General features: G+C 44.1%; 1 protein-coding gene across 1 annotated transcript; it reads left to right on the forward strand.

Moving 5' to 3' along the window:
- The first annotated feature begins 19,465 nt into the window (after positions 1-19,465).
- LOC132378211 (interleukin-6-like) lies at positions 19,466-58,107 on the forward strand. The gene is made up of 5 exons (XM_059944920.1): positions 19,466-25,637; positions 52,297-52,490; positions 53,945-54,058; positions 56,034-56,174; positions 57,515-58,107. The coding sequence occupies exons 2-5, from the start codon at positions 52,323-52,325 to the stop codon at positions 57,662-57,664; spliced, it is 573 nt and encodes a 190-aa protein (XP_059800903.1). The 5' UTR covers positions 19,466-25,637; positions 52,297-52,322; the 3' UTR covers positions 57,665-58,107.
- The last annotated feature ends 13,982 nt before the right edge of the window (positions 58,108-72,089 follow it).

Consider the following 72,089-nt stretch of genomic DNA (forward strand, 5'->3'; position numbering starts at 1 on the left):
TACATCAACAAGCCCTACACTCAAACATAATCCTAAAGTCCAAAGGGGGCACACACCGCCACAAACCCTAGGCAACTTCCAAAAGGGGCACACACCCCCACAAACCCTAGGCACTTCCCGACTCGCCCTGGCTTCAGCCCCACAAACCCTAAGCACACCCCGATTAACCCTTGCTAACCCCCACAAACCGGATATCCGATGTTGAGGGGGCAAGATTCAACAAAGGCAAGTGTGAGACCTGGTCAATGAAGGCGTGGGCCAGATCAAAGCGGCAGGGTCATGTGAAACAGAATCTCAAGTAAGGAGATCAAGAATCACAAGAGGGCTTTCAGCCTAACCCTAACCCTAACCCTAATGCAGCTCATACTTCAAACTCTGCAGCCTAACCTCTGCAAGCCAAACATGTACATCCACCAGTCCTACAGTCAAACCTAATCCTAAAGTCCAAAAGGGGCACAAAACCCCACAAACCCTAGGCAAATTCCAAAAGGGGCACACACCCCCACAAACCCTAGGGAAATTCCAAAAGGGGCACAAAACCCCAGAAACCCTAGGCAAATTCCAAAAGGGGCACACACCCCCACAAACCCTAGGGAAATTCCAAAAGGGGCACATCCCCCCACAAACCCTAGTCAACTTCCAAAAGGGGCACACACCCCCACAAACCCTTGTCAACTTCCAAAAGGGGCACAAACCCCCACAAACCCTAGGAACTCCCCAATTAACCCTTGTTAAACCCCCACAAACCGGATATCCTATGTCGAGAGGGGCAAGATTCAACAAAGGCAAATGTGGGACCTGGTTAATGAAGGCGTGGGCCAGATCAAAGTGGCAGGATCACGTGAAACGGAATCTCAAGTGAGGAGATCAAAAATCACAAGAGAGCTTTTTAGCCCACTGCCCGCATAAATTCAACCTAACCTAACCCCACAAACCCTAAACACGCCCCAATTAACCCTTGCTAAACCCCCACAAGCCTGATATATACATCCACCAGCCCTACACACAAACCTAATCCTAAAGTCCAAAAGGGGCACACAGCCCCACAATACCTAAGCACACCTCGATTAACGCTTACTATACCACCACAAACCAGATGAAAACATGTACCTCCACCAGCCCTACACTCAAACCTAATCCTAAGGTCCAAAAGGGGCACACACCCCCACAAACCTTAGGCACATCCCGTTTAGCCCAGACCTCAGCCCCACAAACCCTAAGCACACCCAGATTAACCCTTGCTAAACCCCCACAAGCCCGATTATATTTCAAACTCTGCAGCCTAACCCCTTCCAGCCAAACATAAACATCCACCACTCCTACACACAAACCTAATCCTAAAGTCCAAAAGGGGCACACACCCCCACAAACCCTAGACACTTCCCGGTTAGCCCGTGCTTCAGCCCCACAAACCCTAAACACGCCCCGATTAACCCTTACTAAACCCCTACAAGCCTGATATATACATCCACCAGCCCTACACACAAACCTAATCCTAAAGTCCAAAAGGGGTGCACACCCCCACAAACCCTAAGCAACCACCAGCCCTACACACAAACCGAATTCTAAAGTCCAAAGAGGGCACGCAGCCCCACAAAACCTAAGCACACCCCGATTAACCCTTACTAAACTCCCACAAACCGGATCAAACATATACACCCACCAGCCCTACACTCAACCCTAATCCTAAGGTCCAAAAGGGGCACACACCCCACAAACCCTAGGCACTTCCCGATCAACCCTGGCTTCAGCTCCACAAACCTAAGCACACCCCGATTAACCCTTGCTAAACCCCACAAACCCTATATATACATCCACCAGCCCAACACTCAAACCTAACCCTAAAGTCCAAAAGGGACACACACTCCCACAAACCCTAGGCACTCCCTGATTAATGCTGGCTTGGGCCCCACAAACCCTAAGCACACCCCTATTAAACCTTGTTAAACCCCCACAAACCGGATATCCTATGTCAAGGGGGACAAGATTCAACAAAGGCAAGTGTTGGACCTGGTTAATGAAAGCGTGGGCCAGATCTAAGTGGAAGGGTCACATGAAACTGAATCTCAAGTGGCGAGATCAAAAATCACAAGGGGGCTAATTCGCCCACTGCCCGCATAATCGCAACCTAACCCACCCGGTTCGCTGAACCAAGTGGTGTCGGACCACGATAATGAAAGGCATGGGCCAGATTAGCCTGACTTCCCTGTACAATCCTAGCCAGCACAGCAGCTCATACTTCAAACTCTGCAGCCTAACCTCTGCCAGCCAAACATATACATCCACCAGCCCTACACTCAAACCTAATCCTAAATTCCAAAAGGGGCACACACCCCCACAAACCCTAGGCAACTTCCAAAAGGGGCACACACACCCACAAACCCTAGGCACTTCCCGACTAGCCCTGGCTTCAGCCCCACAAACCCTAAGTACACCCCGATTGACCCTTGCTAAACCCCCACAAACCGGATATCCTATGTCGAGAGGGGCAAGATTCAGCAAAGGCAAGTGTTGGACCTGGTTAATGAAAGCGTGGGCCAGATCAAAGTGGCAGGGTCACGTGAAACTGAATCTCAAGTGGCAAGATCAAAAATCACAAGAGGGCTTTTTCGCCCACTGCCCGCATAATCGCAACCTAGCCCAGTCCCCAGATGGGGACGACAGACAAATCAGTGCTAAACTCAGGTGCAGTTCTGCTGAATGCCCAGTAAATACTGTCAATTTAACCCATGTAATCACAGGCATAGAGATGCCAGTTAATGATATTTAAAAATATCATTACCCTCAGAATTACATGCCTCTCATTATTGGTCTGTGGTTAAAACACAAGCAGTGTCTGAGTCTGACACTGTTGGGCCACTTCGGGGAGGCTGTCTAGTGATTAAAGGCCCGAAACAGCTGACGATCCGAAGGTGCATTACTGACGATGTGCCCCAGTGCACACCCGGTTCGTTGAACCAAGTGGTGTCGGACCACGATAATGAAAGGCATGTGTCAGATTAACCTGGCTTCCCCATACAAGCCTAGCTGGCATAGCAGCTCATACTTCAAACTCTGCAGCCTAACCTCTCCCAGCCAAACATATACATCCACCAGCCCTACACTCAAACCTAATCCTAAAGTCCAAAAGGGGCACACACCCCCACAAACCCTAGGCAACTTCCCGATTAAGTCTGATTTCAGCCCCACAAAACCTAAGCACACCCCTATTAAACTTGCTAAACCCACACAAGCCGGATATCCTATGTCAAGGGGGACAAGAGTCAACAAAGGCAAGTGTTGGACCTGGTTAATGAAAGCGTGGGCCAGATCAAAGTGGCAGGGTCACGTGAAACTGAATCTCAAGTGGCGAGATCAAAAATCACAAGGGGGCTAATTCGCCCACTGCCCGCATAATCTCAACCTAACCTTTCAGTGACACGCTCTTCATTCTCCCAGCCCTCAAAGTGCTAATATGAAAGCCCAGACACCCACGAGGTGAGAGAGAACTAGTAAATTAAACCCAAGATCGGACGATAGACAAGTAAGTGCTAAACTCAGGGGTAGTTCTGCTGAATGCCCAGTAAACACTGTTAATATGTAATCCCAGCATACAGATGTCAGGTAATGATATTTAAAAATATCATTACCCTCAGATTTACATGCCTCTCATTATTGGTCCCTGGGAAAAACACAAGCAGTGTCTGAGTCTGACACTGTTGGGCCACTTTGTGGAGGGTTTCTAGTGATTAAAGGCCCGAAACAGCTGACGATCCGAAAGTGCATTACTGACGATGTGCCCTAGTGCACACCCGGTTCGCTGAACCAAGTGGTGTCGGACCACGATAATGAAAGGCATGGGCCAGATTAAGCTGACTTCCCTGTACAAACCTAGCCAGCACAGCAGCTCATACTTCAATCTCTGCAGCCTAACCTCTGCCAGCGAAACATGTACATCCACCAGCCCTACACTCAAACCTAATCCTAAAGTCCAAAAGGGGCACACCCCCCCCCACAAACCCTAGGCAACTTCCCGATTAGCCCTGACTTCAGCCCCACAAACCCTAAACACACCCCGACTAACCCTTGTTAAACCCCCACAAACCGGATATCCTATGTCAAGAGGGGCAAGATTCAACAAAGGCAAGTGTTGGACCCGGTTAATGAAGGCCTGGGCCAGATCAAAGTGGCAGGGTTGCGTGAAACTGTATCTCAAGTGACGAGATCAAAAAGCACAAGGGGGCTGATTCGCCCACTGCCCACATACGCTCAACCTAATGTTTTGTGGAGAACACTCCCAGCTGGCGGTGCCCTATGGCAATGACAGTTGTGCTGTTGATAATAGTCCCACCTGGTGGTGTCCTCCCAGAATGGCAGGTACTCTGTGGATAACAGTACCTCCTGGTGGTGTTCTGCCGCAAAGATAAATCAGATGTGGACAATATTCTCACCTGGTGGTGTCCTGCCATAACAACACGTTAGTTGTGGGACAAGTCTGCCACCTGGTGGTGTCCTGCCACAATGACAGCTCGTCCGTAGACAATACTCCCACCTGGCGGTGTCCTGCCGCAATGACAGCTCGTCCGTAGACAATACTCCCACCTGGTGGTGTCCTGTCATAACGACAGATCAGGTGTGTACAACACTCCCACCTGCTGGTGTCCTGCCACCATGACAGATCAGATGTGGACAATACTCCCACCTGGTGGTGTCCTGTCACAATGAAGGATTAGGTGAAGACAGAAATCCCACCTGGTGGTGACCTGTCAGTATGACAGTTTCGTAGCAAAATCCTAACCCTTACCCTCATGCGAGCCTATCCGCCATAGCAGTTCATACATCACCGCTCAAAACTCGACAGCCTTACCTATGACTGCCACATATATACATCCACCAGCTCAACACTCAAACCAAATCCTAAAGTGCAAAAGGGGCACACACCCCCACAAACCCTTGGCACTTCCCGACTAACACTGGCTTCAGCCGTACAAACCCTAAGCACACCGCGATTAACTTTTGCTAGACCCCCACAAACCCGATGTGCTATGCCGAGAGGGGCAAGAATCAACAAAGGCAAGTGTTGGACCTGGTTAATGGAGGCGTGGGCTAGATCAAAGTGGCAGGGTCGCGTGAAACTGAATCTCAAGTGACGAGATCAAAAAGCACTAGAGGGCTGATTCGCCCACTGCCCGCATAATCTCAACCTAACCTTTCAGTGACACGTTCTTCATTCTCCCAGCCCTCAAAGTGCTAATATGAAAGCCCAGATACCCACGAGGTGAGAGAGAACTAGTAAATTAAACCCCGGATGGGGACAACAGACAGGTCAGTGCCAAAGTCAGGTACAGCTCTTTTGAATGCCCAGTAAACACTCTCAATTTAACCCATTCAATCCCAGGCATACAGGTGCCAGGTAATGATATTTAAAAATAACATTACCCTCAGAATTACATGCCTCTCATTATTGGTCCCTGGGAAAAATACAAGCAGTGTCTGAGTTGGACACTGCTGGGCCGCTTCTGTAGGCAGTCTAGTGATTAAAGGCCCGAAACAGCTGATGATCCGAATGTTCAATACTGACGATGTGCCCCAGTGCAGATTAACCTGACTTTCCTAAACAAGGCTAGCCGACATAGCAGCCCATACTTCAAACTCTGCAGCCTAACCTCTCCCAGCTAAACATATAGATCCACCAGCCCTACTCTCAAACCTAATCCTAAAATCCAAAAGGGGCACACACCCCCACAAACCCTAGGCAAATTCCAAAAGGGGCACACACCCCCACAAACCCTAGGCAACTTCCAAAAGGGGCACGCACCCCCACAAACCCTAGGCACTCCCCGATTAACCCTTGCTAAACCCCACAAACCGGATATCCTATGTCGAGAGGGGCAAGATTCAACAAAGGCAAGTGTGGGACCTGGTTAATGAAGGCGTGGGCCAGATCAAAGTGGCAGGGTCATGTGAAACGGAATCTCAAGTGAGGAGATCAAAAATCACAAGAGGGCTTTTTAGCCCACTGCCCACATAATCTCAACCTAACCCTAATGCGGAGTTCATTGATGCCAGCCTTAATCCAGTCTCGCTGAAACACCCCAGCTACATCAAGGACACATACCACTTTGTCCAGACAGTCAATTCCATGTCAGTGCCCCCTGAATCCATACTCTTCACCATGGACATTGAAAGCCTGTACACCAATATTGAAACGGACAGGGGCATGGAGGCAGTGAGGGATGTCCTACGGAAGAACCCCCAGCCAGGGAGATCAGACGAGGCTTTGCTAGAACTCCTTCACCTCAGCCTGACTGAAAATGACTTTGAATTCGATGGTAAATTCTACCTACAGGTCAAGGGCACAGCAACGGGCAAGAAGTTTGCTCCAGCCTATGCCAATATATACATGGCTAGGTGGGAGGAAACAGTCTCTCCAAAGTGCCCGAAAAAACCCATGTGTCTCGACAGATACCTGGATGACATCTGGGGAGTGTGGACACACTCAGAGGGGGAGCTAGAGGAATTTATTCAAATCCTAAACACTCACCATCCATCCATTAAGGTTAAAGCCACAACCAATAGAGAGAAGATTGACTTCCTGGACACTACAGTGTTTAAATTAGCACCAGAAAATGGCAATCAGAAACTAGCTACCAAGGTATTCTTTAAAACCACGGACACACACACCCTCCTACACACAGGGAGCCACCACCCTAAACACACCTTCAGAGGCATTGTCAAGGGACAGCTGACCCGTTTTCACCGCATTTGCACGAGGGAGGAGGACTTCCAGCAGGCCACAACCATCCTCTTCTCTGCACTTAGACACAGAGGCTACAGCAGAAGGAGACTTAGGCACATTAAATCTGACTTTCTGAAAAGTATCACAAATCCCCGACCACAGAACATCACAACACGGAAGCTACCCTTAATAACGGGATACAGTGGTATGGCAGTGAATATTCACAGGACGGTCAAAACACGCTTTGAGGAACTGAAAGTGGAAGCGGGGACACTGGGACAATACACCATTGTCTCAGCCTTCAAAAGAGGTAGGAATCTGAAAGACATACTAGTCAGTACCAAAGTACGAGCAGCGCCAAACTGTGAGGTGGGAAATTGCAGGGCATGCATATACCTGGGAATTTCAAAAAGCATACACAACAGAATCAAAGGAAAGTGGGCCGAGATAGAGCAGAGAACAAAAGAATGTAGTATATGCAATCCTGTGCACACAATGCCATATTATATACGTAGGGGAGACGGGTAACAGCCTAAGAACCAGACTCACGGGACACGTCAGTAACATCAGAAGGGGTAAACAAAACAGACCGGTTAGCAGATACCTCCAGGAACATGGGGCGTACTTCTTAAAAATATTAGGCCTGGAAACGAACATAAACTGGACAAACGCCTAAAGAAAAAGAGCAGAGAGGAGATGGATTGAAACACTGCAGACTTATTCTCCGCACGGCCTAAACGAGGCCTAAATTGTTAGGCTGCCCTTAGAAATAGCATGACCAGCACAATTACATGCCTTTCATTATCTGGTCCAGGGGTAATACACACGCCAAGCCTGATCACCTTGGTGGGGCCATCTCAGGGGAGGGTGTCTAATGTAAAGGCCCGAAACACCTGACGATCCGTGAGTGCATTACTGACGATGTGCCCCAGGACACGATAATGAAAGGCATCGAACAGATTAACCTGACTTCCACATACAAGCCAAGCTGCCATAGCAGCTCATATTTCAAACTCTGCAGCCTAAACCCTTCCAACCAAACATTAAAATTCCACCAGCCCTACACACAAACCTAATCGTAAAAGTCCAAAAGGGGCACACACCCCCACAAACGTAAGGCACATCCCAGTTAGCCCGGACTTCAGTAATGATTAAAGGCCCGAAAAACCTGACGATCCGAGAGTGCATTACTGACGATGTGCCCCAGTGCACACCCGGTTCGCTGAACCAAGTGGTGTCGGACCACGATAATGAAAGGCATGTGCCAGATTAACCTGACTTCCTTGTACAAGCCCAGCCAGCATAGCAGCTCATACTTCAAATTCTGCAGGCTAACCTCTGCCAGCCAAACATATACATCCAAAAGCCCTACACTCAAACCTAATCCTAATGTCCAAAAGGGGCACACACCCCCACAAACCCTAGGCAAATTCCAAAAGGGGCACACACCCCCACAAACCCTAGGCAAATTCCAAAAGGGGCACACACCCCCACAAACCCTAGGCAAATTCCAAAAGGGGCACACACCCCCACAAACCCTAGGCACTCCCCGATTAATACTTGCTAAACCCCACAAATCGGATATCCTATGTCGAGAGGGGCAAGATTCAACAAAGGCAAGTGTGGGACCTGGTTAATGAAGGCGTGGGCCAGATCAAAGTGGCAGGGTCACGTGAAATGAAATCTCAAGTGAGGAGATCAAAAATCACAAGAGGGATTTTTAGCCCACTGCCCGCATAACTTCAACCTAACCGATCAGTGCAACGCTCTTCATTCTCCCGGCACAGGAAAGGCCAATAAGAAAGCACAGATACACACAAGGCGAGAGAGAAGCAGTAAATTAAACCCCGGATAGGGACAACAGACAGGTCAGTGCTAAATTCAGGTACAGCTCTGCTGAATGCCCAGTAAACACTCTCAATTTAACCCATGCAATCCCAGGCATACAGGTGCCAGGTAATGATATTTAAAAATATCATTACCCTCAGAATTACATGCCTCTCATTATTGGATCCTGGGAAAAATACAAGCAGTGTCTGAGTCGGACACTGTTGGGCCGCTTCTGTAGGCTGTCTAGTGATTAAGGGCCCGAAAAAGCCGACGATCTGAATGTTCATTACTGACGATGTGCCCCAGTGCTCACCCGGTTCGCTGAACCAATTGGTGTCGGACCACGATAATGAAAGGCATGGGCCAGATTAAACTGACTTCCCTGTACATGCCTAGCCAGCACAGCAGCTCATACTTCAAACTCTGCAGCCTAACCTCTGCCAGCCAAACATGTACATCAACAAGCCCTACACTCAAACATAATCCTAAAGTCCAAAGGGGGCACACACCGCCACAAACCCTAGGCAACTTCCAAAAGGGGCACACACCCCCACAAACCCTAGGCACTTCCCGACTCGCCCTGGCTTCAGCCCCACAAACCCTAAGCACACCCCGATTAACCCTTGCTAACCCCCACAAACCGGATATCCGATGTTGAGGGGGCAAGATTCAACAAAGGCAAGTGTGAGACCTGGTCAATGAAGGCGTGGGCCAGATCAAAGCGGCAGGGTCATGTGAAACAGAATCTCAAGTAAGGAGATCAAGAATCACAAGAGGGCTTTCAGCCTAACCCTAACCCTAACCCTAATGCAGCTCATACTTCAAACTCTGCAGCCTAACCTCTGCAAGCCAAACATGTACATCCACCAGTCCTACAGTCAAACCTAATCCTAAAGTCCAAAAGGGGCACAAAACCCCACAAACCCTAGGCAAATTCCAAAAGGGGCACACACCCCCACAAACCCTAGGGAAATTCCAAAAGGGGCACAAAACCCCAGAAACCCTAGGCAAATTCCAAAAGGGGCACACACCCCCACAAACCCTAGGGAAATTCCAAAAGGGGCACATCCCCCCACAAACCCTAGTCAACTTCCAAAAGGGGCACACACCCCCACAAACCCTTGTCAACTTCCAAAAGGGGCACAAACCCCCACAAACCCTAGGAACTCCCCAATTAACCCTTGTTAAACCCCCACAAACCGGATATCCTATGTCGAGAGGGGCAAGATTCAACAAAGGCAAATGTGGGACCTGGTTAATGAAGGCGTGGGCCAGATCAAAGTGGCAGGATCACGTGAAACGGAATCTCAAGTGAGGAGATCAAAAATCACAAGAGAGCTTTTTAGCCCACTGCCCGCATAAATTCAACCTAACCTAACCCCACAAACCCTAAACACGCCCCAATTAACCCTTGCTAAACCCCCACAAGCCTGATATATACATCCACCAGCCCTACACACAAACCTAATCCTAAAGTCCAAAAGGGGCACACAGCCCCACAATACCTAAGCACACCTCGATTAACGCTTACTATACCACCACAAACCAGATGAAAACATGTACCTCCACCAGCCCTACACTCAAACCTAATCCTAAGGTCCAAAAGGGGCACACACCCCCACAAACCTTAGGCACATCCCGTTTAGCCCAGACCTCAGCCCCACAAACCCTAAGCACACCCAGATTAACCCTTGCTAAACCCCCACAAGCCCGATTATATTTCAAACTCTGCAGCCTAACCCCTTCCAGCCAAACATAAACATCCACCACTCCTACACACAAACCTAATCCTAAAGTCCAAAAGGGGCACACACCCCCACAAACCCTAGACACTTCCCGGTTAGCCCGTGCTTCAGCCCCACAAACCCTAAACACGCCCCGATTAACCCTTACTAAACCCCTACAAGCCTGATATATACATCCACCAGCCCTACACACAAACCTAATCCTAAAGTCCAAAAGGGGTGCACACCCCCACAAACCCTAAGCAACCACCAGCCCTACACACAAACCGAATTCTAAAGTCCAAAGAGGGCACGCAGCCCCACAAAACCTAAGCACACCCCGATTAACCCTTACTAAACTCCCACAAACCGGATCAAACATATACACCCACCAGCCCTACACTCAACCCTAATCCTAAGGTCCAAAAGGGGCACACACCCCACAAACCCTAGGCACTTCCCGATCAACCCTGGCTTCAGCTCCACAAACCTAAGCACACCCCGATTAACCCTTGCTAAACCCCACAAACCCTATATATACATCCACCAGCCCAACACTCAAACCTAACCCTAAAGTCCAAAAGGGACACACACTCCCACAAACCCTAGGCACTCCCTGATTAATGCTGGCTTGGGCCCCACAAACCCTAAGCACACCCCTATTAAACCTTGTTAAACCCCCACAAACCGGATATCCTATGTCAAGGGGGACAAGATTCAACAAAGGCAAGTGTTGGACCTGGTTAATGAAAGCGTGGGCCAGATCTAAGTGGAAGGGTCACATGAAACTGAATCTCAAGTGGCGAGATCAAAAATCACAAGGGGGCTAATTCGCCCACTGCCCGCATAATCGCAACCTAACCCACCCGGTTCGCTGAACCAAGTGGTGTCGGACCACGATAATGAAAGGCATGGGCCAGATTAGCCTGACTTCCCTGTACAATCCTAGCCAGCACAGCAGCTCATACTTCAAACTCTGCAGCCTAACCTCTGCCAGCCAAACATATACATCCACCAGCCCTACACTCAAACCTAATCCTAAATTCCAAAAGGGGCACACACCCCCACAAACCCTAGGCAACTTCCAAAAGGGGCACACACACCCACAAACCCTAGGCACTTCCCGACTAGCCCTGGCTTCAGCCCCACAAACCCTAAGTACACCCCGATTGACCCTTGCTAAACCCCCACAAACCGGATATCCTATGTCGAGAGGGGCAAGATTCAGCAAAGGCAAGTGTTGGACCTGGTTAATGAAAGCGTGGGCCAGATCAAAGTGGCAGGGTCACGTGAAACTGAATCTCAAGTGGCAAGATCAAAAATCACAAGAGGGCTTTTTCGCCCACTGCCCGCATAATCGCAACCTAGCCCAGTCCCCAGATGGGGACGACAGACAAATCAGTGCTAAACTCAGGTGCAGTTCTGCTGAATGCCCAGTAAATACTGTCAATTTAACCCATGTAATCACAGGCATAGAGATGCCAGTTAATGATATTTAAAAATATCATTACCCTCAGAATTACATGCCTCTCATTATTGGTCTGTGGTTAAAACACAAGCAGTGTCTGAGTCTGACACTGTTGGGCCACTTCGGGGAGGCTGTCTAGTGATTAAAGGCCCGAAACAGCTGACGATCCGAAGGTGCATTACTGACGATGTGCCCCAGTGCACACCCGGTTCGTTGAACCAAGTGGTGTCGGACCACGATAATGAAAGGCATGTGTCAGATTAACCTGGCTTCCCCATACAAGCCTAGCTGGCATAGCAGCTCATACTGCAGCCTAACCTCTCCCAGCCAAACATATACATCCACCAGCCCTACACTCAAACCTAATCCTAAAGTCCAAAAGGGGCACACACCCCCACAAACCCTAGGCAACTTCCCGATTAAGTCTGATTTCAGCCCCACAAAACCTAAGCACACCCCTATTAAACTTGCTAAACCCACACAAGCCGGATATCCTATGTCAAGGGGGACAAGAGTCAACAAAGGCAAGTGTTGGACCTGGTTAATGAAAGCGTGGGCCAGATCAAAGTGGCAGGGTCACGTGAAACTGAATCTCAAGTGGCGAGATCAAAAATCACAAGGGGGCTAATTCGCCCACTGCCCGCATAATCTCAACCTAACCTTTCAGTGACACGCTCTTCATTCTCCCAGCCCTCAAAGTGCTAATATGAAAGCCCAGACACCCACGAGGTGAGAGAGAACTAGTAAATTAAACCCAAGATCGGACGATAGACAAGTAAGTGCTAAACTCAGGGGTAGTTCTGCTGAATGCCCAGTAAACACTGTTAATATGTAATCCCAGCATACAGATGTCAGGTAATGATATTTAAAAATATCATTACCCTCAGATTTACATGCCTCTCATTATTGGTCCCTGGGAAAAACACAAGCAGTGTCTGAGTCTGACACTGTTGGGCCACTTTGTGGAGGGTTTCTAGTGATTAAAGGCCCGAAACAGCTGACGATCCGAAAGTGCATTACTGACGATGTGCCCTAGTGCACACCCGGTTCGCTGAACCAAGTGGTGTCGGACCACGATAATGAAAGGCATGGGCCAGATTAAGCTGACTTCCCTGTACAAACCTAGCCAGCACAGCAGCTCATACTTCAATCTCTGCAGCCTAACCTCTGCCAGCGAAACATGTACATCCACCAGCCCTACACTCAAACCTAATCCTGAAGTCCATAAGGGAGGCACACCCGCAGAAACCCTAGGCACTCCCCGATTAACCCTGGCTTCAGCCTCACAAACCCTGAGCACACCCCGATTATACCTAGCTAAACCCCCACAAACCGGATATCCTATGTCGAGAGGGGCAAGATTCAGCAAAGGCAAGTGTTGGACCTGGTTAATGAAGGCGTGGGCCAGATCAAAGTGGCAGGGTCACATGAAACTGAATCTCAAGTGGCGAGATCAAAAATCACAAGAGGGCTTTTTCACCCACTGCCCGCATAATCTCAACCTAACCTTACAGTGACACGCTCTTCATTCTCCCAGCCCACGAGAGGCCAATAAGAAAGCCCAGATACACACAAGGCAATAGAGAACCAGTAAATTAAACCCCGGACGGGGACGACAGAGAAGTCAGTGCTAAAGTCAGGTACAGCTCTTCTGAATGCCCAGTAAACACTCTCAATTTAACCCATGCAATCCCAGGCATACAGATGCCAGGTAATGATGTTTAAAATTAGCATTACCCTCAGAATTACATGCCTTTCATTAGATGGTCCATGGGAAATACTCAAGCCAAGTCTGATCAGCTTTGGCTGGGCCATCTTGGGGAGGAGTTTCTAATGATTAAAGGCACGAAACACCTGATGATCCGAGGGTGCATTACTGACGATGTATCCCAGTGCACACCCGGTTCGTGGAACCGAGTGGGGTCGGACCACGATAATGAAAGGCATGGACCAGATTAACCTGACTTCCCTATACAAGCCTAGCCAGCATAGCAGCTCTGTGGTGAACTATGTGCCTGTCTGGACACGCCCCCTGCTGACTGCTCCTGTGGCTCCTCCCACAGGCCCCTCTATAAAGGCGATCTGAGGCCTGACGCTCGGCCTCAGTCTCCAGGACATAGTATGATGGACACTCACTCCTGGTTCCTTCTTCCAGTCAATAAAAGCTGATATCTCGCCTTACGTCTCAGTGTGAGTTATTGATGGTGCATCAATTTTATTGACTGGAAGTTTTAAAACATGGAAACCGTTTTGCGTCCGGAAAGGTTGGATTTGGACCCTCAAGACCCTGACACAACTCTCGCTTTTGAACACTGGCTTGCATGCTTCCAATCGTACTTGGAGGAGGTTCGTGCAACTAAACCCGCCGTTATGCACAGAATTCTACTCTCAAGGGTCACCCCCAAAGTTTACTCCATTATCCGGGAACTGCCGACCTACGATGGGGCACTGGATGCCCTCAAAAGACAGTACCTGCGGCCGGTGAACACCGTCTACGCAAGACATCATTTAGCTACCCGGCAACAGCGGCCTGGCGAATCGTGCGCTGAGTTTCTCCGAGCACTACAGACACTCGTCCGAGCTTGTGACTGCAAGACGCTCACGGCAGAACAGCATGCGGAGCTGCTGGTGCGAGACGTTTTTGTGACGGGACTGAGGTCAGTGTACATGCGCCAGCGGCTGCTGGAAAATGCCGACCTTACCTTACGCTCGGCGATCCAGAAGGCCAATGCTCTGCACAATGCTGACGCTGTCCAGTCGCGCGATTTCCCGCCGGTTCCGTGGACACCTCAGACCCCGCCACCGCCGGCTCCCGGGAGCGAATTCGCCAACGCCGCCGCCAGTCGCGATTCCACGAGCTCCCCGAACCCGACCACAGCGGCAGCCCGTCAGATGCCTGTGCTTTGTTATTTCTGCGGCCATAAAAAAACGCCCTCGACAACGCTGTCCAGCGCGAGAAGCGACCTGCTCCAGCTGCGGAAAGCGGGGCCATTTCGCCAAGGTCTGTAAGTCTCAACCTCGAGCGGAGTGCAGCGCTGCGGGTGAAACGTGGGGGCCGCCATCTTGCATGCCCGGATGTGGGCGGCCAGCTTTGTTGGCGTCAGCACGCCCCGCCCCCGACCCTCCGATGCTTACCGGGTACCCCGGATGTGAGCGGCCATCTTTGTCGACGTCAGCATGCCCCACCCCCGGCCCTCCGATGCTTACCGGGTACCCCGACGGCGATTCAATTCTGGCCACTGTGACTCTCGACCAAAGCGCCCCACACCAGCTTGCAAGGTCCATGATGGACATCCAGGTGGAGGGGCACAGGACTAGATGCCTGTTTGACACGGGCAGCACTAAGAGTTTATTCACCCGGACACAGTGCAACGCTGCGGACTCGCAACGCGGCCGGTAAGTCGGAGGTTCCATTTGGCCTCTGGGTCGCAGTCCGCAGACATCCGGGCGGGTTGTGTAGCGACTTTGGTGGTGCAAGGCACCTGTGCTATTGGGGCTGGACTTCCAGAGCCATCTCGAAAGTGTGACTATGGTATACGACGGGTCCCTCCCACCACTCACTGTCAGGAATCCTCAGTTTTTTGGGACTTCTTCACATACCCCGCTACTGACCACACACTCACACGGGCACACACATCCCATCCAGAACCAGGCCGACAGCTGCGCTACCGACACCACTTGCAGCCTCTCCACTCTCAAGGTCCCTCCCCCACCGCTGTTCGCCAACCTGACCCCTGACTGTAAGCCTGTGGCAACTAAAAGCAGGAGGTACATGGCTTTCATTCAGTCAGAGGTGCAGCGGCTGCTCAGGGAGGAGATCATTGAGCCAAGCTCAAGCCCTTGGAGGGCCCAGGTGGTTGTTGTTCGGACTAGGCAGAAAAGTAGGATGGTGGTGGACTATAGTCAAACCATCAATAGGTTTACGCAGCTTGACACGTACCCCCTACCCCGCATCGCAGATATGGTCAACCAGATTGCTCAGTACAAGGTGTACTCGACAATAGATCTGAAATCCGCTTATCACCAGCTCCCCATCTGCCCAGAGGACCGCCCGCCCCTACACCGCCTTCGAGGCGGGCGGCAGGCTCTATCACTTCCTGCGTCCCTTTCGGTGTCACGAATGGTGTCTCTGTCTTCCAGAGGGAAATGGACCGGATGGTGGACCAGTACCAACTGCAGGCCACATTTCCCTATCTGGATAACATCACCATCTGTGGTCACGACAGGCCAGATCACGATGCCAACCTCCAACGATTTCTCCAAGTGGCCGCAGCTCTGAACCTTACTTATAACAGGGACAAGTGTGTGTTTGGAACCACCCGCCTTGCTATACTTGGGTATATCGTGGAAAACGGGGTTATTGGCCCTGATCCCGAACGTATGCGCCCCCTGTTAGAACTCCCTCTTCGCACCACTCTCAAGGCCCTCAGACGGTGCCTGGGTTTTTTTTCCTATTACGCCCAATGGGTCCCCCATTACGCAGACAAGGCACGCCCCCTGGTCAAGTCTACCTCGTTTCCCCTCTCTGCTGAAGCCCGCGCGGCCTTCAGCTGCATTAAAGCGGACATTGCTAAAGCTACGATGCATGCGGTGGACGAGACCGCTCCCTTCCAAGTGGAGTGTGATGCCTCCGATTTCGCTCTGGCTGCTACCCTCAATCAGGAAGGCAGACCAGTAGCATTCTTTTCTCGCACCCTCCAAGGCTCCGAAATTCGGCACTCCGCGGTGGAGAAAGAAGCCCAGGCCATAGTGGAGGCTGTTAGGCACTGGAGGCACTATCTTGCTGGCAAAAGGTTCACCTTGCTGACCGACCAGCGCTCGGTTGCGTTCCTGTTCAGCAACCAACAGCGGGGCAAAATCAAAAATGATAAGATTTTGCGGTGGAGAATAGAACTCTCCACCTACACCTATGATATCCTGTACCGGCCTGGCAGACTCAATGAGCCCCCTGATGCCCTATCCCGGGGAACATGTGCTAGCACACAGCTCGACCAGCTGTACACCCTTCATGCACAACTTTGCCATCTGGGGGTCACCCGATTTTACCATTTTGTGAAAGCTTGGAACCTGCCATACTCCCTGGAGGACATCAGGACGATGACCAGGGACTGCCAAATTTGCGCTGAGTGCAAACCGCACTTCTACCGTCCTGACACGGCACAACTTGTCAAGGCCACCCGCCCTTTTGAACAATTGAGTGTTTACTTTAAGGGCCCCCTTCCCTCCACTGACCGCAATGTCTATTTTCTCAGTGTTATCGACGAGTACTCACAGTTCCCCTTTGCCATCCCCTGCCCCGACACCACTGCCACGTCCGTCATAAAATCCCTGCGCCAGCACTTCACTGTGTTCGGGTATCCCTGCTATATCCACAGCGATAGAGGGTCCTCCTTTATGAGTGAGGAGCTGCGCCAGTACTTGCTAGCTAGGGACATTGCTACCAGTCGGACCATGAGTTATAATCCCCGGGGTAATGGCCAGGTGGAGCGGGAGAATGCCACAGTGTGGAAGGCCACACTTTTAGCCCTTAAGTCAAAAGGGTTGCCGGTCTCTCGATGGCAGGAGGTCCTCCCTGAGGCACTGCACTCTATCTGCTCTCCAATGCCACCCCTCACGAACGCCTATTCTCTTTTCCCAGGAAGTCTGTCACTGGGACCACCCTACCAGTTTGGCTGACGTCCCCGGGGCCAGTGCTGCTCCAGAAACATGTGAGGAGCAATAAATACTCCCCGCTGGTAGAGAGGGTTCACCTTCTACATGCGAACCCCCAGTATGCTTACGTGGTCTTACCTGATGGGCGGGAGGACACGGTCTCTATCCGCGACCTGGCACCCGCAGGTGCAGCAGACCACTACCCTGAAGGCTCTCTGGTAACTATGAACCCTGCACCAGAGGTGACACCGTGCTCACCAGGCCCTACACAGACTCCTCACGACACTTGTATACCGGGCGTTTCGTACGCATTTATACCAGGCGCCTTGCACATGCGTGAGGGATCACCGGCGCCTAGTGGGCAGGATTAAGCGCAACCTCCGTCCCCTGTGCAATCACCAATGTTGCTGGCATCCATGCGATCACAGCTGGTGCTACGTAGATCGCAGCGACAGATTCGACCACCTGATAGACTTGACTTGTAAGAAACTTCGCCACATGGGGACTCTTTCAAACAAAGGCGGGGTGAATGTGGTGAACTATGTGCCTGTCTGGACACGCCCCCTGCTGACTGCTCCTGTGGCTCCTCCCACAGGCCCCTCTATAAAGGCGATCTGAGGCCTGACGCTCGGCCTCAGTCTCCAGGACATAGTATGATGGACACTCACTCCTGGTTCCTTCTTCCAGTCAATAAAAGCCGATATCTCGCCTTACGTCTCAGTGTGAGTTATTGATGGTGCATCAAGCTCATACTTCAAACTCTGCAGCCTAACCTCTCCAAGCCAAACATAAACATCCACCAGCCCTACACACAAACCTAATCCTAAAGTCCAAAAGGGGCACACAGCCCCACAATAACTAAGCACACCCCAATTAACGCTTGCTAAACCCCCACAAACCGGATCAAAACATATACCTCCACCAGCCCTACACTCAAACCTGATCCTAAGGTCCAAAAGGGGCACACCACCCCACAAACCCTAGGCACTTCCCGATTAACTCTGGCTTCAGCCCCACAAACCCTAAGCACACCCCGATTAACCCTTGCTAAACCCCCACAAAACCCGATATATACATCCACCAGCCCAACAGTCAAACCTAATCCTAAAGTCCAAAAGGGGCACACACCCCCATAAACCCTAGACACTTCCCGGTTAGCCCGTGCTTCAGCCCCACAAACCCTAAACACGCCCCGATTAACCCTTGCTAAACCCCTACAAGCCTGATATATACATCCACCAGCCCTACACACAAACCTAATCCTAAAGTCCAAAAGGGGCACACAGCCCCACAATAACTAAGCACACCCCAATTAACGCTTGCTAAACCCCCACAAACCGGATCAAAACATATACCTCCACCAGCCCTACACTCAAACCTGATCCTAAGGTCCAAAAGGGGCACACCATCCCACAAACCCTAGGCACTTCCCGATTAACCCTTGCTAAACCCCCACAAACTGGATATCCTATGTCAAGGGGGCAAGATTCAACAAAGGCAAGTGTTGGACCTGGTTAATGAAGGCGTGGGCCAGTTCAATGTGGCAGGGTCGCGTGAAACTGAATCTCAAGTGACGAGATCAAAAAGCACAAGAGGGCTGATTCGCCCACTGCCCGCAGAATCTCAACCTAACCTTACAGTGACACGCTCTTCATTCTCCTGGCCCACGAGAGGCCAATAAGAAAGCCCAGATATTTAAACCCAAATTGGTGAAAATTGCCACAGAACCTTGAGATTAAGTCCCAATCCCAACGTAAATTAATCACCAGCAGAGGGGACAAATTTACCCACGTTATATAATCTCATTATACCCACAGAACAGTAAAAAAGAGGAATAGTCTGAAGTCTCATCTAACTAGGTGTTAAAGAATCAGAAATGTAAAATTAAGATCTAATAGAATGGGGAGGTCTGGATACAAAAGGACAATTAGTAGACAATGTACCTTTAAGAGCTGAACAAAGAAGGCGGGCCGGTATCCTAGCAACAGACAGGGACTGCCATGGAAGTGGACAGACGGGTTTTAGACACAATGCTGAGGGGGAGCCCCGGGGCGAGGACGTCTTTACCGGACAGCACCGCAGTTTTTTCAGAGACCCCTCGGGAGATCAGAATGACTGGTGCAACTGGATTTGGTTTCCCAGTCGGGAATCACGCTTTATTAAAGGCAATTGGCTGGGGTCGAAATCACGGACCCAAGAAGCAAAACAAGCGGTAAGAGCATTTTTGTCTTACTTTAACGATGTGGAGGAGTAATTGGAGAAAGCGGGACCTAACACGTGGACGAGTGACTGGCCGGAGCCCCGGTATTCCAGGGGATTCCTTCTCAACCACGGTTAAATTAATTTATAAAATGGTCCAGACTCTTCATCACATGAAAATTTTGGAAAAACAGATCCAACCACCGAAGGGAATCATGAAGCAGGCCCACACACTAACCAAATTTGTTAGGCCTGCGAACCCTTCGCAAGAAACGCTTCCGCCTGATGGTGTCCTGCTGTAACGACAGATCAGACGTGGACAACACTCCGACCTGGTGGTGTTCTGCCGTAATGAGATGCCCCCTGTGGACAGCACTCCCACCTGATGGTGTCCTGCCATAACGACAGATCAGATGTGGACAATACTCCCACCTGGTTGTGTCCTGGCGTAACTACAGACCCGTTGGGTACAACACTCACGACTGGTGCTGTCCTGCCGCAATGACGGTTCGGCCGTGGACAATACTTCCACCTGATGGTGTCCTGTCATAATGACAATAGACAATAGGTGCAGAAGTAGACCATTCGGCCCTTTGAGCCTGCACCGCCATTTTGAGTTCATGGCTGATCATCTACTATCAATACCCAGTTCCTGCCTTGTCCCCATATCCCTTGATTCCCCTATCCATAAGATACCTGTCTAGCTCCTTCTTGAAAGCATCTAGAGAGTTGGCCTCCACTACCTTCCAAGGCAGCGCATTCCAGACCCCCAACAACTCTCTGGGAGAAGAAGTTTTTCTTTAACTCTGCCCTAAATGACCTACCCCTTATTCTCAAACCATGCCCGCTGGTACTGGACTCTCCAAGCATCTGGAACATATTTCCTGCCTCTATCTTGCCCAATCCCTTAATAATCTTATATGTTTCAACCAGATCCCCTCTCAATCTCCTTAATTCCAGCGTGTACAAGCCCAGTCTCCCTAACCTCTCTGCGTAAGACAGTCCAGACATCCCAGGAATTAACCTCGTGAATCTACGCTGCACTTCCTCTGCAGCCAGGATGTCCTTCCTTAACCCTGGAGACCAAAACTGTACACAATACTCCAGGTGTGGTCTCACCAGGGGTCTGTACAAATGCAAAAGGATTTCCTTGTTCTTGTACTCAATTCCCTTTGTAATAAAGGCCAACATTTCATTACCCTTCTTCACTGCCTGCTGCACTTGCTCATTCACCTTCAGTGGCTGATGAACAAGGACTCCTAGATCTCTTTGTATTTCTCCCTTACCTAACTCTACACCAATCAGATAATAATCTGCCTTCCTGTTCTTACTCCCAAAGTGGATAACCTCACACTTATTCACATTAAATGTCATCTGCCAAGTATCTGCCCACTCACTCAGCCTATCCAAGTCACCCTGAATTCTCCTAACATCCACATCACATGTTACACTGCCACCCAGCTTAGTATCATCAGCAAATTTGCTGATGTTATTCTCAATGCCTTTATCTAAATCGTTGACGTAAATTGTAAACAGCTGTGGTCCCAATACCGAGCCCTGTGGCACCCCACTAGTCACCACCTGCCATTCCGAGAAACACCCATTCACCGCTACCCTTTGCTTTCTACCTGCCAACCAGCTTTCTATCCATGTCAATGTCTTCCCCCCGATGGCCTGAGCTTTGATTTCACCCACCAATCTCCTATGTGGGACCTTATCAAATGCCTTCTGAAAATTGAGGTACACTACATCCACTGGATCTCACCCATCTAACTTCCTGGTTACATCCTCGAAAGACTCCCAACAGATTAGTCAAGCATGATTTACCCTTGGTAAACTTCCATGCTGGCTCGGCCCAATCCTATCACTGCTAACTAGGTATGCCACTATTTCATCCTTAATAATGGACTCTAGCATCTTCCCCACCACCGATGTCAGGCTGACAGGTTGATAGTTCTCTGTTTTCTCCCTCCCTCCTTTCTTAAAAAGTGGGTTAACATTAGCCATTCTCCAATCCTCAGGAACTGATCCTGAATCTAAGGAACATTGGAAAATGATTACCAATGCATCCACAATTTCCAGGGCCACCTCCTTTAGTACCCTAGGATGCAGACCATCTGGACCTGGGGATTTGTCAGCTTTCAGTCCCATCAGTCTACTCATCACCATTTCCTTCCTAATGTCAATCTGTTTCATTTCCTCTGTTACCCTATGTCCTTGGCCCATCCATACATCTGGGAGATTGCTTGTGTCTTCCTTAGTGAAAACAGATTAAATTCTTCTGCCATTTCTCTGTTTCCCATAACAATTTCACCCAATTCATTCTTCAAGGACCCAACAGTGTTCTTAACTATCTTCTTTCTCTTCACATACCTAAAAAAGCTTTTGCTATCTTCCTTTATATTCCTGGCTAGCTTGCATTCGTACCTCTTTTTTTCTCCCCATATTGCCTTTTTAGTTAAGTTCTGTTGTTCCTTAAAAGCTTCCCAATCATCTGTTCTCCCACTCACCTTAGCTTTGTCATACTTCCTTTTTTTTACTGCTATGCAATCTCTGACTTCCTTTGTCAACCACTGTGGCCCCTTTCCCCCGTTGAATCCTTCCTTCTCTGGGAGATGAACTGATTTTGCACCTTGTGCATTATTCCCAAGAATACCTGCCATTGCTGTTCCACTGTCTTTTCTGCTAGGCTCTCCGTCCAGTCAACTTTGGCTAGCTCCTCCCTCATGGCTCCATAGTTTCCCCTGTTCAGTTGACACTCCAAATCCTTCTCAAATTGCAGATAAAAACTTATCATATTATGATCTCTACCTCCTAATGGCTCCTTTACTGCAAGATCGCTTATCAAATCCTGTTCATTACATAACACTAAATCCAGAATAGCCTTGTCCCTGGTCGGCTCTCGTACAAGCTGTTCCAAGAATGCATCCCGTAGGCACTCTACAAACTCCCTATCCTGTGGTTCAGCACCTACCTGATACTCCCAGTTCACCTGCATGTTGAAATCCCCCATAACTACTGCAACATTACCTTTGCCACATGCCAATGTGAACTCCCTATTCAACTTGCACCCAATATCCATGCTACTGTTTGGTGGCCTGTAGACAACACACATTTGGGTCCTTTTGCCCTTACTGTTCCTCAGTTCTACCCACACAGACTCTACTTCTCCTGACCCTATGTCCCCCCTTGCGAAGGACTGAATCTCATTCCTTACCAACAGGGCCACCCCACCCCCTCTGCCCACATTTCTGTCCCTATGATAGCACGTATACCCTTGTACATTCATTTCCCAGGTCTGATCTCCCTGCAGCCATGTCTCTGTTATCCCACCAACATCATAGTTAGCCATTCGCACCTGAGCTTCAAGCTCATCCACTTTATTTCTGACACTTAGTGCATTCCGATATAGAATTTTTAGCCCATTTCTCCTTTCTCTGTTTGAACCGCTGCCTATTGTGCTTAACCCAGCTCCCTGAACTCCCAAAGGGCTATACGCCCCTAGAATTTTGTTGTCCTTCCTAAATTTTCTTATTCTTTCAACACATTTAACTTCATGTTCCGTCAGACCATCCCTCTGTACATGTGTCCTCCTTATCACTTGTTCCGCCTCACCTTTCTCTACTACACACGTAATATTCTGGAACCGTGTAGTCTCCACCCATCCTTTATTCTTCCCCTCACTATCCTCTCTCACATTCTGGATCCCCGCCCCTTGCAAATTTAGTTTAAACCCTCCCAAGAAGCACTAGCAAACTTCCCTGCAAGAATGTTAGTACCACTCCAGATCAGGTGTAAACCGTCCCTTCGGAACAGATCCCACCTTCCCTGGAACAAAGCCCAATTATCTACAAACCTGAAGCCCTTCCTCCTGCACCATCCTCTCAGCCACGTATTAATCTTTATAATCTTTCTGTTCCTTGCCTCACTCGCACGTGGCACAGGTAGCAATCCGGAGATTGTTACCCTGGAGGTCCTGCTCTTCAGCTTCGAACCTAACTCCCTGAACTCCCTACGCAGGACCCCCTCACTCATCCAACCCATGTCATTGGTCCCTACATGGACCACAACATCTGGATTCTTGCCCTCCCTCTCGAGAATAACCTGCACCCGATCTGAGATGTCTCGGACCCCGGCACCAGGGAAGCAACATACCATCTGAGACTCCCGACCTTCCCCACAAAATCTCCTATCTGCCCCCCGACTATAGAATCCCCTATCAATACCGCTCTCTTCTCTTCCCTCCTCCCCTTCCTAGTCGAGGGTCCAAGCTCAGTGCCAGAGACAGGACCACTGCAGCTTGTTCCTGGTAGGTCATCCCCACCAACAGTATCCAAAACGGTACACTTATTTTTGATGGGAACGGCCACAGGGGTACTCTTCTCTCTCTGTCTGCTCCCCCTGCCTCTCTTGTCTATCACCCATTTGCCTACCTCCTGTCTTTTCGGTGTGACTACCTCCTGATAACTCTTATCTATCTCTGCCTCTGCCTCCCGAATGATCCGTAGTTCATCCAGCTCCTGCTCCAATTCCCTAACTCGGTCTGATAGGAGCTGCAGCTGGATGCACCTATTGCAGGTGTGGTCATCAGGGACAACTGTGTTGACCCTGACCTCCCACATACTGCATACGGAGCACACCACTGCTCTAACTGTCTCCCCCATTACCTGATCCCAGATTAGTCAGAATAAATGAAAAGCACGTACTCAGACTCACTGATTTCTTCTTGCCGAAGTTCTCTTGCGCCGAAGCCCGCTGAGCCAAAGCCCAGCACTCTGCTCCTGCCCACTCCGCTGCCCGCTCCTGAAAGTGGGCCGCTTTTTAAAGCCCGCGCTCGTCGCTGACGTCATCCGCGCTTGCGCAGCTTTACCTTCCTCCTCAGGTACTCTCCAGGTAGGTCCAAGGGTCTCGGCCTACCTACAACGGCTGATCCTCCGATCTCCAGTCGTCTGTCGATCACGAGCACTCCTTACTCCCACTCCGCTGCCCGCACTGACGCACCGATGACAGATCAGATGTGGATGTCAGTTTTGTCCTGCCGCAATGACAGGACCGCCGTGGACAACATTTCAGCTGGTGGTGTCCAGCTGTAACAGCAGATCCACTGTGGACAACACTTCCACTGGTGCTGTCCCGCCTTAATGACAGGTCCCGTCTGGACATTACTCCTACCTAGTGGAGACCTGTTGCAATGACAGGTCCGCTGTCCACAACACTCCAAACTGGTGGTGTCCTGCCGTATTGAGATGCCCCCTGTGTACAACACTCCCACCTGCTGGTGTACTGCCATAACAACAGATCAGATGTGGTCAACACTCCCTGCTAATGGTGCCTTGCCGCAATGACAGTTCCACTGCGGACAACACTCCCATCTGGTGGTGTCCTGTTACAATGACAGCTCCGGTGAGGACAGCACTCCCACCTGGTGGTGCCCTGCCACAATGACATGTGCGCTGCGTATAACATTCCCACTTGGAAGTGTCTTGCCGCGATGTCAGTTTTGGTGTGGACAACACTCCCACCTGCTGGTGTCCTGCCAGAGGAACTGATCTCTTGCAGAAAACATTCAAACCTTGTGGTGCCTTCTGGAATGACAGTCTGGCTGTGTACAATACTTTGACCTGCTGGTGTCTTGCCGCAAGGACAAATTCCTTGTAGTCAACACTCCACCTTGTGGTGTCCTGCCTCAACGACAGTTCAGCTGTGGACAATACTCCCACCTGGTTGTGTCCTGCCGTAACTACAGATCCGCTGGGTCCAACGCTCGCAACTGGTGGCGTCCTGCCGCAATGACAGTTCCGCTGTTGACAACACTCCCACCTCGTGCTGTCCTGCTGCAATGACAGTTCAGCCGTGGACAATACTTCCACCTGATGGTGTCCTGCCGTAACGACAGATCAGATGTGGACAACACTCCAACCTGGTGGTGTCCTGCCGTAACGACAGATCAGATGTGGACAACACTCCAACCTGGTGGTGTCCTGCCACAATGGCCGATCAGATGTGGACAATACTCCCACCTGGTGGTGTCATGCCATAACAACAGGTTAGATGTGGACAACACACCCTGCTAGTGGTGCCTTGCCGCAATGACAGTTCCACTGCGGACAACACTCCCATCTGGTGGTGTACTGCTGCAATGACAGCTTCAGTGAGGACAACACTCCCATCTGGTGCTGTCCTGCTGCAATGAAAGGTCAGGTGAGGACAGAAATCCCACCTGGTGGTGACCTGTCACAATGACAGTTCCGCAGCCTAACCCTAACCCTAACCCTAATGCGAGCCTATCCGCCATAGCAGTTCATACATCACCACTCAAAACTTCATAGCCGCACATTCACAACTCTGCCTGCCACACATATACATCCACCAGCCCAACACTTAATCCAAAATGGGCACACACCCCCACAAAACCTAGGGATTTCCAAATTAACCCTGGCTTCAGACCCACAGACCCTAAGCACGCCCCGATTAACCCTTGACAAACCCCCACAAATCCAATGTCCTATGTCAGGAGGGGCAAGATCCAACAAAGGCAAGTGTTGGACCTAGTTAATGAAGGTGTGGGCCAGATCAAAATTCACGTGAAACTGAATTGTCAAGTGATGAGATAAAAAAAACACAAGAGGGCTGATTCACCCACTGCCCGCATACTCTTAACCTAATCTTACAGTGACATGCTCCTCATTCTACCAGCCCACAAAATGCCAATAAGAAAGCCCAGATACTCACAAGGCGCGGGAGAAGCAGTAAATTAAACCCAAGATGGGCCTCAGAAAACAAGTCAGTGCCAAACTCAGGTGCAGTTATGCTGAATACGCAGTAAACACTGTCAATTAAACCCAAGCAATCCCAGGCATACAGGTAATGACAGGTAATGATGTTTAAAAATATCATTACCCTCAGAATTACATGTCTCTCATTATCCTGGTCCATGGGAAAAACACAAGCAGGGTCTGAGCAGACCCTTCTGGGCCACCTCGGGGAGGATGTCTAGTGATTAAAGGCCTGAAACTCCTGACAATCTGAGGGTGCATTACTGACGATGTGTCCCAGTGCACACCCGGATCATTGAACCAAGTGGTGTCGGACCACGATAATGAAAGGCATGGGCCAAATTAAACTGGCTTCACCATATAAGCCTATCCGCCATAGCAGTTCATACATCACCACTCAAAACCCTGCAGCCTAACCCCTCCCAGCCAAACATATACATCCACCAGCCCAACATCCAAACCTAATCCTGTCCAAAAGGGGCACACATCCCCACAAACCCTTGGCACTTCCCGATTAACCCTGGCTTCAGCCCCACAAACCAGAAGCACACCCCGATTAACCCTTGACAAACCCCCACAAACCCGATGTCCTATGTCAGGAGGGGCAAATTTTAACAAAGGCAAGTGTTGGGCCTGGTTAATGAAGGCATGGGCCAGATCAAAGTGGCAGCATCACATGAAACTGAATCTCAAGTGATGAGATCAAAAAGCACAAGAGGGCTGATTCGCCCACTGCCCGCATTATCTCAACCTAACCCTAATGTGAGTCATACAGCAATGAACAGTACATTGATGCCTTCCTTAACCCACTATTGCAGAAACACTCTAGCTACATCAAGGACACATATCACTTTGTCTGGATAGTCAATTCCATGTCAGTGCCCCCTGAGGCCATACTCTTCACCATGGACATTGAAAGCCTGTACACCAATATCGAAACAGACAGGGGTATGGAGGCAGTGAAGGATATCCTACAGAAGAACCCTCAGCTAAGGAGACCAGACGAGGCCTTGCTAGAACTCCTTCACCTCAGCCTGACTAAAAATGGCTTTGAATTCAATGATGAATTCTACTTACAATGGGAAAGTTTGCTCCAGCCTATGCTAATATATACATGGCAAAGTGGGAGGAAACAGTTTATCCAAGAACCCCAAAAAAACCATGTGTCTCTATAGATGCCTAGTTGACATCTGGGGAGTGTGGACACACTCGGAGGTAGAATTAGAGGAATTTATTCAAATCCCAAACACTCATCATCCATCCATTAAGGTTAAGGTTACAACAAATAGGGAGAAAATTGACTTCCTGGACACTATGGTATTTAAACTAATACCAGAAAACGGCAACCAGAAACTAGCCACCAAAGTATTCTTTAAAACCACAGACACACATACCCTCCTACACGCAGGGAGCCACAATCCCAAACACACCTTCAGAGGCATTGTCAAAGGACAGCCAACCCAATTTCACTGCATTTGCACCAGGGCGGAGGAGTTCCACCAGGCCACTACTATCCTCTTCACTGCACTTAGACACAGGGGCTACAGCAGACAGAGACTCAAACACAACAAATCTGACTTTTTAAAAAGCATCACAAATCCCCAACCACAGAACAACACAACACAACACAGAAACTACACTTGATAACAGGCTACAATGTGATGGCAGTGAATATCCACAGGACAGTCAAAATACACTTTGAAGCACTTAAAGCGGAAAGGGAGACTCTGGGACAATACACTATAGTTTCAGCCTTCAAAGGGGGAGGAAATCTGAAAGACTAGTCAGTACCAAAGTACGAGCAGCGGCAAACTGTGAGGTGGGAAACTGCAGGGCATGCATATACCTAAGAATTTCAAAAAGCATACACAAAAGAGCTACAGGAAATTGGGCCGAGATAGAGCAGAGGATAACTTGTGAACAAAAGAATGCAGTATATGCAATCCAGTGCATACAATGCCATATTATATACATAGGGGAGACGGGCTTAAGAACCAGACTCACGGGACACCTCAGTAACATCACAAGAGGAAACCAAAACAGACCAGTTAGTAGGCACTTTCAGGAGCATGGAATGTACTTGTTAGCAATCCTGGGCCTGGAAACTATCATAAACTGGTCAAACGTCCAAAGAAAAAGAGCAAAGAGGAGCCAGATTGAAACGCTACAGATGTATTCCCCAAACAACCTAAACAAGGCTTAAAAAGCTAGCCCAGCAAAATAAAATATTCCCACTAGAGGGCCAACACTGCACGCAATAATTAGGAAAATTATTGAGAAAACTGAAGTAGGGAGGAAAAGGAGGATCCCCTTCAGTCACCCACCCAGGAACAAAATTAAGACAGGTGACCGTTAAGTAGGAAAGGTACATCTTACTTTGGGAATACAGCCCAACAACTAGGCCCCAGAACAGAACCTAATTCCTCAATAGTAACACCTAAACGGAATAGAGAGGGATAAAGATAGAAATTATAACTCTACAAAGGATAACCACTAGGAAAAATAGACTCTTAATGACCAGTTTGGTCCAGACACAGCACTCGTCCCAACCCCCAGCTTCTCCCCATGGGGAAGAAGGCACTCCATCACATGGCCCTGCTCTGAAACCTAACTAATATCTTTACACCTCAATAAACACATGCTCTTCTAGCCAGGGGGCCAAACTCACCCCACACCACCAGTTCTACCTCCCACCACCCAGCAGACCCCCCTCGACCCTACCCCTCCCCCAACTTAATCCTAAAATCCTAAGGACCACACACCCCAACTAAACTGGATGGCACCCCAGTTGACCCTGGCCACACCCCCCCAGTGGGGCCAATTTAACACTGGGTCTCATGCTCCTTTTCTTCCCAATCTGTCCCCCATGGGGAGGCCTGCATCCACATTCCTCGGCCATATCCCTAAACATAACAACTTCATCCATCCTACACACCCCCATAAACCTGAGCCCTCTCTCCACCAGGGGGCCAAGTTCACCCCACGTGCAGTGGTGCACATCGGTTTGGGGGCTTTAACCTTAACCCTCCCACCATCGCAAGGTCCTGTGGCCCCACTACCCAGCCATTCACCTAAGCCTAACACCTCCAACCCTTCTGCACACCCCCATAAACCCAGGCCCTCTCCCTACCAGGGAGCCAGGTTCATGCCACATCACCAATACCATGCCACCCCATAAACATCCCATTCTCTACACTCCACCCTAATCCTAACTTCTAATGGACTGGGCACCCCAAATAAACCAGATGGCACCCCAAATAACCCAAGCCAGACCCCACAAAGGGGTTTACATAACACCAGCCCCACCATCCCCTCTCGCACCCCACCCCACCAACAGCTTTTTCCACTCCCTCCACCGCTAGGTCCCACAGCCCCACCTCCCAGCCATACACCTCTAACACCTCTAACCCTCCTACACTCCCCCATGAACCCGAGCTCTCTCCCTATCAGGGAGCCAAGTTCACCCCACCTCATCAGTACCACACCACCCCACAAACATCCCCAATCCTACCCTTCACCTAACTTCCATTTCATTTTTCAATCTTTTTTTATTGATTTTCAAGTAAAGAATGTACAAATCGAAAGAGGAGTTTAACAAATAGATAATATAAAAGACATATAAACAGCAATAGTAAAGACTGGGAATATATAATATCAAAATCAAATAGGTAATATATTATGCTGTTATATATACAATAGTCAGAAAGAAATTACAACTCATGGCAATCGTAAAAAAAGATTGGAAATTTTATTAATAGAGAAAGAAAAACCCCACTAACTAAACAAACAAAAAAAAGAGAAAGAAAAGAAAGAAAAAAAAAGATTGGGCAGTCCAATTGAGGATAAACTTTAAAAAAAAAGAGGGAAAAAAACACATCCTTCCAGTCATCTCCGAACCTTCATGGATAAGGATATTTTCCAAAGAGAATAAAGAAAAATAAATAAATAAAGATAAATTAAATCATGTGAAAATATTGAATAAAGGGTCACCAGACTTGTTCAAAATCAAAGGATGTATCAAATATCTGGCTTCTAATTTTCTCCAAACTTAAACATGACATGAAGGAGGACAGCCAATAGAAAACAGTAGGCGAATTAGATTCTTTCCAGTGTAGCAAAATAGCTCTCCTAGCCAGTAAAGTTGAAAATGCTATCACATGTTGGGCAGAAGCAGACACTTTGCTTGCTTCCTCTGGAAAAATCCCAAAAATTGCTGTAAGTGGGTTAGGTTGAACATCCATATCTATAACTTTAGATAATATTCCAAACACATCCCTCCAAAAATTATTTAAACTTACACATGACCAAAACATATGGGTTAGAGTAGCCACTTCTGCGTTACATCTGTCACAAATAGGGCATATATTAGGAAAAATATGCGCCAATTTATCTTTGGACATATGGGCCCTATGTACTATCTTAAACTGAATTAAAATATGGTGTGCACAGATAGATGAATTATTGACTAAATAATAAATTTTACTCCATTGGTTATCTGAGAGTGAATGTTGAAGTTCTACTTCCCAGGTGCATTGAACCCTATCATTAGGCAATGTGTGAGCATTCATTAACTGTTTATAAGTGATAGCTATTAATCATTTTTGAAAAGGTTTAAACTGAAAAATAACATAAGCCAAATTTTAAGAGTAGGCCAAGGGGTAATTTGGTAAAAAATCATGTAAGAAATTCCTAACCTGTAAATACCTGAAAAAATGTGTATTAGAGATATCATATTTATCCACTAACTGTGAAAAAGACATTAAACAGTCTTGTAAAAACAAATCTAAAAAAGTTTTTGTTCCCTTAATTTTCCATGTTGTTCCTTATCCAAAGTTGATGGTTTAAAAAAGAAATTGGAATAAATATCACTAGACATTAAAAAATCATTTAATTCAAAGAATCTACGAAATTGAAACCAAATTTTTAAAGTATGTTTAACAATATGGTTAAGAACTTGTCTACTATTCTGGAGAGCAAAAAGGGAAGAGGAGCTCCTAATAAAGAAGCTAACGAAAACCCCATTACTGAATTTTCCTCCAGCTGTAACCATGAAGAGCGATCTTGGTCGTCTATATCATAAATCCAAAAAGTAATGTAGTGAATATTAATTGCCCAATAATAAAATCTAAAGTTTGGTAAAGCCAGTCCTCCATCTTTTTTTGATTTTCGCAATAAAAGGCGTGGTAGTGATGCACAGAGTCTGAGCAACGGACCTTGTGGAGTGGATATTCAGGCATGGAATTTGAAGGTTGGAGATTGAGGCATTGAGCTTGAGGGGTGGAGTCTGAGGGGCAGAGTTTGATGGGTGTGCAGCCTGAGGGATAGACATTACGGTGATGACTTTGTTGTGTGGTCTTTGAGGTGTGGAGTTTCAGGCGCTCAGTTTGAGGCATGTCAGTGTGAGGCACGCAGTTGGAGGCATAGACTTTCAGTGGTGGAGTTTGAGGCCTTGACTTTGAGTGGTGGAGTTCGAGGGGCGGAGTTTCAGGCATGGAGTTTAAAGAGTCGAGTTTTGGGGGTCATATTTGAGGGGTCGAGTTTGAGACCTTGACTTTAAGTAGTGGAGTTCGAGAGGTGGAGCTTGAGGGGCGGAGATTGTGAGGCGGAGATTGAGGCCTTGACTTTGAGTGGTGGAGTGTGAGGTGCGGAGTTTGAGGCCTTGACATTGAGCGGCGGAGTTTGAGGCATGGATTTTGAGGGACTGAGTTTGAGGTGTGGAGATTCACGTGTTGAGTTTGAGGCCTTGATGTTGACTGGTGGAGTTTGAGGGGCAGAGTCTGAGGCTTTGACCAAGTGGTGGAGTTTGAGGGGTGTTGAGGCATGCAGTTTGAGGGCTGGAGTTTCAGGGGCATTGTTTGAAGCATGGAGTAAGAGGGGCAGTGTGACAGGGGTTGAGAGTGCGGGTTGAGACGGGGTGGGGGTTGAAATGGGGAGGTGGGGGTTTGAGATGGGGGTGGGAGTTTGCGATGGAGAGTGTGGGGGTGTTTGGGGGGGCTTTGAGAGCGTGTGGGGTTTGAGAGGGGACGAGAGGGGTTGGAGAGGGGTGGGTTGAGAAGAGGGTGTTTGAGGAGGGGGGTTTGGGGAGGGGGTGGGGGATGTTGGCAAAGGGCTTGAGAAAGGATGTGGGAAGGGGGAGAATGTTGAGGGGGCAGGGGTGGGGAGGGGAGGGGAAGGGGGTTGAGACGGAGGTGGGGGTTGAGACGGGGTGGAGGTTTGAGACGGGTTGATGGTTCAGATGGGGGCTGGGGGTTGAAACGGGGGCTGGGGATTGAGATGGGGGGACTTGAGACGAGGGTGGCGGGTCTCTTTGCAGCTCTCTGTTTCCTCAACACTACCCGTTCCTCCACCTGTCTTTGTATAATCAGCAAATTTAGCCTCAAATCCATTAATCCTGTCGTCCAAATCACTGACGTACATCGTAAAAAGCCGCAGACCAAATCCGACCCCTGTGGAACTCCACTGGTAATCAGCAGCCAGCCAGAATAGGATTTCACTTTCTGTTTTCTGCTGACCAGCCAATGCTCCACCCATGCTAGTAACTTCCCTGTAATTCCATGGGTACTTATCCTGCTAAGCAGCCTCATGTGTGGCACCTTGTCAAGACCTGCAGATACACCATCAAGTTCACACCCAGGGGAGGCCATTCACCTGGTACGTGTGTGGGAAGGGGTCTATTCTGTTCACCTACCAGGTGAGGCTCCAGTGAATTCACAATATGTAGAGGCCACACTTCTGTCCTGACTTACTCAATCATCTACCCTGCTGAAATACCTGCAACATCATATCAGGAAGGACGTTCAAACAAGCAATATGTTAAAATTTTAAACATCACAGTGACTGAGTCCAATTATGAATTGACGAGGGACTGTTAATGTCTGATTCTGCAGACATTGCAGCTGCTCAGCACACCCAGGGCTGAACTCTGGTTACTCAGCATTGCACAGGTTTCTTCTAAATTAGACTACTGTTTCGTATTGCAGATCTGTGACAAATAAATCAGTTCTTTTTCAAATCCCGTGCCACGCACCCAAAGTCCAGAAGAGAGGGTACTCTGTCCACCTGGTCCCAGCTCATGTGCCTGTTCTACATTAGTGCTTTTAAATCCATCCCTGCTGTTCACCCCTCACTCTCCTTGTGATGACAGGTTGCAACAGGTTATTACTCTGGGAGTGAAAGGGATAATCTTCAATTTTATCTATGATTCTCTCAGATTGCAGAAGAATGCAGAAAAAGATGAGTTCACTGGGGTTTTGTCCCAAATATTTCTCATTCCTCCAGAGGTTCTGATTATGGCTGATTTATTATCCCTCTCAAACCCAAGCTCCTGTCTTCTCTCGTAACCTTTGACACCCTGATTAATCAAGAACTTATCAACATTTGCCTTAAATTTACCCAATGACTTGGCCTGCATAGCTGTCTGAGGCAATGAATTCCATAGATTGACTACCCTCTGACTAAAGAAAACTTTCCTCTTTTATTTTCTTAATGGACATCCCTCAATTCTGAGGCTGTGCCCTCTGGTCCTAGACTCTCACACAATAGGAAACATCCTCTCCACATCCACTTTATACAAACCTTTCAATATTCAATAGGTTGCAATGAGATCCTCCTCCATTCTTCTAAACTCCAGTAAGTACAAGCCCAGAGCAATCAAGCACTCCTCATATGAATTAGACGCGAAGTAATTCTCATGAACCTCCTCTGGTTCCTCTCCAATGTCAGCACAAGGGGCCCAAAACTGCTCACAGTATTCCAAGTGCAGTCTGATCTGTGCCTTATGAAGCCTCAACATTACATTCTTGTTTTTATATTCTAGTCCTCTCAAAATGAATGCTAACACTGCATTTGCCTTCCTCACCACCAACTCAACCTGCACATTAACTTTTAGGGAATCATGCATGAGGACTCCTAAGTCCTATTAATTTTTTAATTTTCTCCCCATTTAGAAAATAGTTGACACTTTTACTCCTATCAAAGTGCATGATAAAGTACATTATAGCCCATCTGCCACTGTTTTTCCCATTCTCCCAATCTGTCCAAGTCCTTCTACAGACTCCTTATTTCCTCAACACTAACTGTCCCTTAGCCTATCTTTGTATTGACTACAAAGCCATCATTTCCTTCATTCAAATCATTGACACACAACGTGAAAAATAGTGGGTTCAACACTGACTCCTGTGGCACACCACTATTCACCAGCTGCTAACCAGTTCTATTCCCACTCTTTGCCTCCTCCCATTCAGTCAATCTTTTATCTATGCTTATATATCTGAGTAACATCATGGATGGTTAGACTCCTTCTTCTCTGCTCTTTTCAATGTTATGTGTTATTTTCATTAATTTCAAGAGGGCTGGGCCTCACACAGCTGAATTACAGGTTTCCCCCACTATCCAAAAGTAGAGTGTTCCTATGAAACCTTTTGTAAGCTGAAATGATGTAAAGTGAAGAAGCAATTACCATTAATTTGTATGGGAAAAAATTCTGAGCATTGCCAGACCCAAAAAATAACCTACCAAATCATACCAAATAGCACATAAAACCTAAAATAACACTAACATATTGTAAAAGCAGAAATGGCATGATAAATAAACAGCCTACATAAAGTAGAAATAATGTATGTACAGTGTAGTTTCACTTACCAGAATCCGGATTTAGCCAAAAACAGATTTTTAGAAAAAAATCGGCACGTACATGCATGTGCACACACCTGCCTGCACAAGGCTTCACAAGGTGAACACAAGTTTAAAGCAGGTGCCTTTTTTCGTAAAAGCAAAAGTCCTCTCTGTATTTCTTTTGGTTAGCGAAAACAGGTCGTATGTAGGTCTTTCATAAAAGCGAAGTGTCGTAAAGCGAACTTTCGTAAAGTGGGGGCCACCTGTATTTCAAAACGCCGCTCATCTCTAAAGTATGACAGCAGAATGGGAACATGAGAGGAAACTTCTCTGAAGGTTGTGAGATTGTGGAACAAGTTGCCAGTGCAAGTGATGCATGTGAGCTTAATTTCAATGCTTAAGATGAGTTTGGATAGGTATATGGATGGTAGGAGTAGGAGGGCTATGGTCCAGGTGCTGGTCAATGGGAGTAGGTAGCTTAAGTGGTTTGGCACAGACTAGGTTGTTCAAAGGGTCTGTTTCTGTGCTGTACTTTTCTTTGATTCTGATGGTCCGTAAATGTTTTATGAAATCAGAATCAGGTTTAATATTACCAGCATATGTTGTGAAATTTGTTAACTTTGCAGCAGCAATACAATGCAATACCTCATAAATTATGGAAAAAGCAGAATTAGAATAAGTATATATATATATTAAAGATACGTAGAGCAGAAACAGAAATTTAAAAAAAAGTAGTGAGGTGGTGCTCATGGGTTCAATGTCCATTTAGGAATTGGATGGCAGAGGGAAAGAAACTGTTCCTGAATCACTGTGTGTGTATCTTTAGGCTTCTGTACCTCCTTCTTAATGGTAACTGTTATGGTCCGGTCCAGAGCCCACATTCCGGGTCTTGACCTGATCCGTGGACTCCAGACTCCAGGTCTTGTAGCTGTGTCCCTCCTTCCGCCCTTGAGCTGAATTAGTCACACCTGTGGATCATCGTGGCTTGTTGGGGCTCAAGGAGGTGCACCTGATGCCCATCAGCCGGCGGTGTATATAGGGGGCTCTGGGACTGAGTGGAGTTGGGGGTTGTCCTGGTTTGGAGATTCTTTTGTTAAAGATGAGTTCTTTGAGTAAGTCTGGCAGTCACCCTGGACCTAGTTCCCTTCCTATCCCTTGCCTCCATTGGGCAAGCCTGGCCAGACTGCTGTTGCCCAGCAAGGGACTCTGCCCCTTTCCATCCCTTGCTGCTGTCGGATTGTGCCCTTCAACCTACCTAGGTGCCCTGTGACCTGCTCAGGCCCCTGTGTTCCTGCCTGGGAGGTTTGGGCCCTGCCCAGGAGTTAGGCAGCCCGCCCAGTGAACTCCAAGGTCCTGCCTTGCCTGAACTCTGGGCTTCCTCCTTGCCTGAACTCTGGGATCCTCCTTTCCTGCCTGAACTCTAAGGCTCTTTCGGAACCCCAGCATCACCTTGAATGTCATGTCCCTCACGCACACCATGGTCTCCATGTCTTGTTTCTCATTTAGTTGTTCCCGTCCTACCCCTAGTACTTCAGTGCCTGTGTCCTGCACTTGGGTCCAGCCTCCTGTCCCCCTGTGACAGATAAAAATGAGAAGAAAGTATGTCCTGGGTGATGGGGTCCTTAAGGATGAATGCCAACTTTCTGAGCTCCCGCTTTTTGAAGATGTATTGGATGTGACCAAGGCTAGTACCCATGATGGAGCTGACTAATTTTACCACTTTCTGCAACCACACCCCCCTCCCCCCTCCCCCCCCCCCCCCCCGTACCAGATGGTGATGCAGCATTTCAGAGTGCTCTCCATGGTATATCTGTAGAAATTTTCAAGTGTTTTAGGTGACAAACCAAATCTCCTTAAACTCCTCATGATATACAGCCACTGTCTTGCCTTCTTTATAGCTGCATTAATATGTTGTGACCAGGTTAGGTCATTAGAGATACTGACACCCAGGAACTTAAAATTAATCTCTCTCTCCATTTCTGATCCCTCTGTGAGGATTGGTTTGTGTTCCCTTGTCTTACCCTTCCTGAAGTCCACAATCAGCTCTTTGGTCTTACTAACATTGAGTGCAAGTTTGTTCCTACAACACTAGTTGATATATGTCACTCCCATATGCCCTCTTGTCACCATCTGAGATTCTGCCAACAATGGTTGTATCAGCAGCAAATTTACAGATGGCATTTGAGCTATGCCTAACCATGCAGTCTTGGATGTAGAGAAAACAGAGCAGTGGGCTAAGCATACATCCCTGTGATGCACCAGTGCTGATTGTCAGTGAGGAGGAGATGCTATTTCCAATCCACATAGATTGTGGTCTTCCAGTTAGGAAGTCACGGATCCATTTGCAGAGAGAGGTACAGAGGTCCAGGTCCTGTAGCTTTTTGATCAGGACAGTAGGAACGGAAGTGTTGAACGCTGAGCTATGGTCAACAAAGAGCACGCCAAAACAGGTATTTATAACGTCCAGGTAATTCAAGGCTGTATGGCGAACCATTGAAATTGCATTAGACCTATTGTGAGGATAGGCAAATTCAGAGGGTCTAGGTCTTTACCAAGACAAGATTTGATTGTAGCCATGACTAGCCTCTCAAAACAGGGTCAGAAACCAAAGAGGGGCTAATTGGTGGAGTCTGGAGTGTATGGGGAGGAGGAGGAGGTGGGAATCAGAACAGGAGGATGTGGCTACAAATGAAAGGTCAGAAACTGATATAGAAACTGATTGATTGAAAAAAAATTGTTCACTTTTACAAAATGCTACAGGAACCTGGGGTGGGGGGGTGGGGGTCAGGTAACATCTATGGAGTCAACATTTTAGGCTGAGACCCTTCACCATGTCTAGACTGTTTGTTCCTCTGCTTAGGTGGCTCCTGACTGCTAAGTTCCTCCAGCACTTTATGTGTCTTGCTCCATATTTCCAATGCCTACAGAATCTATGGTGTTTTATATTTGCATTTGTAAGCAGGTTGGACTTTAAATTTAAAAACATGGATTGCCTGTTGATATTGAGTACATTGTTTGCGAGCGGCTGAGTTTTCTACATAAAAATGTTGCTTTTTGATGCCTGTGGAGTGGAAGCAGCGCTTGCATTTCTAACGGCACCTTGCCTACCCAGAAACCACAAGGCTCAGGATTCGCCGTCAGTGATCCAGCGATCAAATGCACATGCGTAAGGGTTGCAGCTAGCTTCCAAAAATTATGCTTGCACTCAATGGACAAAATGCTCAAGAGAATCAGTAGCAGGTAGGGTTCTGGGTGGGATTTCGTCCGCACCGTGATTCAAGGGACAATTGCTATAAGGTCTGGACCCACCGAGACCCTGTATCCTTGGATAGTCCTGGTCTTTTACTTAGAATAAGCAATGTTGAGATTGATAGGGTTTCTGAAACAAAATTTTTAGGAGTGCTAATAGTAAATTAAGCTGGAAACTACAAATAAATTATGTCAAAGCAAAAATGTCAAAATCTATTGCAATACTGTACAAAGCACAAGATTACTTAAATCAGGAATCTTTGTATACATTATACTATTCACTTATAGTCCCATACATGACTTACTATGTAGAGGTGTGGGGAAATACATACAAAACAAATACAAATTCAATTTTTATACTCCAAAAGAAAGTTATATGAATTGTAAATAAGACAAGTTATTATGTGCCAACCAATCCACTCTTTATTCACCTAAACACTTTAAAATTCAGAGATTTCATAGATTTTAAAATAATACAAATTATGTATAAAGAATTGACAGCTACCACTAAGTATCTAAAGGTTGTTTAAAATGAGAGGTCAACATGATTTGAGAGAAACATGTATATTTCAAAAACAAAGGATAAGAACAAATGTAAAAAATCATTGTGTTTCAGTCAGGGGGTGAATCTATGGAACAGTTGTTAGAATTTGAAAAAATGCACCACACTTAACAAGTCTAAAAAAAATTTTAAAATTATTTAATGAACAAATATAAAATACATGATTTAAAATGAATGGGAGTAATGTAAATAAATTATATTTGGAATTGAATTTTGTGTTAAAAAGATTATGAATTTTTTTGTTATTGATGTGATGATTGATGCCAAATATGTTTCTGTATAAGTAAGAGGGGTAGGCATAATAATAGGTCTACCACCAACCTTCCAGGAGGTTCTATCAGTTGTTCATTCCCTTAAGAACAATAAGTCCCCTGGCATTGACGATATCCCTGCTGAGTTACTGAAGAACAGAGGGTACATGTTTAACAGAGGTAACATGTGTACACCCTCTACCAATACATCACCAAGGCCTGGACTGATGAGAACATCCCACAGCAATGGAGAAATGCAAACATCGCTGTAATTTATAAGAACAAGGGTGACAAGGCCATCTGTGGCAATAGTAGGGGCATATCACTCCTTTCTGTTGCTGGAAAGGTCCTGGCTAAGGCGATGCTTCAGAGGCTCGTCAGCAACATCAAGTCAAGTCACCTAGTCAACGCTGCCTGAATTGCAGTGTGGATTTAAGAAGAACAGGAGCACGATCGACATGATCTTCACAGCCTGGCAGCTTCAGGAAAAGTGCCGGAAGCAACATCAAGACCTGCTTATGGCCTTTGTCAATCTCTCCAAAGCATTCGATACTGTGCAAAGAGAGCTCTTATGGGATGTCCTCCTCAGGTTTGGCCATCCCAATAAATTTGTTAATATCCTCTGCCGGTTCCATGATGGAATGACTGTTCAGGTGACCATAGGAGGCCAAGAGTCCAAGCCATTCCTTGTACGCACAGGGGTGAGGCAGGGGTGTGTGCTAGCACCAGTGCTCTTTAACATCTTCCTCTTGTGTGTTACCAAGCTTCTCCAAAATGAGATTGAGGATAGCAGCGGTGTGGCAGTGGACAACAGATTAGATGGCAACCTCTTTAACATCAGGAGGCTCCACGCAACTACCAAATTCCATAGAGAGCAGGTCCTGGAGCTGCAGTATGCAGACGACTGTGCTCTTGTGGCCCATACTCCGGAGGATCTTCAGACTGTCCTTGGTGAGGCGGTGTGGCTGTCAATGCCAGCAAGACAGAAGTAGTTTGCCAATGGAGTACTAGTGTCCCAGCCACCCTACCTGCCTTCACTGTTGGTGATGAAGAGCTGTCAGTAGTGCCATCTTTCAAATATCTGGGGAGCATTCTCCCTGAGGATAGTGGCATTGACAACGACATCCAGAGCCACATTAAAAAGGCATCAGCTGCCTTTGGGAGACTTCTACGTAGAGTCTTTCAGAACAGGAGCCTTTGTCCCCCACAAAGGTCTCTGTATACCAAGCGGTCTGTGTCACCACCCTCCTTTATGGCTGTGAAACTTGGGTAACTTACAGCTGTCACATCAAGTCCTTGAAGCGCTTCCACATAAGCTGCCTTCAGTGCATCCTAGGAATTACTTGGCGTGAGTGGGTGCCTCACACTGAAATACTTGTAAAGACCAACTGCAGAAGTATTGAGGCCATGATCACCCAGCATCAATTGCAGTGGCTGGGGCACATGGTAAGGATGCCCCCATGTTGGTTACCCTGCAGAGTCTTATACAGCCAGCTACATAATGGTCGACGCTCAGCTGGAGGGTCAAAGAAGCGCTAAAAGGATCAGATGAAGAATGTTTTAATGAAGTGCAAGATCAGACCTGAGGACCTGGAGGATGTTGCTGCTGACTGTAACACATAGCGACAGCTGTGTAGGGATGGGTTTCATATTCTGGAGATGGAAAGAACAATGAGAAGACAGCAGAAGAGAACTAGGGGAAATGCAGTCATGGTTGCCATCCTTACCACCACCACTACCACATATACAAACGTACATGTCCTACCTGCAATAGAACCTGTGGGTCCAAGATAGGACTGTATACTATCAAAGATCTCACCGTTAAAGCGTCGAGCGCGCACTTTAAAAGGCAGGACTTCTTTTCAGAGCGGGCAGCGGAGTCCGTGGAAGCAGAGTCCTGGGCTTTGGCTAAGTGGGAGTCCGTGGAAGCAGAGTCCTGGGCTTTGGCTAAGTGGGAGTCCGTGGAAGCAGAGTCCTGGGCTTTGGCTAAGTGGGAGTCCGTGGAAGCAGAGTCCTGGGCTTTGGCTAAGTGGGAGTCCGTGGAAGCAGAGTCCTGGGCTTTGGCTAAGTGGGAGTCCGTGGAAGCAGAGTCCTGGGCTTTGGCTAAGTGGGCTTCGGCGTAAGGGGACTTCGGTAAGCCTGTGTGATTGCTCGCTGAGGGGAAGAAGGTAAGGTCGCTAGGTGCTTTTTAGACTTACTCTATTAATTCAGTTCAGGTATGGGGGAGACAGTCAGAGCAGTGGTGTGCTCCGTATGCAGTATGTGGGAAGTCAGGGTCAACACAGTTGTCCCTGATGACCACACCTGCAAGAGGTGCGTCCAGCTGCAGCTCCTATCAGCCCGAGTTAGGGAGTTGGAGCTGGAGCTGGATGAACTACGGATCATTCGGGAGGCAGAGGCAGAGATAGATAGGAGTTATCAGGAGGTAGTCACACCAAAAAACCAAGAAGTAGGCAGATGGGTGACGGTCCAGAGAGGCAGTGGGAGCAGGCAGAGAGAGCAGAGCACCCCTGCGGCCATTCCCATTAACAGTAAGTATACCGTACTGGATACTGTTGATGGGGATGACCTACCAGGAATGAGTTGTAGTGGTCCTGCCTCTGGCACAGAGGTTGAACCCTCAACTAGAAAAGGGAGGAGGGAAGAGAAGAGAGCGGTAGTTTTAGGGGATTCTAAAGTTAGGGAGGCAGATAGGAGATTTTGTGGGGCAGATCGGGAGTCTCGGATCGTATGTTGCCTCCCTGGTGCCAGGGTCCGGGACATCTCAGATCGGGTGCAGGCTGTTCTTGAGAACGAGGGCATGAACCCAGATGTAGTGGTCCATGTAGGGACCAACGATGTAGGTAAGGTGAGTGAGGGGGTCCTGCTTAGAGAGTTCAGGGAGTTAGGAGTGAAGCTGAAAGGCAGGACCTCCAGGGTGACAATCTCGGGATTGCTACCTGTGCCATGTGCGAGTGAGGCGAAGAATAGAATGATTATGCACATTAATACGAGGCTGAGAGCATGGTGCAGGAAGGAAGGGTTCAGGTTTTTGGATAATTGGTCTTTGTTCCAGGGACATTGGGTCTGTTTCGAAGGGACGGTCTACATCTGAACCAGAGGGGTACTAACATTCTTGCAGGAGTGTTTGCCAGTGCTGCTCGGGGGGGTTTAAACTAGATGTGCAGGGGGCAGGGATCCAGATCCAGAGGGTTGGTCAGAAGGAGCATGGAGTTAAATGTGTAGAAGGTTTGGGTGATCTTGAGAAGGTCATCAAAATTCAGGGTGCAATTAGCCCGATGGAAGTTCAAGGAGCTGGGTTAGGTACAGTAGACAGTGTTTTAAGCAAAGAGAGGAGGAATGGGCTAAGAATTCTATACTTGAATGCGCGTAGTGTCAGAAATAAGAGATGAGCTTGAAGCTCAGATGAAAATGGGGAACTACGATATTGTTGGGATAACGGAGACATGGCTGCAAGGGGATCAGGCCTGGGAATTGAGTGTACCAGGGTATACGTGCTATCGTAGAGACAGAAATATGGGAAGAGGGGGTGGGGTGGCCCTGTTGGTGAGGAATAAGATTCAGTCCTTAGCAAGAGGTGATTTGGGAACGGGAAGTAGAGTCTGTGTGGATTGAGCTGAGGAACAGTAAGGGTAAAAAGACCCTAATGGGTGTTGTGTACAGGCCCCCAAACAGTAGCGTGGATATTGGGTACAAGTTGATTAGGGAGTTAACATTGGCATGTGCTAAAGGTAATGCAGTCGTTATGGGAGATTTCAACATGCAGGTGAACTGGGAGAATCAGGTAGGTGCTGGACCCCAGGATAGGGAGTTTGTGGAGTGTCTAAGGGGTGTATTTTTGGAACAGCTTGTGCTTGAGCCAACCAGGAACGAGGCTATTTTGGACTTGGTGATGTGTAATGAACAGGAATTGATAAGTGATCTTGAAGTAAAGGAACCATTAGGAAGTAGTGATCATAACATGATAAGTTTTTATCTACAATTTGAGACGGATAAGGGCAGATCAGAGGTGTCAGTGTTGCAATTAAATAAAGGAGACTACGGAGCCATGAGGGAAGAGCTGGCCAAAGTTAAATGGGCGGATGCCCTGGCAGGAAAGACAGTGGATCAGCAGTGGCAGATATTCTTGGGCATAATACAAAAGATGCAAAAGCAGTTCATTCCAATGAGAAGGAAGGATTCAAAGAGGGGGAAGGGGCCACAGTGGTTGACAAAGGAAGTCAGAGATTGTATAGCATTAAAGAAAAAGAAGTATGACAGGGCTAAGATGAGTGGGAATACAGATGTTTGGGAAAGTTTTAAGGAACAGCAGATCTTAACTAAAAAAGCAATACGGAGAGAAAAAATCAGGTATGAGCTCAGTCTAGCCAGGAATATAAAAGGGGATAGCAAAAGCTTTTTTAGCTATGTGAAGAGAAAGAAGATAGTTAAGAACAATGTTGGCCCCTTGAAGAATGAATTGGGAGAAATTGTTATGGGAAACAGGGAAATGGCAACAGAATTTAATGCGTACTTTAGATCTGTCTTCACCAGGGAGGACACAAGCAATCTCCCAGATGTATGGATGGGCCAGGGTCATAAGATATCAGAGGAATTGAGACAGATTGACATTAGGAAAGAAACTGTGATGAGTAGACTAGTAGGACTGAAGGCTAATAAATCCCTGGGTCCAGATGGTCTGCATCCGAGGGTTCTAAAAGAGGTGGCTCAGGAAATTGCGGATGCATTGGTAATCATTTTCCAATGTTCCTTAGATTCAGGATCAGTTCCTGAAGATTGGAGAGTGGCTAATGTTGTCCCACTTTTCAAGAAGGGAGGGAAGGAGAAAACGGAGAACTATGGCCCTGTTAGCCTAACGTCAGTCGTGGGGAAGATGCTTGAGTCCATTATTAAGGACGAAATAGTGGCACATCTTGATGGCAGAAATAGGATTAGGCCGAGCCAGCATGGATTTACCAAGGGCAAATCATGCTTGACTAATCTGTTGGAGTTTTTTGAGGGTGTAACAAGGATGTTAGACGAGGGTAAGCCAGTGGATGTTGTGTACCTAGATTTTCAGAAGGCATTCGATAAGGTGCCACATAGGAGATTGGTGAGTAAAATCAGAGCTCATGGCATTGGGGGCAGGGTTTCAACATGGATAGAAAACTGGTTGGCAGATAGAAAGCAAAGGGTAGCAGTGAATGGGTTTTTCTCGGACTGGCTGGAGGTGACTAGTGGGGTTCCACAGGGCTCTGTATTGGGACCACAGCTCTTTACGATTTATGTCAACGATTTAGAGGAGGGCATTGAAAACTATATCAGCAAGTTTGCTGACGATACTAAACTGGGTGGCAGTGTGACATGCGAAGAGGACGTTAGGAGAATACAGGGAGACTTGGATAGGCTGGGTGAGTGGGGAGATACTTGGCAGATGTCATTCAATGTGAATAAATGTGAAGTTATCCACTTTGGAAGCAGGAACAAGAGGGCAGAGTATTGTAGAGTTAGGTAAGGGAGAAATGCAAAGAGACCTAGGAGTCCTAGTTCACCAGTCAATGAAGGTGAATGAGCAAGTGCAACAGGCAGTGAAGAGGGCAAATGGAATGTTGGCCTTTGTTACAAGGGGAATTGAGTACAAGAGCAAGGATGTCCTTTTGCATTTGTACAGGGCCCTGGTGAGACCACACCTGGAATATTGTGTACAGTTTTGGTCTCCAGGTTTAAGGAAGGACATGCTGGCAATTGAGGAAGTGCAGCGTAGATTCACTAGGTTGATTCCTGGGATGGCAGGGCTGTCTTATGCAGAGAGATTGGAGAGATTGGGCTTGTACACGCTGGAATTGAGGAGATTGAGAGGGGATCTGATTGAAACGTTTAAGATAATTAAAGGATTTGATAGGATTGAGGCAGGAAATATGTTCCAGATGTTGGGAGAGTCCAGTACCAGAGGGCATGGATTGAGAATAAGAGGTCAGTTATTTAAAACAGAGTTGAGGAAGAGCTTCTTCTCCCAGAGAGTTGTACAGGTGTGGAATGCACTACCTCGGAAGACGGTGGAGGCCAATTCTCTGGATGCTTTCAAGAAGGAGCTAGATAGATATCTGATGGATAGGGGAATCAAGGGATATGGGGACAAGGCAGGGACTGGGTATTGATAGTGAATCATCAGCCATGATCTCAGAATGGCGGTGCAGACTCGAGGGGCCGAATGGTCTACTTCTGCACCTATTGTCTATTTCTAAAACAATAAATGCAATTCGAACAAAAGTGAATGAAATTACTTGAAAGCCTCTAGAAATTAATGAAGCTTTTAAGAATTTTTATTCTGAGTTGTATAAATCAGAATCAAAGAATGATGACGTTAAGATAGAAGAATTTTTATCACAAATAACTCTTCCAAAATTAAATACAGAAGAACAGAAGGGATTAGGTATGCCTTTTACATTGAAGGAAGTTGAAGAAGCTTTGGGATCACTTCAAAGTAATAAATCTCCAGGAGAAGATGGTTTTCCACCTGAATTTTATAAAAAGTTTAAAGATTTATTAATTCCTCCTTTTATGGAGTTAATATATCAAGCGGAAAGAACGCATAAACTTCCAGAATCTTTTTCAACAGCTATTTTAATAGTATTTCCAAAAAAAGATAGAGACCTTTTAAAACCAACATCATATAGACCTATTTCTTTACTAAACACCGATTATAAAATAATAGCAAAAATCTTATCTAATAGATTATCTAAATGCTTACCAAAATTAGTGCATATGGATCAAACAGGATTTATCAAAAATAGACAATTGGCAGATAATATAACTCGGTTATTTAGTATAATCCATTTAGCACAAAAGAGGGAGGAAATGAGTGTGGCAGTTGCTTTAGATGCAGAAAAAGCATTTGATAGATTGGAATGGGATTTTTTATTTAAGGTACTGGAAAAATATGGATTAGGAACATCATTTATAAAATGGATTAAAACCTTAAATACTAATCCCAAAGCTAAAGTAGTGACAAATGGTCAAATTTCAACATCATTTCAGTTAACAAGATCAACTAGGCAAGGTTGCCCATTATCACCTGCTTTATTTGTGTTGGCAATAGAACCACTAGCTGAATTAATTAGAATGGACCCAGATATTAAGGGTTTCAGAGTTAATCAGGAAGAATACAAGATTAACTTATTTGCTGATGATGTTCTACTTTATTTAACAGATCCATTACATTCACTACGCAAATTATCTTATAGATTAGAAGAATATGGGAAAATATCGGGTTATAAAATAAATTGGGATAAAAGTGAAATTTTACCTCTTACTAAAGGAGATTATAATCAATGTCGATTAATAACTCAATTTAGATGGCCAGCAAATGGTATAAAATATTTAAGTATAAGAGTTGATAATGATATAAAAAACTTATGTAAATTAAATTATTTACCACTTTTGAAAAAAATTCAGGAAGATCTTGAAAAATGGATGGCATTACATTAGTAGGTAGAGTAAATACTATAAAAATGAATATATTCCCTAGACTACAATATTTATTTCAATCATTACCAATACAATTACCCCAGAAGTTTTTTCAAGAGTTAAACAAATATGTGAGGAAATTCCTCTGGAAAGGTAAGATGTCAAGAATATCGTTGGAAAAATTGACATGGAAATTTGATCTAGGAGGATTACAACTTCCAAATTTTAAGAATTATTATAAAGCAAATCAACTTAGATTTATTGCATCTTTTTTCGAGAAAGATAAATTGGCATGGGTTAGAATAGAACTAGATAAAATAGGAGAAAACGTACCAGAAGATTTTATATACAAATGGGAATCTAAATGGATACGGGAAAAGAAAGAATCTCCTATATTAAAACATTTGATTGACTTATGGAATAAGATAAATGTTGATGATGAGACAAAAAAATCTTTATTAGCAAAGAGATCTTTAATTCAAAATAGACTTATTCCTTTCACAATGGACAATCAACTTTTATATAATTGGATTCAAAAAGGGATTAGATATATAGGGAATTGTTTTGAAGGAGGTATATTAATGTCATTTGATCAATTAAAGAATAAATATAAAATATCAAATAATACTTTATTTTGTTACTTTCAATTAAGGGCTTATTTAAGAGAAAAATTAGGTCAAACAATGTTATTGCCGAAATCTAATGAAATAGAAATTTTAATTCAAAAAGGAAATATTAAAAAATTTATATCTTTTATGTATAATTTGATTCAAAGACAGGCAATTAAACAAGGAGTCCATAAGTCAAGACAAAAATGGGAAAGTGACTTGAATATTAAAATTGAAGAAACAAATATGTCTTGATAGTATGACAAATACAATAAATGTTCGGTTAAGATTAGTGCAGTATAATTTTCTACATCAATTATATATTACACCACAAAAAATAAAAAAATTAAATCCAAATTTATCAGATCAGTGTTTCCGATGTAACCAGGAAACTGGTACTTTTTTACATTCGACATGGTCTTGCTCTAAAATTCAACCTTTTTGGACAAATTTAAGACTTTTACTGGAACAAATTACAGGAACACAATTTCCTCATAATCCAATATTACTTTTACTAGGTGATATTGAAGGGATAAAACCGAAACTCAAACTAAATAAATATCAGAAAGAATTTATAAAAATTGCACTGGCAGTAGCCAAAAAAGCTATTGCAGTTACTTGGAAATCGGATACATATTTAAGTATAGACTCTTGGAAGAAAGAAATCTATGGGTGTATTCCATTAGAAAAAATTACGTATAATTTAAGAGATAAATATGAAACATTTCTGAAAATTTGGAGCCCTTATTTACAAAAGACAGGATTAAATATATAGGTGCTCTGAAGATGAAACAATTGGTTATTAGGGGAAAGAAATAAATATACATATTAAAGTTATTGCGAATTCCATGGAGCATGTGGAGATCTTCCAACAACCAGGCATTCTTTCTTTCTTTCTTTTTTTTTCTTTCTTTCTCTTTTTTTTTCTATAGGGCAGTTAGGGGGGAAGGGTTAAGGGGAGGGGGTAAGGGTTATATACATTTTTTTTATACTTTACTTTGTAACTATTTAAAAATGCAATAAAAAAAGTTTTCCAAAAAAAAAAGAACCTATCAATTTCCACCTTAAATATATCCAATGATTTTGCCTGAACAGCTGTCTGAGGCAATGAATTCCACAGATTCATCATCCTGTGGCTAAAGAAGCTTTTCCTCATCTTTGTTTTAAATGGACTTCCCTCAATTCTGAGTCTGTGCCCTTTGGTCCTAGACTTCCCCACTATAGGAAAAATCCTCTGCACATCCACTTTATCCAGAGATTTCAGCATTCAGTAGGTTGCAATGAAATTCCCCCTCATTATTCTAAATGTCACTGAGTACAGGCATCAGAACCATCAAACCCTCTTGACATGTTAACCCTTTCATTCCTGGGATAATTCTCATGAACTTCCTCTGGACCCTCTGCAATGCCAGCACATCTTTTCTTAGATAAGTGGCCCAAAACTGCTCACAATACTCCGTGTGGTTTGACCAATGCCTTATAAAACTTCAGCACTATATCCTTGCTTTTGATTTCACAGAAACATACAAAATTGGTACAAGCTTGACATGATTCTCCACAGTTGATGCTTCCATAGGCTTGTGTGTCCAGAGCTTTGCCTGTTCATTGTAAAAATGAACCATGTTCATTGAGATACGAGTCAGAGGAAAATCTTGCTAGTTTAAAGGATCATGCATTATCCCATTAACTTCACACAACTAACATGTTAAAAAATCCTGGCCGCTAAGAGATAGAGGAACAGAAATGTAGGCAGATTATGGAAAAATGTAAATACAACAGGGCAATTATAGCCAATGTAAACAATCCACTGAAGTGTAGTATCACAATGAAGTGGACTGTAAGGTCAAGAGTCCTTTACCTTACTAGGAACCCTTCAATAGTTTAGTAATAATGGGGTAGAAACTACCTTTGTACCTGATGGTACCTGTTTTCAGGGGTTTGTTTTTTCTGGCTAATGAGGAAAGTATGTCTGCAGTGGGAGGGGTCTGATTATGCTGGCTGATTCACTGAGGCAGCCAGAGGTGAGGTCACCGACCTTAAAGGGGAGGTTGGTTTCCATGATGTGCTGAGTTGTGTCCACAACTCTCTACAGTTTGTTGTCATCTTGGGCAGAGCAGTTGCCATACCAAGCATCCATAGAGAATAGTTTTAGAACACTTATTACAGATCCCTGTATCCTCATCCACTGTGTCACAGATCAGCAATGAGAGACACTGATTAACACATAAATGGCTTTATACTGTAAGTATTGATTCAAGTTTATTTATCATTTTGAAATAACATTTAACTATACTTAGCAATAGTACCCACATTAATCACTACATTCCTTCTGAATGACAAGATCATACAAGTCAGAAAAGCCCATTGAATTCAATGGAAAATGATGTTCTTCAGAAACTATGCACGCTACAAGGCCTACTGTAAGAAAATGTTGCAGAGAAGAGTGCAGGACTCAGTGGGAGAGTGGAGCAATCTCCGGAGGGATCCACTCTATCTTCTACAGTGAGACAATGATATCCAACATAAGGAGAGAGCAGGAAAATGATTATCAGAGATCAAGACCACGAATCACGGATAACAGAAATAATATTCCTAGAGAATCGCTCAAATGTTTCCCAGTGAATCACGCAAAAGTTTGCGGAGAGCAGTGGATTGATTAGCAGGGTCCTGAAAAATTGGTCTCGCACCGAAATGCCAGCTGTTTATTTTTTTCCATAGATTCTGCCTGGCTTGCTGAGATCCTCCAGCATTTTGTGTGTGTCCTTTTCGATTTCCAGCATCTGCGGATGTTCTCTCGTATTTGTGATTAACCGGGATCAGTACAATAACCTTCATGGAATTCCCGCTATCGAAAGCACCAATGAATGTCGGTGCAGACTTTAATTGGCAGGAAGGGAAGTCATCCCAGAGAAGAGTTACCGGAAAATAATGGTGGCGAAGATAGTGGCAAAGTAAGTAGCTTAGCGTTCAGGGACCGCCGTCTCCAGTGAGCTTGTGCCCTTCAAGTTTGCTTATAGGTACTGAAGGCACGTGTAAAATTAAAGAGAGACAAAGGAAAATGTTCAATCTTTGAATATTTCATCCTTACCCCACCATAAAACAAGATATGCTAGAAAACCAGTTGCTTGACAAATGAATGACAGTCGTGGACCCCATCGGGCAAATCGTTGTGTGTGTTCTTTACGTGAACCTAGACGGTAGCTCCCACTACCGAGACTTCGTTTAAGCGAAATCGCTTCATTCCGATATTGATGTGTTAGTTTAATGAACGATCAATCTTCTAAAACATGTTTTAATTACTATATACGTCGTTGTTTTAAATGTAATATTTGTATTTGCAGCGTTTGCCAAATTTCACATTGTTCCTTATTCCAGTTTCAATGGTCTGATGACGTGGTGATACTAAAACGTCATGAAATTTTATTTCACTGTTCCCTCCCTAGTCCTTACTGAGAACCAGGATTTTAATGCAAACATTTTTAGTCCTGACACAATTAGCATTTTTCTAAGTATAGCAAATGTCATCGGTTTACGTTGAGTTCAAATCGCCAAGGTTGTGCAATGAACTCACCACATTCCTAGTATTAAAAGAAAATATCATGTTATTTTTCACTACATGTTGTCAAGATTCCTCATTTGAAGGAAAGTATACTGTTCACCTGAAATATATATTCCATTTTCAGAATAAAAAAGGTTATTAGTCTGTTTTATTATATACACTCACAAACCTTCGTTTGGCTATAATTAACTATTATATTCGTGACATTTTAACAATTCATAATCTGGATTTTGTGAGATTCTCATTGAGATTCTGTTCCTTCTTTCAAGGAACGGAAGGTTTCAGATTTTTAAGTTTTAAATTTATTTTTGAGGAAGCTATATAGGATCTTAAGTCTCTTACTAAAATCAACCTGTTAAGACGGATATAGACGAGATTTGTAGATCTGTTTAACGCTAAATATCTATTTGAGGTTTGAAGTACCTACAGAAATAATCATATACTCTGTACGTGGATATTGGTTAGTTTGTGTTTGTAAATTTCTTTGATAAAAACCTGACTTGACATTAAGATCAGTAAACGCCTTAGAGATTCACTACAGAGAAACGTATGCGCCAGGATTGCTTCTTGTTACACATGCAGCAATTAGGTCCGTCTCTCGGAAATTATGATGTAAAATACCGGTGAGATCAGAAGCGATAGAATGATGTGCTTTCTGTGAGAGAAAAACAGGAGAAAGAGGGATGAGCGATAGAATCATATAACCATATAACAATTACGGCACGAAAACAGGCCGCCTCGGTCCTTCTAGTCCGTGCCGACGCTTACACTCACCTAGTCCCACTGGCCCGCACTCAGCCCATAACCCTCCATTCCTTTCCTGTCCATATACCTATCCAATTTTACTTTAAATGACAATACCGAACCTGCCTCTACCATTTCTACTGGAAGCTCATTCCACTCTCTGAGTAAAGAAATTTCTCCTCGTGTTACCAAAGGGAATGGATGAAGAAGGGATGGAAAAGGAATTTATTTTTTCCATGTTTCCTTCGGACTTAGAGCCATTTGCCCCATTGATTTTATAGTGATTCCAAGAGCAATTCTGTTGGTAATTTTCTCCGCAATCTGCTATCATTTGCTGTATAGCCAAAATATTCGAATTCGCTAGTTTATTGCTTTTTTTCCCCAAAATATTGCAAGTTCATTTATTAAGCTGGCGTTAACTAGCTATATAATCACTGCTGTTACTTTAGAAAATATTTATAAACTTCGTATTAATTTAAAAATAGACACGGCTTCCCCCTGCGCTGGGGATTCCTCGCGTGCACGAGGAACTTGAAATGACACTGTCTGAATTACAAAATCCGTTCTTGGGGATTTCGTTGGGGAATCCTGTAAAGTATGCTCGCCAATAAATAAATGTCCAGAAGTGGCGGTGGTAACAATCTCTTGGCATTCGAATACCAGGCGATCAGCTGGCGGACCTTGCGACCCTAAGCATGGCTTCACTATACTGTTAGTGGAATCTTTGATCCGTGTGTTTTACCGCTGGTCCTAGGCTCAGAGGAATTTCACAGCAACACACACGCAATGCTGGAGGAACTCCATCACTGTGTGTGTGTTTCTTGAATTTCCAACATCTGCATATTTTCTCTTATTTGTGACAGGAATTTCACAGCTTCTTCTCTCTCTCACTTACAGACCTCTGCCTGCCTGTCCCCCTGCTGATGTACCTGACAGCCGCCCTGATATCTCAGGTATCCGCCTTCCCACTTGCTGAATCTTCGGGAGATTCTGATGACCTTTTCGAAACGAGCCAAGTTTTAAGAGAGCCGAATCTGGAATTCCTCGCCCTGCACATCCGGAGTGTTGCCGTAGAACTGCGCGACCGGCAGGTGAGTTTGGATGTTTCCCGAAAAAGTGTATTCGAAGTCCTTCGAAAAGCAAATCAAAGAAAGTAGCCAGCAGATTAGGCAGCGTTTATTCATAGAGCCTGTTTTCAGCCTCTGCTTAAATGTGCCCAATGACTTGGCCTCCAGAGCTGTCTGTGAATTCCAGATTCAGGTCTGGCTAAAGAAATTCCTTCTTATATCTGTTTCAAATGGATTTTTTTGTAGTGTGAGGCTGTGTCCCCGGCTCTAGGTTTCCCCCACCATTGCATCCTCTCCAAGTCAACTCTTTTCAAGATCCTGAGTGTCAAGATTTTTTCAGGATCTAACCTGGTCCCAACATATAGATGCAGCTATAAAGAAGGTAAGACCGCAGCTATATTTCAACAGGAGTTTGAAGGGATTCGGTTTGCACCAAAATCACTGGAAAACTGATGTATAGATGTACCACGGAGAGCATTCTGACAGGCTACATCACTACCATATACGGTGGGGGGGGGGCGGGGTGGTGCTATTGCATAGGGCCAAAAGAAACTACAGAAAGTTGTAAAATTAGTCCACTGTATCTTGGGTACTAGCTCCGTTAGTATCCAAGACATCTTCAAGGAGTGTCTTAAAAACCCCATCAACCAGGGCATACCCTCTTCTCATTGTTACATTCAGGAAGGAGGTACAGAAGCCTAAAGGTACACACTCAACAATTCAGGAACAGCTTCTTCCCCTCTGTCATCCGATTCCTAAATGGACATTAAACCCATGAACACTTCCTCACATCTTAAAAATATATATTATTTCTGTTGTTGCACTATTTTAAGCTATTCAATATACTTATATACACTTACTGTAAAATGATTTACTGGTCGTCTGTTTATTATTTATTTATGTTTCTTTATTTTTATATTATCATGTATTGCATTGAACTGTTGCTGCTGAGTTAAATTTCACGACGCATGCCAGTGATAATAAACCTGATTGTGATTGTACCTGGGCCTTCCAATATTCGATACATTTTAATTAGGTCCCTCCTCATTCTTGTAAACTCATGGATGGTGGTGGATTTGGTCAGCAATATCTCAGGTATACGAAGAAGGTAGTGGGAGTAGCCCGCAGATTAGGTAGAGAAACAAGGCACGCTAAAGTCGTTTAATATCACGACTCGCCATTTTCGGCAAGATATAGTTATCTGAAATGACGGGGGCTTTCGATGGCAGGTTGCAGGATGACCTGCTGGGGTTTGCTTGGCTTGGTGCATGACGCCAAAAACTGAGAGATTAGAGTGGGAGTGTGATGGAGTTTAAAACAGCCGAATATGGGGTGATAAGAAATTATGTACTTGTGTTTATCATCACTTTGCTGAAAATCTGTCCCGAGGGAAAAAATGTGGAGATGTACCCACTGCGTTTACTGACTGCAGTGACTTTTATAGTGATAATAAGCATATTTGATGTGTTATTTTGCAGTTGTGTGATTTTTTTTCCCTGTGTGATGGGAGTATGAGTTTGCTGCAGATGTACAACATGCAGCTGCCACAACTTACGCAAGGTGACCGATGTTACAGGAGGTCCTTCCGAAAGGTGAGATATTTTCACTTAGTTTGTAAATCCACTATTTTAATAGTTTGTTAAATTCAACTTTACTTTCTCTTTCATACTGTAATCCTCTTTTTATCACGGTGCAATCGTGTCGCATAAATGAAGTGATTGTACATGGGTACCCCAAGACTACATATATTAGTAGAGATTTGTTCAGCGACAGTAGTAAAATTGAAGCAAGTAACTTTCATGATCAGAACTACAGATTAACGTAGAACAACAGAAATGCTCAACATACTCAGCAGGTGGGGCACCAGTGAAAGTTAACGTTTCAGGTTAATGTCGCAGATTGAGGTCCTGTGTTAAGATAACAATAAATCAGTTCTGCAAATCACAGATGATAATATGAATGAGTATATATCTATTAGAAATAAAATATGCAGAAATTGGCATATACTTCAACAAATAAATACATAAAGCCAGCAATTTTATCAAGAACGCATATTTAACACCAGGCATCCATTCTGCCCATGTAGCATATTATTTCCAGTTTTTACTTTGGGCTGAACTTTTATGCCATTGTGTTCCAAATAAAACTCTAGATGTCCTCGTTATACTTGTAAAATAAACACTTGATACTGAAGGTGACGTATAAAGGACCCCACCCAGCTCATTGCATTACCATGCAGAGCCAATGCTTCAGTCATAATTTTCAATAGCAGAAGATATGACTCCAAAAGAAGGAACTTATCTGTGCATCCTTACCTTATTATCTCTCTCTCTTTAACCAAACTGCAGCCAAAGAGTGTACAGTACTCAGTTTTACTCAGTTCTGAATAATATTGTAAGTAAACTAAGAGCAAGGGGGTTGATAGGAATAGTAGTTTATTAGGTATAGTTGGGAATGAATCAGCATGCTATTTTTCACCTCATGGATCTGTTTACCTTAAGCATGAACTTCTTGAATAAGTTTCTGAAATGTTAGGGCAACATCACACTAAAAATACTATGTCACAATTCAGTTGCTGGTTGTGGATCTTTTCTGGCTACCAAGCCTAATGCTAATGCATTTTGCTACAGTAGAGTGATATTTATACAGCTGGAAATGAACACAGAATATAGAACAGGACAGCACAGTAAGACCCACTATGTAGCACCAATTTATAAAAACTTAACCCATGGTTAATTTAACCCTTCTTGTATACATAGCCCATGACCCTCACTTTTCCTTGCATCCATAAGTCTATCTAAGAGTCTTTTAAATGTTCCAATTGTATCAGTCTCCACCACCACCTTGTGAAAAAAACTACCTCTGACATCTCTCCTAAACTTTCCACCACTCACCTTAAATGAATGCCCTCTGGAAAAAAGGTGCCAATTGTGCACTCTACCTTAACCTCATAATCTATACACCTCTATCAAGCCTCTCATCTTCTGTCACTCCAAAGCCAAAGGCCTAGCTTTCTCAATTTTTCCTCATATTTCTTTAGCCAGAGAGTGGCGAATCTGTGGAATTCTTTGCTATGGAGGTTGATAAATTTTTGATTGGTCAGGGTGTGAAGGGATATGTGGAGAAGGCACAAGATAGGGACTGAGGAAAATTGGATCAGCCATGATGAAATGGTGGAGTAGACTCGATGGGCCAAAATGGCCTAATTCTGCTCTTATATCTATGGTCTTAAAAGACATGTGCTGTCTGAGCTAGCCAGCATCCTGGTAAATCTTCTCTGAACCCTCTCTAAAGTTTCCACATCCAAGTGGTTTGGGGACTTGTGAGACTGTGGATGGTGTTCTAAAGAAATGCAAGAGCTTCAAAATGAATTCTCTGCAATTCTCTTTGTTGCAACCAATGGTAGATTTAGTGTGGCTCCTGCTTGTTGCAATTTACTGCAGTGACAACTTTTTTAATATAAATATTCCACACATTTGAATTCTCAGATCTGAACATGGATACAAGAGATGATATGTGCATCTACACTAATGTTCAGTAACTAAAGGATTTTTAATTGCTTTGTAGAAAACATGCTTGACAAAGATTGTCAAGAGCCTTTATGAGTACAAAAGCTATCTACAATTTGTAAAGCAAGGTACTGAAAATGAGAAACACCAAGTGGACTCAATGCTGATGAGCATGGAAAATTTAGCTGATTTACTCCAGGTAAAAACTGCCATGATTATTTTTTCTGCAGCTAATTAATTTATGATACGAAGTATTTTCTCAGCTAATATTCACAAGTGCTGTAATGCCAAAAGCAGAACCACCAAGCAAGAATAAGGGAGAATGTCAGACAATCCTGTTTGAAATAACTTCTCAATACTGGAATTTAGACCTGTGGTAACTTCTACTTTACAAAAAGACCACTTGACAATTTGATGGCCAAAAGAACACCTTTATCTGGGATGGCAAAAGATATTTATAGTGCAGAGGTTTCCAGGTACCTCATGCGGCATGGGTGGAGGTACTATGTACAATGCATACTGGGAGTAAAAAGAGTGGAAGTAAAAACCCCACCAACCCCGGAAGCCGCCTCTTGCTATCAACAGCTTCCCGATTAGTATTAACTTACTTTTAATAATACTCACATCTTGACTCAAAAGTTATATTGAAGACTGGATATTTTTTTACAACAATATATTCCTTGGCCTTGTAGAGCTTTCAAGGTTTTAATTGGTCAAATACACCAGTGATTTTACATGTAAAACAGAGCCAAAAGAGCTGAATACAGCAATTAGCATTCACAGGAAATTATACCTGTAAAATTGCAGATTTGTCGTATCCAATTTTTTTCTGCATTTTTACAAATATACAAAAAAGCAAGTATTTCAGGACCAAGGCAGTGTTACCTATAAACATCATTCCTTTCCAAATGTGCCCTCATTTCAGATATATTGCTGAAAAAAATATTAATTTGAGAAATTTGCATATCCAATTGAAATTCTTGCAGTTTCTATTCCTTTTGCATTGGCTATAACATGGATTTAATGAATACTACTTTAAATTATATCAGCTGATAGTAACAAAATTGTTTTGTCTGTATTCCAGTTAGTTATATTTATTGTTTTATTGATACCCTACAATAATTTAAAATTTTGATTTGAATTACTTAGTGAGTAGTTCTTTTTCCTCATGGATCAGCAATTTAATTGCAGCCACCATGGACAAAAAGCCATGCAGTATTGGAAATACTACACTGTAATACACAAACAACAGTTTGAGCTCTGACTTTAATTAGATTCATTGATGATCATCCCTTTAAATAACTCACACTTAATTTTCTAAGAACCTTGGTGGTGCAAAAGAAAGTTCTTTCCTCAGGATGAAAATCAGCTTATATTAAGGAAAACTGGATGTTAAGAAACAGAATTAAACCCTGTAGCTTCTCTCAGATCTCAGGATTTTATTACAATAGAATGATAGTATTTTGTTTTCTTTTTACTGTATTCTTCAACTACCATAAAATTGAATTACTGAAATATCTTCTATTTTCTATTTTCCAGAGCAAAATTCATCAGCAGCATGAGGAGGTTTTTATCCCAGACATGCTGTCTAAGAGTGTCTGGAATAAACAAGTGAAAATTCATGTGATTCTTAGAAATTTTGCACTTTTTATGGAGAGTACAATTCGTGCCATCCGATTCATAAAATGAATCCTTACAGCTGTTTCACTTTAACAGTCACACTCTGACTGAATATTCTAGTTCACATGCGTTCTTGTGTATGGTATGCTTTCAGAACAGAGAGCTATGTAGTTCTGTATTCAGAATGAGAAATTTTCTTTCTAATTCAGTTCTGTGAAACTGCAAGTTTTATTTTTACTGGAGTATTTATCCATTTATTTATTTATTTATTTGTTTATTTATTGAGTCTATGGTTCTACTGATGCTCAAAATTCCAGTTCATTGTTTGGCTGTGAAGTTAATAAATCACTGTCTTTTATTCTGTGCTAAGGACTGCAGCAGGCATCACATAGTCATGATAATTTATTACACTATATTTAAATCAGTGGTTAAATTAATCATTAAATTAAATTAATTGGAGTACTTTTATTAATTTATTTTACCTGTATCTTCAATGGGACAAGTATTCTATGCAAATGAACACATCAAATAAAAGAAAATACTTTTCAATACAATAAATTTAATATTTTGCTTTTTCTTTGAACCTGTCTGCCATTTGTTGGATGTCATCTTCTCCCAGAAAGAACAAAAGTTCAAATTCAAGTTTATTGTCATTTCAGTTGTATACATGTATATCGGTAAATGAAAGCATATTCCTCCAAACCAAGGTGCACAACACATGTAAGTCACATACAACACATAAAATAATATTACCATTAATAAATTACATAAGAACATAAGAAATAGGAGCAGGAGTATGCAATCTGGTCCATCAAGCCTGCCCTGCCATTCAATAAAATCGTGGCAAATCTGTCCATAAACTCAGCTCCATCTACCTGCCTTTCCCCCATAACTCTGAATTCCCTTACTATGTAAAAACCCCTATATGTTTCTTAAATATATTTAGTGAGGAAACCTCAACTGCTTCCCTGGGCAGAGAATTCCACAGATTCACCACTCTCTGGGAAAAACAGTTTCTCCTCATCTCCGTCCTAAATCTTCTCCCCTGAATCTTGAGGCAATGTCCCCTAGTTCTAGTCTCGCCTACCAATGGGAATAACTTTCCTACTTCTATCTTATCTATCCCTTTCAAAATTTTGTATGTTTCTATAAGATCCCCCTTCATTCTTCTGAATTCCATAGGGTATAGTCCCAGGCAACTCAATCTCTCCTCATAGGTTAACCCCTTCACCCCTGGAATCAACCTGGTGAACCCCCTCTGAACTGCCTCCAAAACCAGTTCATCTTTCTTCAAGTATGGAGACCAGAACTGCACACAGTACTTCAGGTGCGACCTCACCAGTACCCTGTATGGTTGCAGCATGAACTCTCTGCTCTTGAATTCAATCCCTCTAGCAATGAAGTCCAATATTCCATTTACCTTCTTAATAACCTGTTGTACCTGCAAGCCAACTTTTTGCGATTATTTAAATAATAATTTGCTTTTCTATTATTCCTGCCAAAGTGGATGATCTCACATTTACCAGCATTGTATTCCATCTGCCAGACCTTGGCCCACTTACTTAACCTATCTGTATCCCTCTGCAGACTCTCCACATCCTCTGTACAATTTTCTTTTCCACTCAGTTTAGTGTCATCAGCAAATTTTGCTATGCTGCACTCAGTCCCCTCTTCCAAATCATCAATGTAAATGGCAAACAGCTGTGGGCCCAGTACCCACCCCTGCTGCACCCCACTCACCTCTGACTGCCAACTGGAGAAACGCCCATTTATACCAACTCTCTGCCTTCTATTGGTTAACCAATCCACTATCCATGCCAATACACTTCCTCCAACTCCATGCATCCATATCTTATTTATAAGTCTCTTGTGCGGCACCCTATCGAACGCCTTCTGGAAATCCAAGTATACAACATACACCTGTTCCCCTCTATCAACTGCACTCACTATGTCCTCAAAGAACTCCAGTAAGTTTGTCAAACAGGAACTGCCCTTTCTCAATCCATGCTGTGTCTGTCCAATGGAACCACTCCTTTCTAAATGTTACACTATTTCTTCCTTAATGACAGCTTCAAGCATTTTCTCAACTACAAATGTTAAGCTAACTGGCCTATAGTTGACCATCTTACCATCTTTTGCCTACATCCTTTTTAAAAAAGTGGCATGACATTTGATGTCTTCCAATCCACCAGGACCTGCCCAGAGTCTAGAGAGTTTTGATAAATGATTACCAATGCATCTACTATAGCCTCCTGTTCTGGCATGTGGCTAAGTGGTTAAAGAGTTCGTTTAGTGATCTGAAGGTTGCTAGTTCAAGCCTCGGCTGAGGCTGCGTGTGTGTCCTTGAGGAAGGCACTTAACCACACATTACTCTGCAACAATACTGGTGCCAAGCTTTAAGGGTCCTAATGCCCCTCCCTTGGACAACATCGGTGGTGTGGAGAAGGGAGACTTGCAGCTTGGGCAACTGCTGGTCTTACAAAAATAAAAACCTTACCCAGGCTTGAGCCCTGGAAACTTTCCAAGGCACAAATGCATGGTCTATCGAGACTAATGGAGGTCTACACACAATTCCCCAATTCCTTCAGCACCTTGGGATGCATTCCATCAGGACCAGGAGACGTATCTACCTTCAGGCCCTCTAGTTTGCTCATCACTACCTCTTTATCAAGGCACTCACCTCCCATTTCGTCCATAACATCCTTCTTTGGCATATTAGATGTGTCTTCCACCGTGAAGACCAACACAAAATAGTCATTCAATGCCTCAGCCATTTCCTTATCACCCAATATCAATTTTCCCTTCTCTTCTTCCAAGGGACCTACATTGACTTTAGCCACCATCTTCCACTTTATATATTTATAAAAACTTTTGCTATTTGTTTTTATATTTTGTGCTAATTTACTTTCATACTCTATCTTCCCTTTCCTTATTTCTTGTTTAGTTGTTCTCTGTTGCTTTTTAAAGTTTTCCCAATCTTCCAGTCTCCCAATACTCTTTGCGACTTTGTACACATTGCTTTTAATTTGATACTATCTTTTATTTCCTTAGTTATCCAAGGCTGGCTGTCCCCACACTTACTGTCCTTACTTTTGACTGGAATATACTTTTGTTGAGCACTGTGAAAAATCTCTTTGAAAGTATTCCACTGTTCCTCAACTGTCCTACCAAATAGTCTGTGCTCCCAATCTACATTAGCCGACTTCTCCCTCATCCCATTGTAGTCTCCCTTGTTCAAGCATAATACACTAGTTTTAGATCTAACTATTTCATCTTTCATCTGAATGCAAGATTCAATCATACTATGATCACTCTTTCCAAAACGGTCCCCGACTACAAGATTGCTAATCTTACCTGTCTCATTGCACAGGACTAGATCTAAGATAGTATTTTCCCTTGTAGGTTCACTAACATGCTGCTCACGAAAGCCATCACAGATGCATTGTATGACATCCTCCTCAAGACTTCCTTGACCAACCTGATTCACCCAATCTATGTGGAAGTTAAAACCCCCCATGACAGTTGCCTTTCCGTTCAGTTATTTCTTGGTTAATTGCCTCTGCCACTGCAATATTTTTATTAGGTGGTCTATAGACAACTTCCACCACTGATTTTTTTCCCTTTACTATTCTTAATCTCTACCTAGATGGACTCAACATTCTGCTCCATAGATCTTGTATCATCTCTCACAATCGCCCTGATATCATCCGTAATCAAGAGCACCAACTCACCTTCTCTGCCTTCCTGCCTATCTCTCTGTATTACCTGATACCCTTTTGATATTTCATTAATAATAATATTAACAAATAATAAGGTGAACTTACGTCATAAGTTAAAAAGTAATCAGTATAACGCTACTGGCATTTCATAGATGATGAAACCTGGGGGAAAATGCTGTATCCTATCCTAACAATCCTTGACTTAATGCTATGATGATGGGGGGGGGGGAGTCAAAGAGATTGTTGAAGGGATGGTGTGATGCTCTCAGCAGTCCTCACAATCCTTGGTAGGGTCTTGTGGTCAGATACATTGCAATTTCTGTACTATATTGTGATGTAGCTGGTCAGGACACTTTCAGTGGTGCTCCTATGCAAAATTGGTTCGAATGGGGCGAGGTGGAAGCCTCACTCTCTTCATGAAGTGGCGATGCTTCTCTGCTTTCTTGTCCAAAACAGTGGTGATAAGACACTCGAGTTGTTGCGCTTGCATCATTCTACCAGCAGCTCTCTCTCCTCTCTGTATGCCATCTCACTCTTACCTTGTTGTATACTATTATAATATATAAAGAGAAGAGTCATCAAAATATTTTCCTTATGACTTAAAGATGCCGGATGCAAATCTCAACATAGATTAATGGGAAAAGCACTGTAAATAATTTAATCAATGCATATAGTCAGTGATTTTACAGTACAGAACACACCATTTCAGCTCAAGCTACCAGAATGAGTTTTCTCTTTGTAGGCTTGTAGCGGTGTGCTACACGCAGCGCTGAAATAACGACACGTTGTCGGTGAGCTGCATTTGCGAAAGAGGTTTATTCAAACTTCGCGGCCTCGCTTTAAAGCCTTCCTGATCCCGCCCTCCCAGGGCGGGAATACTGTAGGGGGCGCGTATTCACAGTCCCGTCCCGCGCGGGGGCTTTCCCCCTTGCTGGTGAAGTAGGTTTGGCGCCCTCTTTCGGACCGGCCTCAAAGCCGGCGCGCGCCACTTCGTGAGCCGGTTCGAGTGCGCTGGGAAGTGGGTCGCCACAGGCTATGATTTTCTGGTGTGAAGTTCATTCTGCTGCTTAAGGTCTGCTCAAAGATACCCAAACACAATTTGGATAGCTTTGAGCTATTCAAACTGTGTTGGGGTAGCTCAAACACTTAACTGCTGGATAGCTAACTGCCAGGTAATTTTGGATTACAGACCCCGCCGTCAATCTCAGCTGCTCTACCAACCCAGGGCATATTCAAATCCTGGACTTCAGCACCATCAATGCGGGTTCCAAAGACCAAGGACACCTTCAAAGCGATTCCGCAACCTTCAACTTCGACTCCAGCCTTGAACTCCAGGCCGGGTCCTTATGTACTGCTATTGTGACTCCCGTCTCCCCCTCCCTCACTACCACTCTGCAATCTGGTCTCCCTCAAATGCCATTGTCAGCTCCTTCTAGCGGAATTAGTCTTTACTCTTAATAATTTCTCCTTTAGCTCCTCGCACTTCCGCCAAACTAAAGTTGTAGCCATGAGCACCCGTACGGGTCCCAGCTATGCCTGCCTTTTTGTTGGCTTTGTGGAACAGACCATGTTCCAAGCCTATACTGGTACCCATCCCCCACTTTTTCTTCACTACATTGATGACTGCATTGGTGCTGCTTCCTGGATGCATGCTGAGCTCATTGACTTCATTAACTTTGCCTCTAACTTTCACCCTGCCCTCAAATTTACCTGATCCATTTCCGACACCTCCCTCCTCTTTCGTGATCTTTCTACCTCTGTCTCTGAAGACAGCTTATCTACTGATGTCTACTATAAGCCGACAGACACTCACAGCTACCTGGACTATTCCTCTTCCCACCCTGTCTCTTGCTAAAATGCCATCCCTTCCTCGCAATTCCTCTGACTCCGCTGCATCTGTTATCAGGATGAAGCTTTTCATTCCAGGACAAAAGAGATGAATTTGCTTTTTTAAGCAAAGAGGCTTCCCTTCCTCCACGATCAACTCTGCTCTCAAACACATCATTCCCATTTCATGCACATTTGCTCTCACCCCATCCTCCCATCACCCCACTCGGGATAGGGTTCCCCTCATCCACACCTACCACCCCACCAGCCTCCAGGTCCAACATATAATTCTCCGTAACTTCCACCACCTCCAACGGGATCCCACCACCAAGCACATCTTTCATGCTTTCCCCACTCTTCATGCTTTCTGCAAGGATCGCTTCCTATGCGATTCCCTTGTCCATTCACCCCCCCCCCCATTCCTTCCCACTGTTCTTCCTCCCGGCACTTATCCTTGTAAGCAGAACAAGTGCTACACCTGCCCTTACACTTCCTCCCTCACCACCATTCAGGGCCCCAGACAGTCCTTACAGGTGAGGCGACACTTCACCTGTGAGCCGGCTGGTGTGATATACTGCATCTGGTGCTCCTGGTGCGGCCTTCTATTTATTGGTGAGATCTGACGCAGACTAGGAGACCGATTCGCTGAACACCTATGCTTTGTCTGCCAGTGGTCACATATTTTAATTCCACGTCCCCTTCCCATTCTGATATGTCTATCCATGGCCTCCTCTACTGTCAAGATGAAGCCACACTCAGGTTGGAGGAACAACACCTTATATTTTGTCCAGGTGGCCTCTAACCTGATGGCATGAACATTGATTTCTCTAAATTCCTTTAAATTAAATACCCTTCCTCCCCTTCTTGTCCCATCACCTATTTATTTATTTATTCCTCTTCCCCCCTCTCTCTCTCTCCCCCCATAGAACATTACAGCACAGAAACAGGCCCTTTGGCCCTTCTTGACTGTGCTGAACCATTTTTCTGCCTAGTCTCACTGACCTGCACCTGGACCATATCCCTCCATACCCTTCTCATCCATGTATCTGTCCAAATTTTTCTTAAATGTTAAAAGTGAGCTTACATTTACCACTCCATCTGGCAGCTCATTCCACACTCCCACCACTCTCTGTGTGAAGAAGCACCCCCCCCCCATGTTCCCTTTAAACTTTTCTCCCTTCACCCTTAACCCATGTCCTCTGGTTTTTTTTCTTCCCTTGCCTCAGTGGAAAAAGCCTGCTTGCATTCAGTCTGTCTATACCCATCATTATTTTATATACCTATCAAATCTCCCCTCATTCTTCTACGCTCCAGGGAATAAATTCCTAACTTATTCAATCATTCTCTGTAACTTAGTTTCTCAAGTCCTGCAACATCCTTGTAAACCTTCTCTGCAATCTTTCAACCTTATTAATATCCTTCCTGTAGTTAAGTGACCAAAATTGCACACAATACTCCAAATTCAGCCTACCAATGCCTTATACAACCCCCCTTTTCTTTCTCTCTTTGTCCCTCTCACAATCACTCCTTGCCTGCTCTCCAGCTTCCTCTGGTGCTTCCCTCCTTTCAGTTAGTCCTGACGAAGGGTCTCGGCCTGAAATGTCAACTGTACTTCTTCCTATAGATGCTGCCTTCCACCAGCATTTTGTGTGTGTTGCAAACACAGTTAAAATAACTTAACAATTTTATGCTGAATGTGGAAAGAGGTTCAAGGAGAGTTCTTTCCACATCTCTTTTTTTGTAATTTATTTTTTATTGAAATTCATCATCAAACAAACATTTCCATAAGATGTATTTCAGATATTGTACATATATATATAATACAGTCACAAATCTCCACATCATATTTATCTGAGGTATACACTCATAGAAAAGAGTGGAAAGAAAGAACAAGCGAAAGGAGAAAACTATGTACAAATAGAGAGTGATCTTTTTCTTACAACATATTCATCGATTTGTGAGGATAAAATCAGGCCTACGAGGTGTTATGTAGTTAAACCATTTTTCCCAGTATGAACCAAATTGTTCCAACTTATGATTAACAGTGTTACATACCCCGTGGGTATATTGTGACTGCCTTATGACCATGATGTAATTGAGTATCTGGTAAACATGATGTAATGGTCTTGTGATGGTGGTGATGTAATTTCCCGCCAGTGTGAAGTCACATGATGTAATTTTCCCACCAGTGAGAGGTTATGTGATGGCCTGTTTCAACAGGTATAAAACGGGAAAGCCTTGCTGTGATACAGGTCAGCTCGTTGTTTAATTCGTCAGGTACTCCCTTATGCTGTGTATTCGTCTCATGGCAATTTTGTTTTAAAGTGGAGTTTTACTTTCTGTCTTAAGTCTCAAAGGTTATTGCCGGCAGTTTTGCTAAACACTGCCAGTTGTGGTTTGGTTTCTACCTTTGCAATTCAGTTGGAGAGTGAAGAATTTACCGAAGTTTGGAGACTCGAAGGATTGAGTAATTGGTGTCATTGGTGGTAATACAGGATTGATCTTATTGAATCCTTGTTCAGAAGGTAGTAACCTGCATCCAAGGAAGCCACTGCATTGTGAAAGCAGAAAGGGCTGGGTGCAGTATTATTCGCCAAGGAAGGTCAGTTCCTTTAAGCTGTTTTTATTTCCTTCATCGTAAATCCTTTGGGCAAGGCATATTTCGGATGTAGTCAAGGAATTTGTTACTTCAGGATAGTCTCTCCTAATTGACTGTGTAAATTATTTGGACTTTTGCATTTACCACTTTTAAGAACTGCATTCGCATTTATCGCTTTAAGAACTGTTCGAGTTGCCGTATAGCAGTTAACTTCTGGTTAAGTTAGTCGTTCGTTTATTTTTCATTTGTTGTTGAGCTGAGTTTAAATAAATGTTTTACTTGTTTATAAAAAAAACCCGTCTCAATTCTATATTCATTGTTGCTATATCATAACAATTGGAGGCTTGTGGGATACGTACCGTTTTTGAGTTTAAATGCTTGTTTAATTATCAGTCTGATTTGAAAAGGGAAATACCCAATTCATTTGTTTGATTGGTTTGTGGATGGTATTTGGCAACAATGAATTCTGACGACTTTCTGGCATTGTCAGACGCAGAGTTATTAGCGAAGGCGAATAAGAGTGATGTATCTGAGATTGCTAGCAGGCTGGAGCTTAAAGGTATTTCAAAGGTTACAACAAAGCCTGTAATTCAGAGGAAAATCACAGAATATTATGTAGATTCGGGTGTTTTCGATGAAACAGTGTTAGATAAGTTTCCTGTAAGTAAAGCAGCAATCCAGTTACACCTGGAACAGGTAGCATTAGTAAAGCTTAGGATAGAAGCTGGGTTAAAAAAGAAACAATTTGAAGCTAACCTGGAATTAAGTCAGCTAGAAACTGAAAATAAAAAGAGGGAATTTGAACTTGCAATGGCAGAATTAAGGTCCGGTGATCAGTTCTCTGGTTCTAGAAGAAAGTTTGTTGTTAGTCAGGAAATTAAATTGGTTCCTCCATTTAGTGAATCAGAAGTAGAGAAATATTTTCAACATTTTGAAACTGTAACTCTGATTTCAGAGTGGCCGAAAGAGAAATGGCCAGTGATGTTACAAAGTGTAATAAAAGATAAAGCACAACAAGTTTATACAGCTTTAACTACTGAGAAAGCAGTTGATTATGATATTGTGAAGCAGCATATACTGAAAGCGTATGAACTGGTTCTGGAAGCATACAGAGAAAGATTCAGAAATTTGAAGAAATCCGTGGAAAAAACGTACGTGGAATTTGCCCACGATAAAGCTGTGTTTTGAGAGATGGGTTTCCTCTAAAAATGTAAATGGGACTATAATAAATTGGAAGAGTTGATTTTAATGGAGGAATTTAAAAGGAGCATCTCTGTTGAAGTAAGGACAAACTTAAATGAGAGGGACACTGCTACATTGCAGGAGTCTGCTAAATTAGCTGATGAGTATACTAAACCACAAGAATAAATTTCCTCAGGGCAGAATTTTTAAAAGGAAAAGTAGCACAGAGACTCAAGGTAAGCCAGAAATTAAATCAGAAGTCAGTGAGAAAGGTAAGGATTAAAGAAAACCTGTGAAGGAAAGACAGTTTGGTCCCATTTGTAATTATTGGAAGAAACCTGGTCACGTAATAGCTGTTTCCGATTGAAAAAGAAGAATGAAGCAGTCCCAGATGCTTGTGTGCAGCATACTGAAACACCTGTAAATCCACAGAATTTGATAAATTCAAATGAAGCTTTGTTAGAGTCTGACCAAGTTAAAAGGGGATATGATCATTTTATAACCGAAGGATTTGTATCCTTGAAAGAGGGATCCACTCCGGTGCCAATAAAAATCCTTAGGGATACTGGAGCTTCTCAATCATTGACATTAGACAGTGTGTTAAGGTTTAATGATGCGTCTGACACTGGTGAGGTGAACTATATATGAGGTGTTGGGAGTGCCCTTATGCCTGTAAATTTGCATAGAGTAAATTTAAGGTCAGGGTTAGGACTACAGGACTTGTTAAAGTAGGACTACAACCTAGCTTACCTGTGAATGATGTTTCTTTATTGTTAGGAAATGACTTGGCAAATGGACAAGTTTTTCCTGAAGTGCATTTGACAATAAAGTCAGAGGAACCACGGATGAATTCTATCACAGATTCCTCCTGTGTTGTAATCCAAGCTGTGGCTAAGAGGCTTGATATGCAGAATAAGGTTGTTACCCATGACTGCTCAACTCAGGATTCGAATTTTGAGGATGTGTCAGAAACTTTCTTACTTTCATTGTTTGATCAAGATTCTTGGAGTAAGTCTGACCATGAAGCTTCGTCTCTGTCTCGGAAGGAGATGATAGCAGAGCAGAGTAGAGACCCTGAGGTTATCAAATTAAAGGAACGACCTCTTCCAGATTGTGAAATTGATAAGGTGCCAGTAGGATATTATTTTGAGAAAGGAGCGTTGAGGAAGTGGAGATCACCTACAATTCCTGCAAGTGATGAATGGAAGTTTTGTTCACCAGGTAGTTGTTCCTAATGTTTATCGAAATGAGGTTTTAACATTAGCTCATAGTTTGCTCTTGGGTGGACAACAAGGGGTGAAGAAAACTGCGGACAAGGTTTTTAAACATCTTTACTGGCCTGATTTGAGAAAAGATGTGGCGACATTTTGCAGAACATGTCATACTTGCCAAATTGTGGGTAAACCTAATCAAGTTACTCCAGTGGTCCCACTGCAACCTATTCCCACATTCGGTGAACCATTTTCCAAAATTATTATAGATTGTGTAGGCCCATTACCAAAAGCAAACTAGCCATCAATACTTGCTGACTATCAAGTGCACTGCATCTAGGTTTCCAGAGGCAGTACCACTTAGAAATATAACGACTAAAACTGTAACAAAGACACTTATAAAATTCTTTACTTATTTTGGGTTGCCTAAGGAAATACAATCCGATCAAGGTAGTAATTTTATGTCTGGATTGTTTCAACAGATAGTTTATAAACTGGGAGCTAATCAGATTAACTTATCTGCATACCATCCAGAATCGCAAGGAGCCTTGGAGAGGTTTCATTCTACCCTCGAGACTATGATTAGGATGTATTGTGCAGAAAATGAAAATAATTGGGATGAGGGCATATACTTACTTCTGTTTGCAGTAAGGGAGTTGGTACAGGTATCTTTAGGTTTTAGTCCATTTGAACTTGTATCACTGAAACTTCTTTACCTTTGGTTCTTTCTTTAATCTCCCAGTTTAGTTCTTTTTCAGGATATAAGCGGAACCTACATAAAAGTGAGCTATTTCCTTTAAATGACCTAATGTCATCAAATGCCAAATTTCCATTCAAAGTTGTTACAAGTCAATTTACATATCTAGGTGTAACAATTACTAAAAATTTCAAGAATTTATTTAAAGAAAACTTAAACCCCTTATTGAATTATGTGAAAAAGACGCTTTCTAAATGGTTCCCTTTTTTTTATCCCTAATTGGCCGAATTAATTCGATTAAAATGAAGATTCTTCCTAAATTTTTATATCTTTTTCAGGCCTTACCTATTTTTATTCCCAAGATGTACTTTGATTCTTTAGATTCAATTTTAACCTCTTATGTTTGGATTAATAAACAAGCTCGTTTAAGTAAAGTTTACTTACAAAGAAATAAAGAGATGGGTGGACTAGCCCCACCCAATTTTAGGTTTTACTATTGGGCTGTCAATATAAGGAATATTACTTTCTGGTCCTATTATATTTATCGTAAAGATTGCCCATCATGGGTCTCCTTAGAAGTTAATTCTGTAAAAAATCCCTCTATTGTCTCTCTTCTTGGATCATACTCTTCTTTTTCAGCAAATAAAACAACAGATAACATAATTGGTAACCAAACTTTAAGGATCTGGTCTCAATTTAGAAAATTTTTTGGTTTAGCGAATTTTTCATTATCATCTCCAATTCTCCTTAATTATTTTTTATCCCTTCCATGACTGATAAAGTCTTTAAAGATTGGGATGAATTAGGTATTAAGTGTTTTTGGGACCTGTTTATCTCTTGCTTCATTTGACCAATTGTCAAATAAATTTGCACTCACAGAATCACATTTTTACAGATACCTTCAAATTAGAGATTTTCTACGTTTCCAATTAGCTACTTTTCCTAAAGGTCCTGATAAAAATTTACCGGACGATCTTTTAAATTTAAAACCTTTTGTTAATGGTTCTATTACCGGTATCTATAATTTGTTGATTGATTCTAGACAAAACTTTTTAGATAAAATAAAAAAAGCTTGGGAGGATGACCTAAATTGTCAGATTTCTGATGATAGATGGAATAAAATTCTTATACGGGTTAATAAATCATCTTTCTGTGCTCGTCATTCTCTTCTACAATTTAAAGTGGTTCATAGAGCTTACATTTCTAAACTGAAGCTCTCCAGCTTTTACCCGAATGTTTCTCCACTTTGTAATAAATGCAACTCTGCTGATGCCTCTTTAATTCATATGTTTTGGTTTTGCCCTACAATTGAAAAGTTTTGGCGGGAAGTATTTCATACCTTCTCTCAACTTTTTAGGGTCCAATTTGACCCAAATCCCCTTACTGCCTTTTTGGTATTATTGCAAACAAAGATATAACTTTAAATACTCCTAACCTACAGGTTTTAGTTTTTACCTCTCTTTTAGCAAGAAGAGCAACCTTGCTTAAATGGAAGGAGTCTACCCCTCCTACACACCTTCAATGGCTACGTGATATTATGTTGTATTTAAATTTAGAAAAGATCCGCTGCTCAGTCTTAAATCCGAAACAATCTTTTTATGATATTTGGGGACCTTTCCTAAATTACTTTTCCAATTTATAAAGTTTAACAGTGCACAGACTTTTATGTATATTTTTATCTTCTCTTCTTAAGTGAATGTCTTTTTTTTCTAATTATCCATTGTCATCCATCAGCTTTTTTCTTTGGTAGTTGGTAGGGGGTTGACTTTTTTTATATAAAAAATTTCTTTTATGATGTATGACCTATCTTTAAATTTTTGATTACAGAGTGGTATACCTTTATGTGTTATGCTATAACATTTTGATCAATTTTATTACAATATATGAATGTACACAAGTTATGTTGATATGTATCTATGTATTGCACTCTGTAAATCTTTTTTTCCTTCTGAATAAAAATATTGTAAAAAGAAAAAGAAAGAACTTGTATTTGGGCACAGAGTTAGAGGACCTTTGGCCTTATTAAAAGACCAATGGATTAATAAAGAGCTACACTCTCATTTGCTGGATTATGTTTTAAAATTTAAGGACAGATTACATAAAGCTTGTAGCTTAGCCAGGGAAAATTTAAAATCAGCTCAGGAGAAAATGAAAACCTGGTATGATAAAGAAGTTAGGATGAGGTCATTTAAGCCTGGAGATAAGGTGTTGGTTCTTTTCCCAGTGCAAACGAATCCTTTACAAGCTAAATTTCATGGTCCTTATGAAATTATGTCTAAAGTTAATGAGGGGGATTATGTGATAAAAACTCCAGATCGAAGAAGGCCAACACAACTTCGTCATATAAATATGATAAAACCATATTATGAGAAACAGTCTGCTACTATGACTGTTGTGGCCAATAATAATGAGTCTGATCTCACTAGGAACACAATGGATGATTCATCTAAAACTCATTCTAAACCTAAATCGTTTCTGCCAGATTACCAAACTCAACCATTCTGGAAAATATTGATGAGAAATTAGTTCATTTACAGCCAGAGCAGAAGCAGCAAATGAAGTAATTAATTTTTAAATATAGGGATTTATTTCCAGACGTTCCTAGAAGAACCACAGTAGCTTCACATGATGTAGATGTTGGAGATGCCAAACCCATAAAGCAACATCCATCCAGGATGAACATAGAAAAATGAGAAAGAAATTTAAGTATATGTTAGAAAATAATATTATTAGACCTTCTAATTCGAATTGGAGTTTACCTTGTGTTATGGTGCCTAGGTCAGATGGTAGTATTCAGTTTTGTACTGACTACAGGAAGGTGAATGCTGTAATGAAAACAGATGCGTATCCAATCCCTAGAGTGGATGATTGTGTAGATAAAGTTGGAAAACCAAAGTTCCTTATAAAGATTGATTTATTAGAAGGGTATTGGTGTGTTCCATTGACAGATAGAGGTAGAGAGATTTCTGCATTTGTAACCCCATTTGGGTTATATGAATATAATGTTCTTCCATTTGGGATGAAGAATGCCCAGGTACTTTCCAGCAGATGATTAATTCTGGGGTTAAAAGATAAAGATGCCTATACTGACGATTTAGTTACAGGAAATGATACTTGGGAAGCACATATTACTGCGGTGGAGAAACTGTCTGAAAGGTTTTCAAAAGCTAACTTAACTATTAACTTAGTTAAAAGTGAATTCGGTCATGCTATTGTGACTTACTTTGGTTATGCTGTGGGTCAAGGTAAGGTAGCTCCT

This window comes from Hypanus sabinus, chromosome 20 (assembly GCF_030144855.1).
Source record: "Hypanus sabinus isolate sHypSab1 chromosome 20, sHypSab1.hap1, whole genome shotgun sequence".
Lineage (NCBI taxonomy): Eukaryota > Metazoa > Chordata > Chondrichthyes > Myliobatiformes > Dasyatidae > Hypanus > Hypanus sabinus.

Coding starts and splice junctions, on each gene's coding strand:
- LOC132378211 (XM_059944920.1), top strand. CDS start 52,323: ATGTACCTGACAGCCGCCCTGATATCTCAGGTATCCGCCTTCCCACTT. Junction 52,491..53,944: donor TAGAACTGCGCGACCGGCAG/GTGAGTTTGGAT, acceptor GTTATTTTGCAG/TTGTGTGATTTTTTTTCCCT. Junction 54,059..56,033: donor ACAGGAGGTCCTTCCGAAAG/GTGAGATATTTT, acceptor ATTGCTTTGTAG/AAAACATGCTTGACAAAGAT.